General features: G+C 52.1%; 1 protein-coding gene across 2 annotated transcripts; it reads right to left on the minus strand.

Annotated features, from left to right (window-relative positions):
• Positions 1-12893: 12893 nt before the first annotated feature.
• On the minus strand, positions 12894-51940 carry TFAP4 (transcription factor AP-4). Of its 2 annotated transcripts, none has more exons than XM_077827905.1 (7): positions 51734-51940; positions 42421-42586; positions 39715-39813; positions 37860-38030; positions 33788-33871; positions 15563-15721; positions 12894-14451 (listed from the first exon to the last, which is right to left on the minus strand). In XM_077827905.1, exons 1-7 carry the CDS (start codon positions 51937-51939, stop codon positions 14257-14259), a joined length of 1080 nt encoding a protein of 359 aa, XP_077684031.1. In that variant the 5' UTR covers position 51940; the 3' UTR covers positions 12894-14256. The 2 variants fall into 2 exon arrangements, with proteins under 2 accessions (XP_077684031.1, XP_077684030.1); XM_077827904.1 differs by having other exon boundaries at positions 33734-33871.
• Positions 51941-71054: the final 19114 nt, after the last annotated feature.

The raw sequence follows: 71054 nt of genomic DNA on the forward strand, positions 1-71054 counted from the left end.
GATCATTTATGAATCTATTGAACAAAACCGGCCCCAGGACCGACCCCTGGGGCGCTCCACTTGATACCGGCTGCCAACTAGACATGGAGCCATTGATCACTACCCGTTGAGCCCGACAATCTAGCCAGCTTTCTATCCACCTTATAGTCCATTCATCTAGCCCATACTTCTTTAACTTGTGGCAAGAATACTGTGGGAGACCGTGTCAAAAGCTTTGCTAAAGTCAAGGAACAACACGTCCACTGCTTTCCCTTCATCCACAGAGCCAGTTATCTCGTCATGGAAGGCAATTAGATTAGTCAGGCATGACTTGCCCTTGGTGAATCCATGCTGACTGTTCCTGATCACTTTCCTCTCCTCTAAGTGCTTCAGAATTGATTCCTTGAAGACCTGCCCCATGATTTTTCCAGGGACTGAGGTGAGCCTGATGATACCTTACAAGAAACCTTTTGCATGAAGCATACCCCAGTTACATTATCTCCACACTCATTAGCATATTTTCATAAAATCATATAGAGTGCAATGTCACAGGGTGAACTTAAGTGCCTGGTATTAAATGAGGATATGGATATAACAGATATCACAGAAACTTGGTGGAACGATGATAATGAAAAGGCCATGGTAATACTAGGGTACAAAAGATATAGGAATGGCAGGGTAGGTTATGCTGGTGGGCGAGTGGCACTATATGTGGAAGAAAGCATTGAGTCAAATATAGTAAGAATCTTAAATGAATCAATCTGTACCACAGAATCGCTATGGATAGAAATTCCATGCTTGAATAATAAGTGTATAGCGATAGGAATATACTACTGACCGCCTGACCAGGATGGTGATGGCAATTGTGAAATACTCCGGGAGATTAAGGAGGCTATACAAATAGAAAACTCAGTAATAATGGGGGATTTCAGCTATCCCTATACTGACTGGGTACATGTCACCTCAGGACGGGATGCTGAAATAAAGTTTCTAGACACCATTAATGACTGCTTCTTGGAGCAGCTAGTCTTGGAACGCACAAGGGGAAAGGCACTTCTTGATTTAGTGTTAAATGGAGCACAGGATCTGGTCCAAGAGGTAAATATAGCTGAACTACCTGGGTAATAGCGACCATAATTAATTAAATTTAACATCCTTGTGGGAGGGAAAATACCGAAGAAGCCCAACACAGTAGCATTTAATTTCAGAAAGGGGAACTACAGTAACTCCTCGCTTAACGTTGAAGTTATGTTCCTGAAAAATGCTACTTTAAGCAAAACAATGTTAAGCTAATCCAATTTCCACGTAAGAATTCATGTAAATAGGTGGGGTTAGGTTCCAGGAAAAAAATTTTCACCAAACAAAAGACTATATTTTTATGTATAGATATAGATATATACACACATATACACAGTATAAGTTTTAAACAAACAATTTAATACTGTACACAGCAATGATAATTGTGAAGCTTGGTTGAGATTGGTTGGAGTCAGAGGGTGGGATATTTCCCAGGGAATGCCTTGCTGCTAAATGATGAACTCACACTCGGCTGAACCCTCAAGGGTTAACACATTGTTGTTAATGTAGCCTCACACTCTACAAGGCAGCACTAGCAGAGGGAGAAGGCACAACAGACACATGGCAGTGGCTGCAAACATTCCCTGCGGAAACTGAACATGATGGTGAACCCACGCTATCCCACTGGAGCACATCACTCCCTCCATTTTCCAAAATGCCAGGTGGTACAGGTGTGTGTGAGACAGACACACACTGTGTGTGTGTGTGTGAGAGAGAGAGAGAGACAGACAGACAGACCTAGCTTAAGCACAAAACTGGGCACAATACTCCTTACCACTGCTCGGAAGAGCAGGACAGTTACCTCCCATCTCTTATATATGACTTTCCTGTGAATATATCCCAGAAATACATTAGTATTTTTTGCAACTGCATCATATTGTTGGCTCATACTCAGTTTGTGATCCATTATAATCCCCAAATCCTTTTCAGCAGTGCTACCACCTAGCCTGGGATTCCCCATTTTGTAGTTGTGCCTTTGGTTTTTCCTTCTTAACTGATGTACTTTGCACTTGTCTTTATTGAATTTCAGCTTTTTGATTTCAAAACAATTCTCTAGTTTGTCAAGGCTGGTTTGAATTCTAATTCTGTCCTCACAACCCCTCCCATCTTGGCAGCTTGGCATGTGCAAATTTTAATCTCCACTCCAAGTCATTAACGAAAAGTTTGTCTTGTACCAGGCCCAAGCCTGACCGCTACACGACCCCACTAGAATCATCTTCCCAGTTTCATAGCAAGCCATTGGTAACTATTCTTTGAGCCTGGGTCTTTCAACCGGTTATACCACCTAAGGGCAGTGTGTTACTCCCAGAATTTCTTCCTGAGACTCTTCAATAGAAGTGTTGCCATTAACATCAGTGGGACCAGGCTTCCACTCCAGTGTGTCTTGAAGACAGAGAAAAGCGGGCTACAAATCCCCGCTTATACCTTTATCTTGCAAGACATTTTAATGAAAGTAGACAGTATGATCACCTTATAGTAGTATCATCTAAACCAGGGGTCGGCAACCGATGGCACGCGTGCCAAAGATGGCACGTGAGCCAATTTTTAATGTCTGCCGGGGACAGCAGCGTGCAATTAAAAATCCTGCCCAGCCTGGCCCACTCTTCACTGCCCCCGCCCACCGCTCTCTCCTTGCAGGGCAGGTAAGCTTCCCCCTCCCCCCGCCTCTTCCCCCAGCGTGCTGGGTTCCTCCCCCTCCTCCTCTCCCTGCCTGCGGCCAATCAGCTGATGGCCCTTACTACAGACAGGGAGAGGGAAAAGCAGAGCCGCAGCGTGCTCGTTGGGGAAGGGGGAGGAATGGGCATATCCCCTCCAGCCCCCTGCCGTGAGACGCTCAGGGCAGGTGGCTGGGAGCACTCCCACGACCCCAGACCACACCCCCAGCCCTCTGCCCTGACCCTGAACCCCCCACACCTCCCAGCCCTCTGCCCTGACCCATGAACCCTCCTCACACACACCCAGCCCTCTGCCCTCACCCCTGCACCCCCCCATACCCCAGCCCCGTGCCCTGACTCCTGCACCCCCCCACAACCCCAGCCCTGACTCTGGCACCCCCCACACATACCCAGCCCCTCCAGCCCCCTGCCCTGACTCCTGCACCCTCCTCACACACCCCCAGTCCCATGCTCTGACTCTTGCACCCCCCACATCCACATCCTCACCCCACCCTGAGCACCAAACGGGAGCTCCTGCACACACACACACCCCCGCATTCCCACCTGCACCCCTTGCACCAAAGGGGAGCTGCCCAGGTAAGCACTCCACACCCAAACCTCCTGCCCCAACCCTGAGCCCCCTCCCTCATTCTAGCCCCTGGCCAGACCCTGCACCCCAACCCCCAGCCTGCTCCTTCACCCCCAGCCCTGTTCTCAGTCCACTCCCACCCTCATCTCAGTACAGAGAGAGGAAGAGAATGGGCCACAACCAGGGAGAAAGTAGGTACCTACTCTATGTGGACAGGGCCAGGCCCCAGACCGGCAGCGGGCTGAGCAGGGCCAGCAGCCAGGACCCTGGCTGGCAGGAGCCAGCGGACGGAACCCCAGACTGGCAGCGGGCTGAGCAGGGCCAGCAGCCGGGACCCTGGCTGGCAGGAGCCAGCGGACAGAACCCCAGACTGGCAGCGGGCTGAGCTGCTCAGCTGACTGCTGGTCTGGGGTTCCCGCCGCCGGCCCCGCTCAGCCTGCTGCCGGTCTGGGGTTCTGGCTGCAAGCCCCTTGCCAGCTGGGGTCCCAGCCGCAGGCCCCGCTCAGCCCGCTGCTGGCCTAGGTGAACGGAACTCCAGGCCGGCAGCGGGCTGAGCGGGCCGGCGGTGTAAGATCAGCATTTTAATTTAATTTTAAATGAAGCTTCTTAAACATTTTGAAAACCTGGTTTACATACGACAATAGTTTAGTTATATAATATATAGATTTATAGAGAGAGACCTTCTAAAAAACGTTAAAATGTAGTATTGGCATGCGAAACCTTAAATTCAAGTGAATAAATGAAGACTTGGCACACCACTTCTAAAAGGTTGCCGACCCCTGATCTAAACCATATGCCCCTAGTTTGCTTATGAGAACAGCCTGTGGGACTGTGGCAAAAGCCTTACCCCAAATAAACAAGGTATATCACATCTTCAGCTTTCTCACCATCCACTAGGCCAGTAACTCTGTCAAGAAGGAAATTAGGCTGGTTTGGCATGATTTGTTCTTGACAAATTGTGTTAGTTATTACTTATCACCTTCTGATCCTCTAGGTGCTTACAAACTGATTGTTTAACAATTTGTTCCAGTATCTTTCCAGGTTTCAAAGTCAGGCTGACTGGTCTATAATTCCCCATGTTCTCTCTGTTCCCCTTTCTAAAGATAGGAGCTTTGTTTGCCCTTCCCCAGTCCTCTGGGGCCTCCAGGAGTTCTCAAAGATAATAGCCAATGGTTCTGAGAGTGCGTCAGCTAGTTCCTTAAGTACCCTAGGGTGGATTTCCTCTTGCTGTAGTGACTTGAGTACATCTACTGTCTAAATATTCTTGAATGTGTTCTTTCCCTATTCTGGCTTCTGTTCCACATCCGCTCATCCTTGTAAGTCGGGTAGAAAGTGACAGTCAGGAGCTAGGGCCTGAAGTTCACTCATTTGGAGAGTCCCAGCTGGCTGGAAAATAGCCTCCCATGTAAGAGAACCAGAGCGGTTCATAAAGGACTTCAGCAGCTTGGACAGGGCTCATTAATATTCCATGACCTAGGGGCCTCTTGCTGGGAGGGTTCTGAAGCGCCAAGCCCTGGGCAACCCAACAACCAGGGGCTGCAGAGAGGCTGCTTATCTTCGACCACCACACGCTGTGCAACATGCCCGAATGGGGTGGGTCTGTGTGCTGCCCTCAGGCAGATGGAGGCAGGCAGCCAAGCAGCCTGGGTCCAGTGCAAGTCAAGGGCTGGGCCTGAGTGCACCACATTGCAAACCTTTTGCATTGTAGACAGATAGCCACTGGCTCAGGGACACATCTACAGATCTCTGCCCGGCAGCAGGTCCCAGACTGGGTTGGGGCGCAGTGCCCTGGCTCAGAGTGATGAGCTGATGCCATGGTCTTGATCCAGCAGGATTCAGCCATGGCCTACAACGGAGCTGAATGCCATTTGTCAGAGCTAGTGTGGGACTATTAGGATGTCTCTGGGCTTTGCAAGGACTTGCTACCCGAGGCCCAGGAATCTCCAACCCCCATGGATGGAAACCATGGCTCTGCTACCATTGTTCTCAGTGCCAGTCACAGACTCCCACTAAGGGTAGGTCTACACTACGAAATTAGGTTGAATTTATAGAAGTCAATTTTTTAGAAAGCGATTTTATACAACCGATTATGTGTGTCCCTACTAAGCGCATTAAGTCAGCGGAGTGCGTCCATAGTTACCGTGGCTAGCGTCGACTTTCAGAGTGTTGCACTGTGGGTAGTTATCCCACAGTTCCCGCAGTCTCCGCTGCCCATTGGAATTCTGGGTTGAGCTCCCAATGCCCGATGGGGCAAAAACATTGTTGCGAGTGGTTTTGGGTACATGTTGTCAGTCACTCCTCCCTCCGTGAAAGCAACGGCAGACAATCGTTTCGCCCCTTTTTTCCGTGCTGGCACCATACTGTTTTCAACAGACGGTGCAGTAGGGCTGCAAACTGTTGTCATCTCTGCTCTCCTGCTCTCCTGGTGGTCTCGCAGATCCTCTACATGACTGTCGTCATCCGCCGATTCCGCTGCAACTCTGCTAGGCTGCTCTTGTCTCGCCAGACCACGACAAGTGTGCAGCCCACTCAGCTGTTGTGTCCTGGCAGCAGACAGTGCAATAGGTCTGTCATCCAACCACCGCTTCCCCTGCAACTCTGCTCTCCTGCAAACGCCATACCACGGCAAGCATGCAGCCCGCTCGGATCACCGTGGCAGTTATGAGCATTGTAAACACCTCGTTCATTATTATGCAGTATATGCAGAACCAGAACCTGCAAAAGCAGGTGAGGAGGCGACGGCAGCTGGGTGATGAGAGTGATGAGGACATGGACACAGACTTCTCTCAAAGCACGGGCCCCGGCAATTTGGCCATCCTGGTGGCAATGGGGCAGGCTCATGCCCAGGGCTAGTACAACCGCTAGGGGAACTAGGCGGTCGCCTAGGACGCCAAGTGGTTGGGGGCGCCAAGAAGCGGTGCTCCGGGTCGGCAGGGAGGAGCCGCCCTCCGGAGGCACCGGAGAGCCAGAGCGTCAGCTTGCGGGAGCAGCGAGCCCCAGCCGTGGAGGAGACGGTGCGGCACAGGGGGGCAGCAGCCCTGCAAAGGCGGCGGTGCTGCTAGCGGGGAGCAGCCGCGCCCCCAGCCCCTCCTGCCCAGGCTGCAGCCTGGCGCCCCCTCCCCCCGGGCTCCTGCAGGCTGCAGCAGGTGCATGCGGGCAGCGGCCCCCATGCGCCCCCCGGCTCCCTCCTCGCCGCGCTCGGGCTCTGTGGCTCCCGGGCATGGGAGCTGCCGCCGCCGCCCCTCCCGCTGCCTCAGCACTCTGTGGGGGAGGGGCTGTGCACGCGGCAGCCCGGCAACGTGTTTTGCCTCCACGTGGAGCCGGTGTCTGACCGGCATGGGCATGGTGAGGGGAGTCCCGGCCGGGGGCAGTCAGGGAGCTCGGGAGTTCGGGGGGGGCCTGTCAGGGGGCGGGGGTGCGGAGAGGGATCGGAGCAGTCAGGGGACAGGGAGCAGGGGGGGTTAAATGGGTCGGGAGTTCTGGGGGTCCTGTCAGGGGGCGGGGAGTGGTTGGATGGGGCATGGGAGTCCCGGGGTCTGTCTGGGGGCAGGGGTGTGGCTAAGGGTTGGGGCAGTCAGGAGACAGGTAGGGGGTAGGGCCCTAGGGGGGCAGTTAGGGTAGGGGGTGTCTCAGGAGGGGGCAGTCAGGGGACAAGGAACAGGGAGGCTCAGGTAGGGGGTGGGGTTCTGGGGGGCAGTTAGGGGCAGGGGTCCCAGGAGGGGGCAGTCAGGGGACAAGGAGCGGAGGGGGGGGTTGGGGGTTCTGAGGGGGGCAGTCAGGGGGTGGGAAGTGGGAGTGAGTGGATGGGGGCGGGACTAGGGCAGGGCTCTCCCCCCCATCCTTTTTTGTTATTGTTGAGGCGAGGGGGGAACCGGGGGGCGCATGGGGGCCCCGGGGGGGGGTGCCAGGCTACAGCCTGGGCAGGAGGGGCTGGGGGGCGGGGCTGCTCCCCGCTAGTGCTGCTGCCGCCTTTGCAGGGCTGCTGCCCCCCTGACCCGCGCCGGCTCCTCCATGGCTGGGGCTCGCCGCCGCGGCAAGTGGGACGCTCTGGCTCTCCGGTGCTTCCAGAAGGCGGCTCCTCCCTTCCAGGCTGCTGCAGTAGCCCAAGCCCAGCAAAGCCAGTGAGTGGACTTGGGGAGGGGGCCGCTGGGGTGGGGTGGGGTGGGGTGGGGCAGGGCAGGGCTCGCGGGGGGGGGGGCTGTGCACCGTCCAAGGGAGTTCAGGCAGGGGGAGGGGGGAAACCTGGTCTGGGGAAGCAGCCGCTGGGCACAGCTGGCCCCTGGGGTCTATAAAGGCTCGTTGGGATTTGCCCCTGAATGAACCAATGTGTGGGGCAGTGGGGCACAAGGTGGAAGTTTCGCCTAGGGCGCAAAATATCATAAAATCGTAGAATATCAGGGTCGGAAGGGACCTCAGGAGATCATCTAGTCCAACCCCCTGCTCAAAGCAGGACCAATCCCCAATTTTTGCCCGAGATCCCTAAATAGCCTGGCTCAAGGATTGTGCTCACAACCCTGGGTTTAGCAGGCCAGTGCTCAAACCACTGAGCTATTCCTCCCCCCGTCTTTGCAGTGGCCCTCCTCATGCCATGGAACGCTGATTCTGAACCCGGGAAACAAGCACAGACTGGAGCATAGTGTTGCAGGTCTGGGATGATTCCCAGTGGCTGTGAAACTTTCATATGCGTAAGGGCTCTTTCCTGGAACTTTGTGACTTGCTTTCCCCTGCCCTGAAACACAGGAATACCAAGGTGAGAGCAGCCCTCACAGTTCACAAGCGAGTGGTGATAGCCCTCTGGAAGCTTGCTACACCAGACAGCTACTGGTCAGTCAGGAATCAATTTGAAGTGGGCAAATCTACTGGGGGGGCTGCTGTGATCCAAGTAGCCATCATTGACCAGCTGCTATCAAGGGTAGTGACTTTGGAAAACGTGCAGACCATTGTGGATAGCTTTGCTGCAATGGGATTCCCTAACTGTGGGAACGCATATCCCTATCTTGGAACTGGAGCACCAAGGCAGCCAGTACATAAACCGCAAGTGGTACTTTTCAACGGTGCTGCAAGCACTGGTGGATCACAAGGGATGTTTCACCAACACCAATGTGGGATGGCCGGGAAAGGTGCATGACGCTCGCATCTTCAGGAACTCTGGTCTGTCTGAAAAGCTGCAGCAAGGGACTTACTTTCCAGACCAGAAAATAACCGTTGGGGATGTTGAAATGCCTATAGCTATCCTTGGGGACCCAGCCTACCCCTTAATGCCATGGCTCATGAAGCCATACACAGGCAGCCTGGACAGTAGTCAGGAGCTGTTCAACTATAGGCTGAGCAAGTGCAGAATGGTGGTAGAATGTGCATTTGGATATTTAAAAGTGTGCTGGTGCAGTTTACTGACTCTGTTAGACCACAGAAAAACCAATATTCCCATCGTTATTGCTGCTTGCTGTGTACTCCACAATATATGTGAGAGTAAGGGAGAGACATTTATGGCAGGATGGCAAATCGCCTCGCCACTGATTACACGCAGCCAGACACCAGGGTGGTTAGAAGAGCACAGCAGGGCGCTCTGCGCATCAGAGAAGCTCTGAAAACCAGTTTCATGGCTGACCAGGCTACGGTGTGACAGTTCTGTTTGTTTCTCCTTGATGAAAACCCGCCCCCTTGGTTCACTCTACTTCCCTGTAAGCCAACCGCCCTCCCCTTCCCCCTTCGATCACCGCTTGCAGAGGCAATAAAGTCATTGTTGTTTCAAATTCATGCATTCTTTATTAATTCGTCACACAAATAGGAGGATAACTGCCAAGGTAGCCTGGGAGGGGCGGGGGAGAAGGGAAGCACTGGGTGAGGTGGGGAAGGTGGGGAGGAGGGAAGGACAAGGCCACACTGCACTTCAAAACTTATTGAATGCCAGCCTTCTGTTGCTTGGGCAGTCCTCTGGGGTGGAGTGGTTGGGTGCCCAGAGCGTCGTCCCCCCCATCCCCATGTTCTTGGGCATCTGGGTGAGGAGGCTATGGAACTTGGGGAGGAGGGCAGTTGATTACACAGGGGCTACAGTGGCAGTCTGTGCCTTTCCTGCAGCTCAACGATACGCCGGAGCATATCAGTTTGATCCTCCAGTAGCCTCAGCATTGCATCCTGCCGCCTCTCATCATGCTGCCATCACCTCTCCTGTTGCTCCAGCTATCTATCCTCTTGTGCGTCCCTCCTGTCCTCGCATTCATTTTGTGCTTTCCTGGACTCTGCCATTGTCTGCCTCCATGCATTCTGCTGGGCTCTTTCAGTGCGGGTGAACTGCATGAGCTCAGAGAACATTTCATCGCGAGTGCGTTTTTTTCACCTTCTAATCTGCGCTAGCCTCTGGGACAGAGATGCTAGTGGCAGCGTTGAAACATTTGCAGCTGCGGGAGGAAAAAAAGGGAGAGTAAAACTGAAGAAGACATTGGCCATTTAAAAGGAGGGGCCGATGTTTTCGGGTTAACATGCAGCACAAACCCAACTAAACTCACCCCCCACACACACTCAATTCTCTGGGATGATCGCTTCACCCCTCCCCACACCACGTGGCCACAGGCAAACAGCCCAGCAGGAATGGCCACCTCTGAATGTCCCCTTAATAAAATTCCCCTATTTCAACCAGGTGACCATGAATGATATATCACTCTCCTGAGGATAACACAGAGATAAAGAACGGATGTTGCTTGAATGCCAGCAAACACCAGACCACACGTGGCCATGCTTTCTTATGCAAGGATTCCAGACTACGTGCTACTGGCCTGGTGTGGTAAAGTGTCCTACCATGGAGGATGCAATTAAGCTGCCCTCCCCAGAAACCTTTTGCAAAGGCTTTGGGAGTAACCTCCAGGAGAGCTTCCTTGAGATGTCCCTGGAGGATTTCCACTCCATCCCCAGACACATTAACAGACTATACTGGCCACAAATGCATCCCAAGTCTTCAGGACAAATTAATCATTAAACCTGCTTGCTTTTAAACCATGTATTATATTTACAAAGGTACACTCACCAGAAGTGCCTTCTCTGCCTTCAAGGTCCAGGAGCCCAGCTTGGGAGGGTATTGGCTCCAGGGTGATAAACAGTTCCTGGCTGTCGGGGAGAACAGTTTCTCCGCTTGCCTGGTGTGTGCACTATCATCTTCCTCGTCCCCAAAATCATCATCCCTGTTGCGTAAGACTCCCTTGCAGGAGTCCACGTACAGGTGTGGGGTAGTTGTAGGGGCACCCCCTAGGATTGCATTCAGCTCATCATAGAAGCGGCATATCTGGGGCTCTGACCCCGAGCGGGCATTTGCCTCTGATTTTTTGGTAGGCTTGCCTGAGCTCCTTAAGTTTCACACGGCACTGCTGTGGGTCCCTGTTATAGTCTCTGTTCTTCATGCCCTTGGAGATTTTTTCAAATATTGTGGCATTTCGTCTTTTGGAACTGAGTTCTGATAGCACGGATTTGTCTCCCCATACAGCGATCAGATCCAGTACCTCATGTTCAGTCCACGTTGGAGCACTTTTGCGATTCTGGGACTCCATGGTCACCTCTGCTGATGAGATCTGCATGGTTAGCTGTGCTGATCAGCTTGCCACGGTGGCCAAACAGAAAATGAAATTCAAAAGTTCACGGGGGTTTTCCTGTCTACCTGGCCAGTGCATCCGAATGGAGAGTGCTGTCCAGAGTGGTCACACTGGAGCACTGGGATAGCTCCTGGAGGCCAATACTGTCGAATTGCTTCCACACTACCCCAAATTCGACTCAGCGATGTCTATTTCAGTGCTAATCCCCTCGTCAGGGAGAAGTACAGAAATAGATTTTAAGAGCCCATTAAGTTGACAAAAATGGCTTCGTTGTGTGGATAGGTGCAGGGTTACATCGATCTAAGGCTGCTAAATTCAACCTAAACTTGTAGTGTAGACCAGGGCTAAGTCACCACATTCACAGGGCTCACTACATTGATCTGGTTGCTGCTGCCAGGTCGCTGGATTTCTACAGCACCCCAGTGCTGGGCCCTACCCGAACCAAGGGGCCATGGAAGCAGGAGACTTAGAGGCTGGGGTAATACAGATCGAACTATGCAAAAGGCAGTCAAAGCATTCTCAGTCAAGGGCATCCGGCAGAAAGAACTTCCGAAGACAAGGTGAGTGTGGTGGCTGGTCACTTGAAAACTTCCTCTGTCACCCTAACCACTGCATCCCCTCCTTCCCATCAAAAACTGAGAGCATATCCCAAGCAGGGCTTCCACTAACCCCCACAGGGGGCAAAGAGCCAGAGAGTTCACTAGGGACTTTGCTATTGCTTATCTATTGTGTCCAGTAGGTGCACCAATGCTACAGTGATGTGCAGCTGTGCAAAACCTGAAGACAGAGGAGGTTCTTTGATTGAATGATTTGTAACCTTTACTCATTTCACATAAACCTTTGCTGGGGAGAGGGGGCTGTAATGCATTTCGAAATGCAGCTTATTTGGGTGTCCCCCAAGGATCCAGTAACAGGATGGCAAAGTCAGGGCTATAGCTGCAAGAGCGAGTGTGGGAGCACGCACAGGAGCAGTAATCACAGGAGCAGCAATCACATGGCTGTGCCCATCTGCCACCCCACACAGAAAGCCTGAGTGACACAGAGATCTTCAAGAAGTTAGGCTCACAGAGGAGCTGAATGTCCATGAGTGCTGAGCACCCAGCAGCTCAGGGGCAGGAAAGGGAGGTGCAGATGCACAGGGCTCTTGGATCAGGCAGCTCACTCACTTGAGGCAGCTATTTTTGAAAATCTTAGCATGAAGGCAAGGCCAAGGGAGTGCCTCAGATTCACAACCCTGAGCAGGAGAGGAGGAAGTTTACGACAGATCCTATCATCTACCCACAGCAGAGTTCCCGACGGCAGCGGGAGCTGGCACAAAATTAAGGGGTAGAATATCACGGCCTCTGTGAGATAACGAAGATTAGCTGTCAGGTATCCCAGGCCAATTCCTCAGTAGGTTTAAACTGGTGTAGCCCCATGGAAGTCAATAGAATGATGCTGATTTACAGCAGCTAAGGAGTTGGACCTATCTGGGGAGTACTTCACCACCACATTACTCGGTCTGCATTCGTTTCTCCCTCAGTTTCTCTCCATTCCTCCTCCTCTCCTCCCTCTGCATTTTATTCTTAACCCACCTCATCTCACCCACGTGAGTGATCAGCAGCCCAATAGTTACCACTGGCACAGAAAAGGAGTGCGCTTTAGCATTAACACGCCTTTTGGCTTATGAGTGGAGGGGGAGTTCACAGCACCTGGAGCCAGGGTTTCAAGCTTGCTGCAGACTCAGGTAACAATACTATCAGGTTAGTCGATTCCCATTTCAAAAGGTTTTCTTCACAGCCGTTCAGGCTAGAGGCTCAAGGCAAGTGGAAGTCAAAATTCTGCAGAGGTTGAACGAGCGGGCAGGTGGCCAGATGCAGTTCCTGGGCCGGCGATGGGACATGTGGTGTAGAAGATGCCATGGAGTTCTCGGCACCAGCTGCAGGACTGGAGCCTGCTCTGGGAGGCAGAGCCGTCCCTTACCTGTGCTTACATAGCTCATGCATAGCCCACAGATTTTACACTAGGCAGAGATTCTAAAAAACAAAGTACAAACTTTATTTTGTTTCTTTACAAAGGCACAAGCCTTTTTTTTTTTTCACTTTCTTAACAAAATATAATAGCTTCTCGATGAACACAAAGACCTGAAAATCGTAAAAAAAAAAATACAAAAAATGAAAGAAAAACAGAGAAACAGTTGTGGCCGGGGAGGAACCTACCAAATACCCACAAGGCTCTACACAACACTGGCCTAAACCTACAGCCAAACAGGAAGGGGGCGGGGAGGGGAGAAAGGAAACCAAAACACAACAGAAAAAAAGAAACAGAAGCGACACAATCACAGAACAGAACAGCTCTTCTGACCGGGCAGACCCCACAAAATGGATTAAGTGCTTTAGGAAGAAACAAAGGAAAAATAAAGAACATGAAGTTGATATCGTCTTGTTGAGCATCTCCTGCCATCGGGGCTGGAAATGATGTGGGTTTGTAAGGTTGGGATTTTCTTTTTTTCTTTTTTTTTTTTTAAATCTAAAGCAACACCACCAAACTGAAATCTAGTCAATTTTTAAGCGAGTTCAGAGTCCTTTCAAGTACTACACCTGCTCCCCTACCCCCCAAATGCTTCCAGTGGCCTTACAATCCCATCTTCCTGTTTTAGAAAGTGTTTTCTCGCCCCTGTTGCCATATGTGTGGGTTCTTTCAGGGGAAGTGCCCAGTGGTGCAGGAGAAGTAGTGAAACTGACCACACACAGAGCATCGCCAAATGCGCCAAGTAACCTCAACACATTCCTCTCTATTCTCCACTAGTCGGCTTGAGAGTAGGCAACTTGTTCTGTGCCATGGGACTTCAGTTGATGGTGTCCCTTTTATTTTTATTTTTTCCCCCCCTTTTTTAAAATAGAGAAACTACCAACAAACAAGAAACAAGAACTCAGGCAGGCCCATGAACAGCCTAGCGCCCGTGCACCAGCCACGCCATCCATCGCACCAGTGCTGGATAAAGCCGGGACTACTTTTGCAAGATTACTGTAAGTTGGGTTTGAGTTTTACAAAACCACAGGCGATTTGGTTCCAGGTCCCAGTTACCCGAACCCCCAAACAGTTCATCTGAGTTCAGATCCTGGGTTCCAGTTTTGGCCCATCTCTAGTTAAAAACAGCCCCCCACCCTCCCCCAGTGCTGGTTCACTGACACAGCACCCCCTCCCGCCCCCTGGTTTGCTTTCAACTGCAGCATGAACTTTCAGCGTGTCTGGTTCTAGCACTCCGATTTACAGTATTGAAAAAGGTCATAAAAGAGACCCAAATCGCATTGTATTTTTTAAAAATTTCAGCATATTCTCTGACATTCCCCTCCCCCAATCCCACCCCTTTCCCTGCTGCTGGCTAGGGGGGGTGTCAGGGCAGCTCCCCCTCCCCTGAGGGATCTTCCTTGCTCTGATCCATGGAGTCACTGTCGTCCCCCTCTGTGTCGGAGGCAGTGTCGGAATTGGAGGGCTCCAGGCACGCCCGGACGGGTGTCACGATGACCGCACGCCTCTGCTCCTCCTCCTGCAGCTGCTTTTCCTGCGTCCCTTCAATGTGCTGAATTGCCTGTCAAGGGGAAGGAACAGTGAGGGGAGTGGAGAGGGAACCCTGGCCACAGGGGCTTACATCCCTGGGGGAGGCAGGGAGGAGAGCATCAGGAGAAGAACCGACCCAGTTATGCCTGTTTATCCCCTGGTGCCCGTGTTCTCCAGAGGGGTCTCCTCCAGAAAGGCTGCTATCACTCCCCTCCCCTGCTAGTTCTGGGCTGGGTCTCCAACAAAGTTAGTCACTACTCTGCTTTGCAGCGCCAATGATCTAGCCCCATCCTTGGGCACCTTGGATGGAGACATACTGCATCCCGGGTCAGACATGCCACCACAGTCTGGTTCCAACCTCCCCTGCAAAACTGAACCATGCTGGGGAGCGGCTGGGATATCCAGCCTATACAGTGCACAGCAGCCCTTGGCTACCCCCCAGCACTCAGCATCACACTGGCTGCTCACCAGACACAGCTGGGTTTGCAGACCCTTGTGGGGTACGTAGTTATGCTACGATCATGCGGTGTGACCGCAGCTCGTGCACACGTACCCAAGCTACCTTTGATCTAGCTCGCTCGATTACTGGAGCAGGGAAGCTGCAGCGGCACGGACCGTACTTTAGCAGCTAATCCGGGCTGAAGCCCATGCTGCTTGAGCCAGCTGGATTAAAGCTGTCAGGTATACCTCCACCTGCAGCAATCATGCCTCTGACTGCAAGGCAGACCTCCCGAGACAGCCTAGAAGAGAACTAGAAGTGCTGCTTCTCTCCTGGAAGCATCACTGCTCTCCCAGGGCCCAGTACAGGTGGGATGCTGCCCACACATCCGGGGTGGGAACAGCAAGGTCTGACGCTGTTCAGACGGCTCTCTCCTAAGCAACCCCATCTCCAAGCCTGAGCCCATGGGAGTCTCAGCCACAAGCACCACTGAGGTTCACTCAGTGTTGGGGTTATGGGGAGAAGCCCAGACATTCCCCCAGGGGCCCCCAAATTCTCCCCACCAAGAACAATCCTGGCCTTGGAAGGTGCCCTGTCCTGAATTCTCCCCTTCTGACAGATACCTCCAGTTCTTCCTACTCAGTTCTACTCCCCTTCTGACAGATACTCCAGTTCTCCCTCCCTCCCAGATTTGCTCCCGTACCTGAACAATGGTGTCCAGGTTTTGCCTGGACGTAGAGACTGTGTTGATTACAGAGGATGGGCCCATGGTTACCACGGTGACGTGATGGGAAGGAGGTGGTGCTGGTACAATCACAGTGGGATGATGGGTGGGTGCTGGGGGACCGTGTGCCGGCAGGAGCTGGGGAGAGAAAGACGCCATTGAGTATGGAAGCTGCCCAGCAATACCTCCAGCACAGGTGAATCCAGTGCCCACGAGCTCCAGGGCACAGGAAGCGGGAGGAGCTCCCCGAAGGGGACAGGTCACAGCAGCCCAACAAAGGGAATGAAGCCAACACGTGGGCTCCATGCCCAGGAAACACTCAGTCGACAGCCAACATTGTGGGAGGAGCCTGCCATACACACCCCTCCCCTCCCCCCTTCACAAGAGCCGCCAACCCCTCGCCCTTGAGTAGGAGCTCAGCCATAAGCTGTCTGTGGACTGAGCCAAGTGAATAGCTCTGGCAAGTCCCCAGAGGGCACAGCTGGGTCTCCAACCAGGCACTCTGCTGGCCACCCACCAGTTCTCTGGCTACACCAGCCTGCACTAGATAAGGAGGACATTGCAATGCCAACCAGTCTGTCAACTCCACCGTACTCCAGAGCAGGGTAGCTGCCCCTCTGGATGCCTCCAGGGACAATCCAACCACCTGCAACCTAAAGTCAGGCCCTTAGAGCACTAACACACACCATCACCAGCCCCTCCACACACAACACAAATCTACGTACCCTCCCCCCCACCACCCAACAGCCTTAGGGAAGGAGCAGAGGCTGGGCTGGCAGGGTGCCTGAAGGATCACAAATCTGGACTCTGCTGGCAACCCCCGACACTTCCAAAAATAAGAAGGTTATGGGATCATACAGCTGGGATGGCAGAAGAACTGATAAACTGGGGCAGGCAAATTATGCAAGCAGACCTGCCAATGCCCCTCAATCCTGACCCACAGCCCCTTCCATTCCAGTCCACATGGCGCCAAATCAGAGAGGTGGCTTTGGGAGCCAGGTGAGATTCATTCTGCTGGTATTAGAGATGAGATCTGAGTCCAGGTATTTGGAGACAAAAAAAGCAAAGACAAAAAAAAGAGGTAATTCAATACACCCCCAGCCAGGGGAGAGGGCTGAAATGAGTCCATACCTCTTTCATTCCCTTGAACCCTTTGGAGACTGAGGAAACGTCTGACCCCACACACCCTTCTCAGGGCTTGCACGGCTGGCAGCCTCAAAAATCCAGGGTGCTACCGCAGTAGGTTTGGCTGATCTCAGACCTTTATGGTGGGCCATGCCCATGCTCTCCCCACCACCTAGTCTGCGAGTCCAGAATTGTAGAGGCAAAGCCTAGCCTTCACACAGATTCTAACCTTTTGCATGGCTAAGAGCACCTTGAGAACCTCACTGAGACAAGCCAATCAGCTGGGCTGAAGCTCGTCACCAATTTCCCCTAAATACCAAACTATTATGTTCAGATTTCAGAACCATTTCCATCCCAGCCCTCCAGTGCTGGCTCTTGGGGACTGAAGCCCATGGGCACAGGGAGGGCTCTCCTTTGAGGCACTAACCAGCCTGCATAGGTATTGACACCAAGCCCATTGCTCTAGGACAGGGGTTCTCAAACTCGGGGTCAGGACCCCTCAGGGGGTTGCGAGGTTATTAGGGCGGAGGGTCACAAGCTGTTAGCCTCCACCTCAAACCCCGCTTTGCCTCCCAGCATTTCTAATGGTGTTAAATATAAATTAAAAACAATTTACAATAGAAGGGGGTGGGAGGGGTGTCACACTCAGAGGCTTGCTGTATGAAAGGGGTCACCCGTACAAAAGTTTGAGAACCACTGCTCTAGGATCACACTTTCCTCCCAGCTGAGCCTGCCCCTCTGCTGAGGGCTCACTGCCCCCTGTGGGCACAAAGAGGAGTGGCACAGTCCGTCCCGTCCCAGGGGTCAGCAGCCTTTCAGAAGTGGTGTGCCAAGTCTTCATTTATTCACTCTAATTTAAGGTTTTGCGTGCCAGTAATACATTTTAATGTTTTAAGAAGGTCTCTTTCTAAAAGTCTATAATATATAACTAAACTATTGTTGTATGTAAAGTAAATAAGGTTTTTCAAAATGTTTAAGAAGCTTCATTTAAAATTAAATTAAAATGCAGAGCCCCCCGGACCGGTGGCCAGGACCCGGGCAGTGTGAGCGTCACTGAAAATCAGCTCGCATGCTGCCCTTGGCACGCGTGCCATAGGTTGCCTACCCCTGCCCGATCCATTCCTTTGGGTAGAGGATCTGTAATAAAATCAGTGCTGCTTACCAATGTATCAGCCTGAGCTAACACCCAATGAGACTGAAAGGGGTGGTGGGAGAGTTACTTCCCCCAGCTACTGTTTCAGGCTGGCTGCAGACTCAGGAATTTCTGCATTGGTTCATGTCTGGACATTTATCTTCAGAAGCACAAGGGCCAGAAACTTCCATTAATAAGTAATCTTCAATTCTGCCACACGTGAATGTGTACTGCAACCAGAAATCCAGCAAGCCAGACAGATCCAGCACTGCTTCCCAGCTGGCTTCCAGCAGCACTAGGCTGAGGAGAGATGAGGAAAGGACATGAAGAGACCACCTCAAAGGAGAGGAGTTACTTCTGGACAGTGCCCTCGCATAGCTGTGCTGATCCCTTCCTTCCCAGCAATGGCTCTCTCAGATCCCCACTGCAGGAGGAGAGCAGCCAGCAGTGACCTCTGCTGAGAGGGGTCGAGAAGCCCTGCCAGGTGAAAAGTGACCAAACCTCAGCCCCAGAAAGCAGCATCCGCTTTGCTACGGCATTTGACCGCAGCCCCTGTTAAATTTCAGAAAACACCTGATGAGCTGCCATCATGCTAAGCAAGTCATCTCAAGATGGCCTGTCACAGGAATAGACGCAGACTCTTACCCACTTCGCCTTCGGGACAACATAGTTTGACTCAGATTTTTCTCCAGAGGCCACAGATCAAACTGGTTTGACTTTCCACACTGCATAGTTCTGAGCAGTAGCTACCAGCTCTTAACCCTCAAGGTGCACAAATTACCACACCCCCCAGCCCAAGGCTGGCTTTGGGGGAAGACATGCAGCAGCGACTGACCAAAATCAAAGGCCATAATGAAAGTCCAACACGGTTTGTCCGAAGTTGGGATGAGGCCCAACCACTACCCTGTCTTTGGGGGATGTCAGAGGAGGGGAATTGGTCAGCAAGCATTTCAGCTCCAAACCCTTCAGCGTGAGGGGTACAGACAGGGAGATGCCCAAGGCCATTTGGATAACCCCACATTCATGCCCCATGGAACAACTGGCTCCCGAGTGAAGGGTAAAGTTCGCAAGAACATCTCATGGTTTCACTAGGGGAGGGGCAAACTGGGAGGTCTCTTTCACAGAAACAAAGGAGGCAGGAATAGCAACCAAGGAAGCTTTTTGTGTTGTCAAAGCTAACCCTGGCAACTGCAGAGAGAGGAGAAGTCCGAAACAGACTAAGTCAAGGCCTTGACCTTGAGCATCTAGCTCCATTTGGTACTTTCCTAACGGGCGGCTTTCTGGAATTTAACAGCACTCCCCTGATCTCCTGAGATAAGCACAGGTCCCCCTGACCTCAGAGACCCAACAGGCTGCAAGGTCTGGATGCACTACCCAGCTGGGATAAGAAATCTTGACTTGAGGAAGAGGGAGGAGTGAACGGATGGCATTTGGACAGAGCCATAAGCTCTGACAATGGAAAGCCACTTCTGCTGCACCCATGCTGGGGCAGTGAATCACTCTGGCTCTGTCCTGACAAGTCTTACTCTATATTTGGGAAGGAGAGGAAACAGGAAAGTTTAAGCTAGCATAAAAGGGATCCAATCCACACTGGGGATCACTGCCTGCTCTCAGGTGGGTCTTGGGATGCTTGTTCTGATGTGTAGCAAACAAGTTCACCTCCTGGTGACCCCACCTGCAGATACAAGACAAGCCCCAGAGTCTGAGTGACTGCTCATGATGAGCAATGCTTTAGGACTCATGTCATTGGCAATGGTGGGTTGAAGTGCTCTCAGGCTAGACTGGGAGTATCCTCCTCATCACCTGACGAGCCGGACGCTCCTGCAAGATGTTCTGTGGCAGCATCCACTAGAGTTGAGAGCCTCCAAGACACTGAAGGGGAACGATCACGTCCACACGGTGAGTGCTTGGTGGGCACACCAGGCTGTCACCCTGCAGCCATGACACTGGGAAAGGGGGGTTGTGCAGGCTGCCAGGCCTAGGACTCAGATCTTACACCGGACCACCTACCCTGCGTGTGGCTAGCTCACTGGCCTGGATGACATCCTAGAGGAAGGCAACTAGAGCCTTTCCAGAATCTACGGTGACTCCCAGGAAGGTCAAGCCCAAGTTGGGACCATGGTGGATTTGTCTGTCTCAGATCTGCAGAGAGAGCAAGTCTCCCCCAGGGCATGGACACCACTGCCATTAGAGTATGGATAAGCAGGGTAAAGGTGTATGTAGAACATTTCACTTTGAGCTCTGTAAGTGCCTTACATTGACAGGCAAGTAGCATTACCCCAAACTAAAGCAGATGTGAAGTGATTTGCCCAAGGGAGCAGGTGAATGGCAGAGTATGGTATGGAACCGAAGTCTACTCACTCCCACTCCAGGGCCATATCTGCTGATTGACACTGCCTTTTCACAAGCTAGTCTTCCAGATACCCCTGCAGGTCTTGACAACACAAAGAGGCTGCATCTACAGCCAAGTGCTTAGGCACCCCTGGGTGTTGATAGTTACACACTGTGAATCTGAGGGGCTTCCTGGACTTTTGCCTTGAGATATGGAAATAAGATAACTGAGGCTTAGGACCCTCCCTCTACCAGTCCTGAGGGCTGAGAGCAGGGGTTACGCTCCCCAGAAAAAACTAGCAGGATTGGATTTCCCTTGGGTATTTGTCCTATGCATCGAGGTCTAGAATAGGGTGCAGGCCTCAGTTTCATTTGCAAATAAGGATATTGGGACTCAAGCCGTTTCTCTGCTCGGGTTCCTGTACTCCTTTTATGGCTCCCACTTTCTAATGGGCCAAGATCTCCTCTTGGAGCAGTTTCATGTAACTGGGATCCTTGAACAGGGCAAGAGGGCTTGGCTATTAGCATGGCTTCCCGCATTCCATGAGCGCTAGGAACCAGCAGTCTGAAGAAATGGCTTGCCATGCCTGAAAATATTGGGACTGGTCCGCAAAGGGAGGAGTAAAACAAAGCATGAGGACTCAGTGTTCCAGGACTGGTTTGAAGTCCTCTGGTGCCACCAGGAGCTGAGGCCAAAGAGCAAGACTTGTCTTTTGATTGGATCAGAAGAGCTTCCTAAATGGTCTGGGCCTCTGCAGGCAGCCAGCTCCTGAAGAGGACTGCTGTTAGGTGTCCCTTATGGAATCTAACTGAAGATTTCCTGCGGAAAACAGAGACTCAAGCCCAGGGATGCACCCATGGACTTTCATCTTTCCCAAGACTACATCTGCCTCTGAGCTGAAGAGATCTGTGCTTTCACAAGGTCAGTTCATAGCTTATACCGGAGCTGCAGTAGAGTGACCAAAAATCCTGAGCCAGGAACATGTGCTGAGAGAGACATCCAGTTACACCAAAGACAGACCTGAGGAAAGCAGACACCTCCTGGAACATCTCCAGAAAAATAAAGTCACTTAACCAGTAACTGCAGCTCTCCAAGAGTTGCACCTCAGCATTCACTCATGGGATGGCACCCAGTGTCTGAGCTTCTGGAATGGGATTTTTTTGTCCTCAGGAAACGTACTGCTCGAGGGGCAGCTTCGGACTAGAAAGAGAGAATTTATCTGGCCATAACTGCCTCATAACTGGCTGCTCTCAGAGTCCAGGCAAATGAAGGATCAATCTCGCCTCCAAACACATCCACTCACTTGGACACTGATGACAACTCCTCCTGCTCTAGACTTTCCATTTGTAGCAGCAGCCACAAGTTAGCCCCCAGGTTGGATGCTGGAAAAGAAAAGAAAAGCCAGCCTCCCTTAGAATCTAGCCTGAAGGACGAAGACATTTCCCACGCGACAGAAGCGGAGGTAAGAGTTCCAGACCCTTTTAGTCCCCTCCAAAGGAATGCCTGTGGCCAGCGAGGGCTGTTCTCTCTTTTTGGCCTGGAGCTCCAAGACGTCAAAGGCCTGAGTGGCTTCCCGGGGTTGGCTGTTAGAGGAACGGCACTCTGCCCAGCAGATCCTGAAACACCATGACAGCTCCACAGGCTGGAGGAAGCAGTCGAGTCAGTCCCATCTTGAGAGGAGTCAAGAGGATGCCTTCAAGGACTGTCTCTCCAGAGGCCTTTCCTCCTCTGCAAGAGAAAGCGGCTCCCTAAAAGCACCACCACTTACTCCAGGGACTCAGGAGGCAGCTGCAGTAGAGTGATCCCCATAGGAACCTTTATTACCTTAGGAGGAGACCTCAGCTTCACTCCTTGTAGAAGAGGCCTATCATAACCATACAGCTAAGGGTAGCATAGAATTCCTCCTTACCTGTAAGGGGTTAAGAAGTTCAAATAACCTGGTTGGCACATGACCAAAAGGACCAATGGGGGAAGAAGACACTTTCAAATCTTGGAGGGGGCAGTGGAGAAGAAAGGCTTTGTGTGTGTGTGTTCTCTTGGGAAGCAGAGAAGCATCAGGTCAGAAGACTCCTTCTCCTATAAATCATTTTTTCCTTTGCTGGAGGGAGGTTTATTCCTGGTTTTTGTAACTTTGAAACTAAGCCTAGAGGAAGTTCTGTTGTGTTTCTGAAATTTTTATTACCCTATAAAGTTATTTTCCATCCTGATTTTACAGAGATGATTTTTACCTTTTTTTTTTTTAAATAAAATCCTTCTTTTAAGAACCTGACTGATTCTCTATTGTCCTAAGAACCAGGGGTTTGGGTCTGTGATGACTTTGTAACCAATTGGTTAGGACATTATTCTCAAGCCTCCCCAGGAAAGGGGGTGTAAGGGCTTGGGGGGATATTTTGGGGGAATAGGAACTCCAAGTGGTCCTTTCCCTGATTCTTTGTTAAATCACGTGGTGGTGGCAGCGTATCCTCCAAGGGCAAAGAATTTGTGCCTTGGGGAAGTTTTAACCTAAGCTGGTAGAAATAAGCTTAGGAGGTCTTTCGTGTGGGTCCCCACATCTGTACCCTAGGGTTCAGAGTGGGGAGGGAACCCTGACAAAGCCAATGCAGAAGGAAGAGTAGCATAGGGCTAAAAGGTGCCCAGTGCCCATGTGTATTAAATCTCATAAATCCTGGGGCTGTCCAGTGGGACAGCCGAGGCTCCAAAGCCATTCTTGTGCCTGCACAAGGTTCTCCCGAGGCAGAACTACAGCAGAACGGGATGGTGCCTAACTCTTGGAGCCAAGACTGCCATAGTACCAAGCTGAGCAGTGGGGTCTACAGCTCTGATGACACCACCAGTCTGCAGAAGGACTCATCCCCATGGTGCCAGAAGGTGACTGTTCTAGAGAGAACTTCGCAGGAAGCGTTCCAATGGAGCCTGTGGGAGGAGTACGTAGGGGTCAATCCACATCCCTGGATTTTACAAGCACACACCAGAACCGTGACCAGGTGCTGCTGTAACTCTTATCAGATGAAATCTGATGGGCACACCCAGGCAGGTGACCACTTTACTCAGCCAGGACCTGAGGAGCTCTATCCTTGCCAGGAGACTTAGGATGTGGGAAAGCCAGATCTGATGGGTGGATCTCTGCTGTAGCCCTTTTTTTCAGGGGCCATTCTGAGTTCCTTACAGGCACTTTTCCAGCAGGATGACAACCCCCTACAGCCTAGAATTTTGCATCAGGCTGTGGCACTGAGCAAGGCTTAACACCCACCTCACTTGTGCCTTTTTTAAAGAAGGTCGCCCAGATTTATATGCTACTAGAGCAGGTTCTAGATCTGAACCTAAAGGAGCCCAGAAAGATCAAAAGAACAACTTACAGGCTCAGCTGCTGCCAAGAGCCCTCTCCCAAAACGTCAGAGGTGCATATGCCCTTCTGAAGCAAGGAACTTGGTGAAACAAGACAAAACCATCTGTGCTCGGTGTAAACACAATCTCATCTCAGGCCAAGCACAAAATCTTGATGATGTGGTCCAAAAACCCCCCACAAAACCCTACAATCTTAAGAGACAGCTTGGACTGAATCGAACGTTACAAACTTAATTTTCTACAATTAGATGTAAAGGTTACATGGAGAAGAAAGGCAGAGGTTGAGTTCATGAGCATACCAGCTGTTAGACAGAGGGGAGGGATTGTTGGAGATATGAGCGTGGCCTATGGAGTACAGGGTTTGCGAGAATTTCATTCACATGCTCTAACTACTGGCTGTTGCTCAGGAGGGCTGTGCACATGTAGGTATTTTAGCATGACGCAGTGTTAAAGAAAGGAAGAGTTGCTTATTATAGTCTTTATGGTCACAAAGATTTCAACAAGACTTACCACCTCACTCAGCACACAATGAACATGCAGGGGTCCAGCAGATCCTTGCCTTGTTCTGTTCATGGTTACACCAATGTAAATCCGGAGTAATTGAACCAAAGGAGTTAGTCCAAATCTACAACGGTGTAACTGTGTAACGTGTCCATTAGTGCCTGGGAGTGATGGGGAACAGTGAATGAGGCCACGTGCACTGAGTGAGCCACATTTTTTAAAGAAGTCGTTTTGACAAAGGTTGGACTATTTCTGAAACATGATGAAGGCCTCAGCATTGCTGGCTGTAGCTGAATTTTAAAAATGTAGCATGTTCTTGGGAATACAGAGAGGGTAAGTTAATACAGAAACACTTCAACAGGGTTTTTATTTTTAATAGAAAAGGATGGTGGCGGGGGAGAGAATAAGGTGAAACTTGGCTCCTAAATTTGTATGTTATGTGTAGTTTTACATTCGTATGCAAAAATCAAAACTTCCATTTGTCTGACTGCAGAACTAGAACACATATTTCCTCTGTATCAGACACCCTGTGTGTATTAGTTACATTTTAAAAATACATATTTGTGAATTTCCAGAAATGTAATGTATCTTTACGTTTTCACAGAGGATAGCAGAGAAGCAGAATTACAAGGGGAGGAACTTTCACTTCCAATACTATCTGTGCAGGGCTCTCACTCCTGCCTCTTCGCGGAAGATTGATGAAACTCCTTTGGTTCTTAAGAGCAGTGGAAGGGGGTTAAAGTACAAGCCTTAAGTGGGCCTGACTGCACAAAAAGCCAGTCAGTTGCGAACCAGCTGAGCAGTGAACAGCAGAGCAGCTAACAAAAGGAGTTTGCCTGGGGAGAGCCCACTGAGGCCTACATCTTGCCAGATTCTCTGAGTAATTACTACAACTCCTGAGGAAGCTCATAGAAGGAAGGTAATATGGATGGGGGGGAGGGGGTTCAGCTGTTGTGACCTGCACTGGATGTGCTATGTTTGTCTTTCTTCCACAGGACAGATGTGACTTTGTCTGTACAAAGTGCAAGCTGGTCTCCATACCGGAAGAGAAGGTTCAAGGTCTGGAGCAACAGGTATCGACCCTGCGTTGCATAAGAGAAACTGAAGATTTCCTGGACAAATGTCAGGATAGGCTTCTACAGGCACAAGGTTCTGAAGATTCGGAGCAGGCTACACAACAGGGACAGAAGGATGGTGAAGAAATTTGGCATCATGTGACCTCCAGAAGAAAAAAGGGGAATGTCCATGTACCAGCAGGGCAGATACAGGTAAGTAACCGTTTTCATGTTCTCTCCACAGGTACTAATGCGGAGAGTGGACCAGATGATACATCTGAGGGAAAGGAGCAGAAAGAGACTCTGCCAATTGGAAGGCATGAGATGCACTGTCCTGGGGTTGGGGATTCCATGACCCCCGCTCCCAAGAGAAGGAGGCAGGTGGTGGTGGTCAGGGACTCTCCTCAGGGGGACTGAGTCATCTATCTGCCGCCCCGACCGGGAAAAATCGAGAAGTCTGCTGCTTGCCAGGAGCTAAGATTCGCGATGTGACGGAGAGACTGACGAGACTCATCAAGCCCTCAGATCGCTACCCCTTCCTGCTTCTTCACGTGGGCACCAATGATACTGCCAAGAATGACCTTGAGCGGATCACTGTGGACTATGTGGCTCTGGGAAGAAGGATAAAGGAGTTTGAGGTGCAAGTAGTGTTCTCATCCATCCTCCCCATGGAAGGAAGAGGCCTGGGTAGGGACCGTCGAATCATGGAAGTCAACGAATAGCTACACAGGTGGTGTCGTAGAGAAGGCTTTGGATTCTTTGACCATGGGATGGTGTTCCAAGAAGGAGTGCTAGGCAGAGACGGGCTCCACCTAACGAAGAGAAGGAAGAGCATCTTCGCAAGCAGGCTGGCTAACCTAGTGAGGAGGGCTTTAAACTAGGTTCACTGGGGGAAGGAGACCAAAGCCCTGAGGTAAGTGGGATACTGGGAGGAGGCATGAGCAGGAGCACGTGAGAGGGGAGGGCTCCTGCCTCATACTGAGAAAGAGGGGCGATCAGCAGGTTACCTCAAGTGCCTATACACAAATGCACGAAGCCTGGGAAACAAGCAGGGAGAACTGGAAGTCCTGGCACAGTCAAGGAATTATGACGTGATTGGAATAACAGAGACTTGGTGGGATAACTCACATGACTGGAGTACTGTCATGGATGGATATAAGTTGTTCAGGAAGGACAGGAAGGGCAGAAAAGGTGGGGGAGTTGCACTGTATGTAAGGGAGCAGTATGACTGCTCAGAGCTCAAAGTATGAAACTGCAGAAAAACCTGAGAGTCTCTGGATTAAGTTTAGAAGTGTGAGCAACAAGAGTGATGTTGTGGTGGGAGTCTGCTATAGACCACCAGACCAGGGGGATGAGGCTTTCTTCCAGCAACTCGCAGAAGTTACTAGATCACAGACCGTGGTTCTCATGGGAGACTTCAATCACCCTGATATCTGCTGGGAGAGCAATACAGGGGTGCACAGGCAATCCAGGAAGTTTTTGGAAAATGTAGGGGACAATTTCCTGGTGCAAGTGCTGGAGGAACCAACTAGGGGCAGAGCTCTTCTTGACCTGCTGCTCACAAACCGGGAAGAATTAGTAGGGGGAAGCAAAAGTGGATGGGAACCTGGGAGGCAGTGACCATGAAATGGTCAAGTTCAGGATCCTAACAAAAGGAAGAAAGGAGAGTAGCAGAATACAGACCCTGGACTTCAGAAAAGAAGACTTTGACACCCTCAGGGAACTGATGGGCAAGATCCCCTGGGAGAATAACATGAGGGGGAAAGGAGTCCAGGAGAGCTGGCTGTATTTTAAAGAATCCTCATTGAGGTTACAGGGACAAACCATCCCGATGTGTCGAAAGAATAGTAAATATGGCAGGCGACCAGCTTGGCTTAACAGTGAAATCCTTGCTGCTCTTAAATACAAAAAAGAAGCTTACAAGAAGTGGAAGATTGGACAAATGACCAGAGATGAGTATAAAAATATTGCTCGGGCTTGCAGGAGTGAAATCAGGAAGGCCAAATCACACCTGGAGTTGCAGCTAGCAAGAGATGTTAAGAGTAACAAGAAGGGTTTCTTCAGGTATGTCAACAACAAGAAGAAAGTCAAGGAAAGTATGGGCCCGTTACTGAATGAGGGAGGCAATCTCGTGACAGAGGATGCGGAAAAAGCTAATTTACTCAATGCTTTTTTTGCCTCTATCTTCATGAACAAGGTCAGCTCCCAGACTACTGCACTGGGCAGCACAGCCTGGGGAGGAGGTGACCAGCCTCTGTGGAGAAAGAAGTGGTTCGAGACTATTTAGAAAAGCTGGACGAGCAAAAGTCCATGGGGCCGGATGCGTTGCATCCGAGAGTGCTAAAGGAGTTGGCGGATGTGATTGCAGAGCCATTGGCCATTATCTTTCAAAACTCATGGCGATCGGGGGAGGTCCCAGATGACTGGAAAAAGGCTAATGTAGTGCCCATCTTTAAAAAAGGGAAGGAGGAGGATCCTGGGAACGACATGCCAGTCAGCCTCACCTCAGTCCCTGGAAAAATCATGGAGCAGGTCCTCAAGGAATCAATTCTGAAGCACTTAGAGGAAAATGATCAGGAACAGTCAGCATGGATTCACCAAGGGCAAGTTATGCCTGACTAATCTAATTGCCTTCTATGATGAGATAACTGGCTCTGTGGATGAAAGGAAAGCAATGGACGTGTTGTTCCTTGACTTTAGCAAAGCTTTTGACACGGTCTCCCACAGTATTCTTGCCGCAAGTTAAAGAAGTATGGGCTGGATGAATGGACTATAAGGTGGATAGAAAGCTGGCTAGATTGTCGGGCTCAACGGGTAGTGATCAATGGCTCCATTTCTAGTTGGCAGCCGGTATCAAGTGGAGCGCCCCAGGGGTCGGTCCTGGGGCTGGTTTTGTTCAATAGATTCATAAATGATCTGGAGGATGGTGTGGATTGCACCCTCAGCAAGTTTGCAGATGACACTAAACTGGGAGGAGTGGTAGATACGCTGGAGGGTAGGGATAGGATACAGAGGGCCCTAGACAAATTGGAGGATTGGGCCAAAAGAAATCTGATGAGGTTCAACAAGGACAAGTGCAGAGTCCTGCACTTAGGACGGAAGAATCCAATACACCACTACAGACTAGGGACCGAATGGCTCGACAGCAGTTCTGCAGAAAAGGACCTAGGGGTTACAGTGGATGAGAAGCTGGATATGAGTCAACAGTGTGCCCTTGTTGCCAAGAAGGCCAATGGCATTTTGGGATGTATAAGTAGGGGCATTGCCAGCAGATCGAGGGACGTGATCGTTCCCCTCTATTCGACATTGGTGAGGCCTCATCTGGAGTACTGTGTCCAGTTTTGGGCCCCACATTACAAGAAGGATGTAGAAAAGTTGGAAAGAGTCCAGTGGAGGGCAACAAAAATGATTAGGGGACTGGAACACATGACTTATGAGGAGAGGCTGAGGGAACTGGGGATGTTTAGTCTTCAGAAGAGAAGAATGAGTGGGGATTTAATAGCTGCTTTCAACTACCTGAAAGGGGGTTCCAAAGAGGATGGCTCTAGACTATTCTCAGTGGTAGCAGATGACAGAAGGAGTAATGGTCTCAAGTTGCAGTGGAGGAGATTTAGGTTGGATATTAGGAAAAACTTTTTCACTATGAGGGTGGTGAAAAACTGGAATGCGTTACCTAGGGAGGTGGTGGAATCTCCTTCCTTAGAAGTTTTTAAGGTCAGGCTTGACAAAGCCCTGGCTGGGATGATTTAGTTGGGGATCGGTCCTGCTTTGAGCAGGGGGTTGGACTAGATGACCTCTTGAGGTCCCTTCCAACCCTGATATTCTATGATTCTATGAAGCCAGGCTTCCTGCCGGCAGCTATGTGCCACCCACTGCCAAGGTAAAATGATGCCTTCAGACCATTCCAGAAAATTCCTATGAGAAGGCAAAGCTCCCACAAAGAGCAAACAAGTTGATCAATGCACAAAAAAAAGTGTGCCTCAGAAATTCACTAATCCAGGAGTGTGCGAGAGAAGCTAGACCTTTAAAACAGGGAATTTTCAAGCATCCATTGGAATCCTGCCGGAGGGCTCTGTAGAAACAGAGTGATAAGGGAAGTGAGTTTTCCCCTCTCAGAAGTCATTTGTGCAGGATTCTCACTCTTGGAGAGCAAGCTCTAGGTGTGGCCCAACACGCAGCACAGCTGAAAAAAGCAGCAACACCAGGCCATCACCAACAGTGTGATCAGGGAAAGGTGCTGCTCTAGGCTGGTCGGAGCAGTAGCTGCACTTGGAGTGAAAGTTCGGTAAGGACCAAAACAAGCATGGGGGTGGGGCAAGAACTGGCCAAATGAAGACACACACAAAAAGTTTGGCTTCCACAGAAGGGAAACTAAACCCTAGTGCACAGAGACTAAACTGGGATTCCCTTCTTGATCCCAAACCAAGCCACAGAGCCCAGTAAGCACATGCAGAGCAGGTGACAGCTATGTTGCAGAACACCTGTGATGAATAGATCTCTAGGACAGGCTGGGGTGAAGGTATTGCCTCAACCCTTGGCATGGCCTCCTTAATTCAAATCACTTAGGTCCTGGCAATGTGAAAGGCAGAGAGAGACACACACTTAGCCACAGTCCTTTCAGTAACAGCACTGCCAGCACATGGGGTTTAAAATGAGGAGACCTTCTTAGAGCTAACAACAAACTCTAGGGACCTTTTGACATGCGGCACAGCGCTCCCACATACACCAGATTTTGCATGACTTTCCCCATTCCAATGATCCAAGCTGCCTGTTCCTCAGGACTGCTGAGACAACAATGTAGTCCTGCAGGGAAATGGGGAGGAGAAGGGAGACTGCCCACCCAGGTGCTCTGTAGCCAAGAAGAAAGTGCATGGAGCTGGGAGCCAGGAGTTCTCTCACATCTCTAGCGAATTGTTTCGGTGCTCTTCAGAGCCCTTATTACCGAGTGGAGCCTCACTCATTAACCTAGGAGACAATCGAGTATCAGCCCCTCATTTTACAATATGGTAACGGATTGCACATGGACCCTTCAGGCAAAACTGAGACTAAGCCCAGGTCTCACATGGTAGATCCAAGTCTTATCTATTCAGCCACCCTGCCTCTCCGAATGAAACTGCCAATTCTACGGGGTTGGCTTCCTGTAACCATTGCTCTACTAAATCAAAGTCCCCTTCCAGAGCCAAGAATCGGACCAGGAATTCCTGAGCTCCAGCATTTGCTTGCTACCTAATGTGACGGAGTTCACTCAGAGTGGCACCTCCTGCCAATCACCGCAGGCATTAGCTTTCTCAGCTGGTATGCCTTCTCCTGGTGGTGCCTCTCTCGCCACCTTCTCCACCTACAGACTTGTCTCACTCCTAGACACGCAGTATCCTCTTCACATCTCGGCCGTGTCACCATCCGTTTTCCCCCTGCACCTTCTTCATCCTCTTCGCAGGGCCTCCAGCCCGCAAGTCCCAGTAGCTAGCCAGGAGTTACCTCTTAGCTCCTCCAGTCCCTGCCACCAACTGCTCTGTCCAAGGTGCTACCATCCTGCAGCCCACTAGGAACACCATCCTCTCTCCTTGGGCTCCCTGAAATCACTGACCCAGCTCTGCCCTGCAGCTCTTTTATTTAAGCCCGCTGGGCTCTGATTGGCTGCTAAGCTGCTTTTAACCTCTTCCTTTCCAGTGTGGCGTGAACACCCCATCAAACCTAGCAAAAAATAAAAGAATAGCAAAATGTGCCAACTCCCCGCAGCTGGTGGCTGGTCCATAGAGAGGATAAGTTACTCCTTTAGTTCAAATGGTAGAGATCTGTGCTGGGATCCAAAAGTCCATGGTTCAAACCAAGCTGATGGCTTAAGCAGGGAGCCCCAATTGTTGCACATGACTGAATTTGTTAGTCCAGTTCTCTTTAAAACTGGGTTGGGTCACACAGCAATGAGCTGTCCTTTAAAGAACTGGTTGGGTAATTAAGTCATTATATCCAATTTGTTATGGCCCGTCACAAAACAGTTGTAGCACATTCAGGTATCTGTCACACGTTTCGATGGCCTGTGTCACATTCAGGCAGGTGTGAGCGTAGGAGGGCCTCCCCAAGACGGACATGGAAGCACGCTGGCAGGACAATCCTTCAGGAGGAATTGGGAGATCTTCTGGGAGAGCAATCTCCCTTGAAGAGCCTGCAATAAGGCAGATGGAATGAGGGCCTGAAGCTCACTCGCTCTGAATCGAGCTGAAGTCACTGGCAACAGGAGAGTCCCCTTCTGTGTAAGGCAAGCTGACAAGGAGCAAGTCCAAGAGGCGCTTCCACAAGCTTTGGCAGGACAGTAATATCCCATTGACACAAAGCACAAGCCCTGCACTAAGCTAATGAGGGACAGCAGCAATGCTGTTTTAACCACACTTGTCTCATCCCATCAGGCTTTAGTTTGGAGAGGTTACTCCCCAGAGCACTCCAGCCCAGCCTGGAGTTGGACATACAGGTCTCCCCCTAGGGTGCTTCAGGGAGGACTTGCAGACTTGCTCCATGAGCCTTACGTGCTCAGGGTAACATGTGCACACGTGCCTGGCACCCCAGCACGTTGTGTTAGGCTCCAAGGAAGAGCCTAATGATGTGACTGTCAGGACTGCAGCACTGACAGGGTCTGAAGCTCCTGAGTGGGCTCCTTCCCCACGCCTTTCCTGCAGAGAGAGCAGGGCACCACCACATCCAGGGAAGCACTGGCACAGCAGAAGCATGTGCAAGCTCCACAGAACAGACATCTGGAGGCCAAACAGCAGAGCTGGCACCGATACCAAGCACCATTCCGGCTGGCAGCTCAGGTTTTTAGCCAGAGCACCCACACTCAGGGCTGGCGCACCAACACGCCAACAATACAAGTGGGAAACATCGAAGACTAAGAGGGTCCCCAAACGAAACAGGCACAATGCACTGCAGAAGACAGGCACCGAAAGGCCCAAGGCCAGAGCTGACAGGTTGGGTACAGGAACCGAGAGGGAATCGACAAGCATCGTCGGGATGCTGGGATCTGATAGAGAGCTAGAGTGATGGCCAACGAAGCAGTTTTCTGCAGGGAGCTCCTTTGCAAACTGTGTTCAAGAAGGAACCGGCTGCAAAATGTGGAAGGCGGCAAGACAGGGAACAAAGCACGTGCCATCAACTTTGCAGAAAGGAGCTAATCGCTTCGAGGGGATTTAAAAAGTAATATCCCACCCTGCCTCTTTCATTACACTCTGCACAGCCAGGGCACTCAATGAGGCAGAGGACCTACAGGAAGAATCTTATACGTGACCATGCAATTCAACTGCACATTAATGCCCAAGGAGGGAACATGGGTCAGATTATGCAGCAACCTTCACTTGGGCATGTCCTGACTTCTGGATGCTTAGCACGCTAGCTTGGTCTGGCCAAACTGGACATTCACAGCCCGCACAATCCATCAGCCTGCTCTTTTCTGTGAGGATTAAGGATATTTCATTTTCCCTGGACATGGAAAGGCTTTTCTATGGAAAGTTCATGGGGGGCACAAACAACATCACATGCTGGGTGGAGTCAGCAGCTCTGAATGGGGGGAGGGGGGGTGTAACATCAGCAATTATTAGGTTAAGAGGCACTGACAGCCCTGAGGGAACCGGCTGGCTTGGGGTGGAGCAGGTGCTTTCAGCGCTAGGTTGCTAGTCCAAACACAGACCAGGTCTGTTGTGAGGGCAGCTAGCTCACAGATGTCCTGCGTGAGGAGAGCTATCAGGTCCTCATAGACAGACTTCTGCAAACCAGAACCCAAGAACTGCCCCTGCTTATCCTCAGCAGAAGAGCCAAAGACTGAACTGGCAATGAACTCCCCCTACTCCTGGATGGACCCCTCCAGGCAGCACTCAGGGAGATTCTCACCTTCCTGCCAACTATGCTGCACCTGCTAGGGGGACATCACACTCCAGCCAGCAGAGCTGTCCACCCAGCATTAACCAGACCACACCTGGCATGGGCCCAAGCAGAGCCAAAGGTCACATTCTCTAGGTCTAGCTCTCCCCCCGCAGAGTGGCATTCAGACACAAGATCTGATCCAACATAACCCAGGCCCTTCTCAACGTGGTCATTCCCCGGTGGGACCACCACCAGTGGTGAAGAAAGCTCCTTGCTACCCAAGGGAGAGAGAGGTGGACCTATGGAATGTGACCGAGACTTCTGGATGGAGGATTAGAGCAAAAGGACTAAGCTACAAGCTGTGGTTCTCCAACCGCCCCCATAGCCACACTCAGGAGCCAGTCCTTCCCCAGCAGCAGCTTCAAATGATGCCCTCAGCCTGCAAGCTGGGAAGACAGTTCTCTGCCACCACTGCCACGTCGCCCCCTCCCAGCAGGAGAGGCGCGAGAAGGCCATGCGCGCTGCGCCCCTTCCCCCTCCCCTGGAGCCGAGAGCATTGCCAACGCCATGCTCTCAGCCCCAGCCAGCCCGAGGATGGAAAGACTCCAAGGTCTTCCTGATGGGAGGTGCATCGTGTCATCGGGCCGCTCCCCCCAACACCCTTGGATTTAAACACCTGCACATGAGGCTGTGGGCAAAACCATCTGAAATCTCCCTGCAGAGGAGCTAAGGACAGGGTCAGCGTTTGGGCCACATGTGATCTCAAGGGGGTTGGGGCGGTGGGAGATGGGAGGCGGGGTCAGCGCACTCACCTGCGTTCGGATCTGCTGCTCACGTTCCAGCTTCTCCTGGTGCAGCAATCTCACCTGTTCCTGCTGCTGTTGGAGCTGCACCTGCTGGGCGATCACCTTGAGCTTCTCAGGGTACATGTGGGCCTCCAAGGAGCGCACCTGCCAGCAATCAGAGAGAGGAGCCCATACCATTGGGTGTGGAAGAGGAGCACAACCCCACCCTCACACATACATCAACCCTGCTTATCAAGACGGCGCCAAGGCAGTCTGGTGGCTTCGTACTATGGTGGAATCCATTTCAGTGCCAGGGATTCCACCAGAGCACATCACGGGTCCTCATAGCACCCACCCCCAAAGGCTTCCATGAGGGAGAGCTGCTCATAGAAGCAGCAGCAGCAAGAGAATTCGGCAACTGCTGGGAGCAACCAGCGCCAAATGCCAAAGGATGTTCCTCTGTGGTGAGGCCCTTGCAACCAGTGCCTCAGGTACACCAGGTGGCAGCATGTGGCTGACATACTCCTTGATGCTGCGCTCCTGCAGTGAAGATGGACGAATGAAGCAAAGAGATAGGAAAGAGCCTGTCTTCCCGACAGCGTGCCTCTGGGAGGAATGCAGTGAGGCTGGGTGTTAGGTAAACACCGCTTGGAGATTTCCAGGGTCCCATAAGGGAAGATATGAATCAGATGCAGATCCGTTGGAGGAACAGATCTAACATGACTCTGGAGCCTGGGCTCCGCTCCTTGGTCAGCACAGATGTCCCCTGTTGGAAGGCTGAGACTGTTATATGCAGTCTTGCACAGGATCAAGTCAGGGGACTCCTGAAAAAAGTTTCTGCTCCACAAACGCAAAGGCCAATTCATTGTCTTCAAACTCCCGTACCAGTGTGATCCACGTGCCATGCTACTGAGAATTCCAGCCATCACTACCACCAGCGCTGGAAGAGACGGGCAATTCCCTCCACTCTGCTTGGCCACCAGGGAATTATCCACCTGAAACTCCACTCCTCTGAGGAGACCATTGCAACAGGATTGTTGCTCTTTGATCTTAGCATGAGACCAACGGGACTCCCACTGCTCTGAAAGGATTTTCAGCCCCTAGGGCAGCGTAGCAGGTTGGGGCATGAGCCAGGCCCCCTACCAGTCACCCTCCAGAGGGGATATAAATGCAGCCTTCCAAAAGCTCCAGTCATTTCGTTCAGTTCTGCTGAAGGTGAAGTTCCCATAACAAGTCACGATGATCAGAACCTAAGCACCAACAGAAACACAGTGCAAGCAGGACACCTGGAAAAGAGCCCCCAAATCAGAGGCACTGGGTCGGCAGGTGACAACCCTGTCTGACTGATCCCTTTCACTCTGCTTCTCTGAAGAGAGGGGACTCTCTCCTCCGTAAAGATACCGTCCCACAGGAGGTGCACACACAATAAGCAGCTCACAGAATGACCAAAAGAAGGAGTACAGCCAATGGAGTGGCAAGAACACGCTGTGCTTTAATATAGACACCTCAGTGGGGTAAGACAGCTCTTCAAAGTTTCAGCTGCTTGGATGTTTGCACCTGAGAGGAGACAGTAAATTAGAAACAAAAAAAACTTTATACAAAAAGATAGGCAATAAGGGACATCTACAATGAAAAAAGGACCTCCCTGAGGGCTGAACAACAAGGGGTCCCTGGCCTTGGGACCAGGTTCAGAGGCTGAAATGGCATTCCCTACTGAGAGCAAATCAAGGCAGTGAGGCTCTATAAGTGTGGAGAAGAGACTGCAGCACTGTGTTACCAGATTTCTGCAACAGAAACACACTGAGACAGCCCACGGGGACAGCTTTGCCTTGAAACGGCAGCCAAGTTCCAAGCTAGCCGGGCCATGGCACCATGCATCACTCCAGGCACTTCGACGTAGTCATGGCACTGCCAAATGGTGCAAAAACCTGGATGGCTCTTTTAGGGCTTTAGTCCACTCAAGGCAGAAGCCGAAGACCTTTCAGCACAGAACACACGGGGAAAGGCCTCACCAGGATGGGCGTGAGGAGAGCTGGCAGGAAAATAGGCTGGCATCTGACACTGTCTTGGGGAGGAATCTCAAAAGTCCATAGCACTCACCTGAACCTCCAAGTCTGGCAACCACTAAGGACCTCTGAAGATCAACAGGAAGGTCAAATCAGCTTTCCAAGCACAGCCTTGCCCTACCTTCACTCGGAGCAACCCAAGGGGCAAGCCAGGAGACAGACTTGAGAGCACAGGGGTGCAGGACTATGAGCATGGCTGGTCTTCCCCGTAGCGACAACCAACTCCACCACACGGTCTCAGAGTGGGAGGGAGAGCCAGCTAGCACCATCTTCTGGGAACAGTTTTTTTTCCTCCAGCTCTTGCAAGAGGGTCTGCGTTAGGGGCCTGCCGCCCACCCCTCTTTCACCAGCTGAGCCAAAATGAAGTAAATGAGCATGACAAACTGGTCGGAGAGAGTTCCTAGCCCAGGTACTTCACAGTCATGGCCCTTGTGGAATCCCAGACTGGCTTCAGCTCTATGTCACCCATCTTGAAGAGCTTCAGTAGGAACCAGGAAAGAGCAGAATCCTCACATGAATAGGACGAATTTGGCGTTCCCACAGTGGGAGAGAATTTAGCATCATCCGAGTCCAGAGAGCAGCCTCTGTCACCCTGGTTCTCTGCCTGCCCTGATGCAGGCAGCTGGAATTATTGAGGGGATTGGGAGAGGAGCTGGGAGGCCTTAGATTTGGAAAGCAGAGATATCAAAATCTCCTGTGCTGGGAGAGCCAACTGCCTCAGCACAAGTACTCCAACTGCTGGGTCCAGGCTAGAGGGATGCTTCCAAGCAGATAAGGAAGGCCTCATTGAAACCTTGCAGGGGACCAGGAGCAATCAGGGTAGGCACCAAGCATGCACCAATACTCAGAATCCGCACTCCTTCTCCCCTTTCAGTGGATGAGTTCTGGAGGGGGAGAAATCTGAAGGCCTTGATGCAAAGCTGCCTGGAACCAAAGCCCTCAGGGAGGGAGCGTCAGCACCTCCATCTTGACTGTGGAGGTTCCACCTCATTTCATGACCTAGAGCTCCGCATCCAGGCTTCAAGCCTGAAGGCCCAAGCGCACCAAGGAACCAGCACTGGGCAGAGCCCGTGGCTTCAATGGGAATGGAGCCGTGTGCTTCACTGGACCGAGCAGTTCACAGCCCAGTCTGCACCATCACGGCGTGCAAGCGCAGAGTTTGGTGCTCCACTATCTTGACTAGCTCAGGGCTGAGTTTTGAGATTTACTCTTTAAAGCAGTCTGGGCCAGCCACAGACTGGACTTCCAGGAGTCTGCCTGGGGTGCCTCAAGGAGGGCAGTGAGGTGCCCCACATTTCAATGCCAGGAGCAAAACTCGTAGACAACAGCCAGCCTGCACATCCCGGCCTAGGGAGACAGCACAGGCATCCATCACAGACACAGCTCTGCCACACAGATGTGACCTGGAGGTAAGGAGCAGCCCTGCTCTGCCTTCTGACACACACCAGTGAAGACGCGGCCCGTCAAGAGACATGAATGCGCCCAGCAAGGCTGAGGCGGATACAGCCAGAGCCCTGATGGGCTACAAGAACATGCTGTGACCACAGAACATAGGCAATTGACAGGCAAACAATGACAAGGGCAGCAACAGCACGTCAGGAGCTCCTGAGCCAAGGGGGAAAATGGCTGGAACACGGGGAAGGCAGCGCATATATCCTTCAGGACACGGCACACAGCGTCCGGCACAGTGCCAGGATCCCACTCTACCTGCTTACAAATTGTAGTCGCTTCACCAAGACAAAAGAAATTCCTGGCAGATGGTACTTCAGAGAAATTAGTGTCTCAGCACATCTCATCTGGGTTGATCTGCCATCGTGCACTAGAGGGCGCCACAAGACTGCAGACTGCCTGCACTACCCTGCTGCAAGCACAAGGGGCCAGGAGCACAGACGGCTGCCTCCCTGAGGAGTCAATCTGCTGGTGAGCAGGTGGCACAGGCTGGGTCCTCTCCTCCTCCAGTCACAACCCTGAACAGGCTCCTCAGAGGCTGTCAGTTCCCCCAGACACCACTGCCTGGAGAGCAGAGCACCCTCCTTGCACCAGCTACCTTGTGTCCAGGTTGTCTACACCCCCTGCACAGGCCTCACCTGCTCCTCCAGCATCATGCGGACCGAGCGCTCCTTGTCAAGCTGCTGTCGGAGTTCGATCATTTCTCGGCGCAGATCCTCTGCCTTCTCGTCCTCCCAGATGTCTGGCGAGCCAATGCCCTCGTCCTTGTCCTCTGCCCGCCGCCGCTTCGGGGAGGAGCCACTGAACTCCTGCCAATAAAACAAAGTTAGAGGCAAAGGGACCAAACGGTGACCACAGGGCCTGTCAACGAATACCCTTCCATCACCACAGGGATCCCAGAGCATGCCACAGATTGCACAGCAAAGTGCAGCCACCTCTGGAATGGAACACAGCAGCACACAAGAACAGGACAACAGCAAGTGAAGAACCCATATCAGGGTAAACGCAGGGCAGCAGCAGCAATGGTTAGCGTCAGGAGACTCCTTTTCTGTATCCTTCAGCTTCTGAAGGGGGGATAATAACCTTCACTCCGCCCCTTTGTGAAAAAAAGATCTATAGATGAAAAGGGCTAAGTGCCAGCAGTTACTAATTACCCCACTGGCACTTGCCTAGACAGGGGGTTAAAACTCCTAGTGACACACATTTCAGCAAACAATCTGATAGAGCAGCTCAGGACATCTCCAGGAGCACAGTGGTTTTCTGGCACAATGCTGGGCTCAGGACCCACGCCCAGGGAAAGTGCTCTCTCCCCTCAGTCACCACCAGCACTTCCTGCTGTGTCCCTGAGCTTGTGTCAGTCTCCCACACAAACTCTGTCCCTAGGCTTGATCCTGCTTCACTTGATAGCCAACAAGATCACAGCCAGGGATGAGCCGCTGACACACTCCAGCCACGCTACAGCCTTCTTGGACAACTCTCCAGAAACGCCCGAGAACTGTAACCCAGCCTGTAAAAGCCATCAATATTTTGGTCACATGCAAACAGATTTATCCAGTTTTAAAACACAGTCAGCTCCCCAGCTAGGGCCCAAGTTCCTGCTACACCGAAATGGAGTAGCAAGGAGTGCAGCACTGTGAATGCCATCCCACCAGTGAGGGGTTAAAACGAGCTCGCCTTTGGCCCTGCCAGAATATTAAAACCCCCGCAAAAGTGAGCTGTGGGCTCATCATGCATTCGCCACTAGTGCTGACAGCTACATGGCTGCAGCCTCTGCCTGCACAGTCCCAGCTAGCTAAGCCAAGGTGCATTGGCACAGCTGTGTGGGGTCCCAGGGCTGGAGAGCAGGGGTACTGCAGGTCAGGAACCCAAACCAGACCAGACCCTCACTTAAATAAGCACTGAGCACATTATCAGAGTGGAAAGTCACTGCCAACAAGGCACCTGGAGCAGCTAGTCAGCTTAAGGACATCCTATCCAATGAGCAACTCCCCATTCACTTTGCCCTCTGCAGGGGCAGGTTACATCAGGTTTGTGCTGCTTCTTGTCAGTTTCCCAGCAAAACAGATGCAGCAAAGCTCTGAGATCTGGATCACGCAAGCACAGGGACAGGTCAAGATGACTGGGATACACACCCAGGCAGGGAAGAGGCCTATACCCAACTTCACCGTGTCACAAGGATAAGCGGCAGGAAGTCTCCCCTCCCATCCCCACAGGGTTTCCACTCCTGATCTAGAAGAGTTTGGGGGAGAAGCAGGAGGCCTGACTGGCCACGCACCCAGAGAGAGCAGAGCAACTCCACCAGGTGACGCACAGAGAGACCCAGCGACATTCCATCAGCTAACCAATACCGACCGGGATGGGTGGGGATTACATTGGGCAATACAAATGCTTCTCATGCTTGCTAAGGGGCCTGGGTTATTCTGTGTTCTGGAGCTTTCCTGGCAGAGAGGTCGGAAAGGGGAATAGCGGAGAGAAAAGCAGCAGTTGTACTACCTGGATGAACCGCTTGAGCTGTGTGTTCTGCTGCAGTAACCGAGTCTTCTCCTGCTCCAGGGAGAAGATGTATTCAGCTGTTTGCTGGAGAATCGCCGCCTTGGGAGAACCAGCAAAGAGGGTTAGTGGCACAGGAAGGTCAGTGTGTCATCATCTCCCCACTCATGCTCCCCACCCCTCAATATTCCCCCCCAACCAACAAATATAACTGGAGATTTGTTCCTGTACCCCTTCCAAAAAGCATCTGTCAGACAGCTGGAGTCCTTGCACCAAATGGCGACTGGGGGTAGGAGACAAACTGCCACTACTCCCAGATTAACTATCCTATCAGTGTAGTAGCTCCCCGTGAAGATGAGCCCCCAGTCATCTGCCTCCCAGGCCCCTAAGCCATAAGTGTTCCCCACTCAACCCCTGACCAGAAAGACTCCTCAGTGCTTGTGAAGTGCTAAAAGGAGCTCCCCCCAGACAATGAAATGTACCTTGGCCCTCAGTGCACTGGTGGTAGCCGTGAGCCACCTCCTTCCCCAGCTGGAACCCCAACTTGTTCTGGACCTGCCTTTACAGCTGCTCCTAGCACTCTGCCAATGGGCCATGCCAGCATCAGCCTCCTAGACCACCCACAGCACCTCCTGGAAGCCCCAGAGCCTATGCCCCAAAGAGCCAGGGGTTAGCATCTGAGAGTTACTTGGTGGCCTGCGATGCAAGTTGCTTGGTCTCAGCTCAATTCCTAGCGTACAAGTTTCTATGTTACAAAATCTACCAGTGTACGAGGCACTAACCGGCCCCTTTGATCTCAGTCTGAGAAGAACTGAATGAGACTTCAAGTCCCCTCTCCTCCATGGAGAGGGCATTCTCTCCAGGTCAGCTAAGCACAATGGCAGGGCAACATGGCAGATGCCCACCCTGCTGCTGCCCATGCTGCACCAATAAGCAGAGAACTTCACACACACATACCCCCAGCCCCAAACCACCACCACGTTTCCTTTCTGGAAGCATCATTAGCAGCTGCCTAGTTAGCTCGGCAGGAGCAGCATTTACAGCCCTGCATAAGGATGAGAGCAAACATGTGACAAACATTCTCACACTGAGGGGATATGTAGGGTGGGCTGCAGGGCTCCATGTAAGTCACAGGAGTCATTTCACAATCCGAAGGGGTTCAATTAATCCTTTTTGAATAGCGGGGCTGTTCACATGCCTGCGATTTTAAAAGACATTTCCGGTGCAAAAGGAAAGTCATAGCAAGCTGTGGCTCTACACGAGACATTCACAGCAGCATCCATAAATAGCAGCTGCAAAGACCAAAGTTACTAGCACTGTTTGCCACAACTTTATATGCTCCAGGAAGGCCAAGAGGGAACAGAGCAAGCCAGGTAGCCCAGACAACAACATGGGGAACTTTAGCAACACTGAGATCTAGGAGCACCTAAGCCCTGCTGGGCTCCTTGGTCTTATATTAGTAGAAACTAAGTGCTTCAGTGCCTAACTGGCTGTGTGCCTAGGCTGTGATGTGCTTCATCGGAAGCCAGTTTGCTCGCAAGAAGCTGTAAGGGGCTCACTGGCAAAAGAATCCTGTCCTGCAAAGTCCAGGAACTCAAAGATAAGAGACTCTGCTCCCTTGTCTCCTGCAGCGCTCCTAAGTCTTGCAGGAGATGGGAAAGGGCTCTCAGCTCTCTAGGGTTTAAGATACTTCTACCTCCCCCCCCCCCCCCCCGCCGCCAAAATGTATGAACTAGTCCTGTCACCACCACCACCACTCCCTGCTCTGGAACTCCTGGGAGGAATTGCTCAGGACAGAAGCAGCGCTCCGGGACCTAGCACCAACGTATGCACACAGAGTGTTCCATGTTTATGCCATCCTGATTTTTTCAATGTCCTGGGTATTTAAGGCACATCACAGGTGCGTGCCCCAGGAATTCCCCACACAGAACATTCTACTAGCACAGGTAAAATTGCTTCACTGGTAACAGCCTTATATGAGGCAACAACACCATCAGTTTTACAATCCCTACTCACTAAAGAGCAGGGAAGTGGCCAGTGACAGTAATTTACCTAAATATTCTAGGTTTCAGAGTAGCAGCCATGTTAGTCTGTATCTGCAAAAAGAAAAGGAGTACTTGTGGCACCTCAGAGACTAACAAATTTATTTGAGCATAAGCTTTCGTGAGCAGCAGCTCACGAAAGCTTATGCTCAAATAAATTTGTTAGTCTCTAAGGTGCCACAAGTACTCCTTTTCTTTTTGCTAAATTTTCTAGTTATCTTGCCACGCCACTCATTGGTTTGACATGAAAAATGCAACGTGCATATTTGCTCTACAACATGTCTACACACTCTTAACATATCACTAGTGTAGTCTATGAATTGCAAGGCTAAGGGAACTTCTATATTACTTACCTTCACTATAATTTCAGTGCTCACGCTACCTTCCCCCCGCCCCCCTCAAGTTCGTCATCTCATTACATAATCACAGGAGCAACCTTAACTACAAGCTGAAGTTTTCTGTGTGAGCTTATTTTACTTAGGAGATTTTTTTAGATTCACATGGTTGGGAGATTGAGTTACTTAATGACAGAATGTCACTGCTACAAAGCAATGGGCCAGCAACAAGTTAATAGCTAGAGGATCCTGGCAGCTCAGACAGAATCTGGACACCCACCCTGGAACATGTGCACACCCTCACAGCCATACAGACACAGACTCCCCCTCACCTTACTGAGCTTCTCCCCGTCTGTGTGTGGAATGAGGGTTTTCAGAGACTGGAAGCCAGCATTGATGCTCTGCATCCGCCTTCGCTCGTTGCTGTTCGCAATTTCTCTGCGTATCCGCCGCTCCTGGTCCCGCTGGGTCTCTGGGGTCAGTGGGATGTTGGCCAGGCTGAGAGGGAGACAGAGGGTTAGCTGGGACAGGCAATGCTCAAGAGGACAGGCAATGCCCACTCCAAACCTGAAGATGAAGGTTCACTCTTTTTACCATAAAGAAAAGGAGTACTTGTGGCACCTTAGAGACTCACCAATTTATTTGAGCATAAGCTTTCGTGAGCTACAGCTCACTTCATCGGATGCATCATAAGCTCACAAAAGCTTATGCTCAAATAAATTGGTGAGTCTCTAAGGTCCACAAGTACTCCTTTTCTTTTTGCGAATTCAGACTAACACGGCTGTTATTCTGAAACCTGTCTTTTTACCATGATATACTACATTACAGGATAGAGCCCCAGAGGGTGCTCTTCCCAGATGCTACCTGTTTTGCAAGAACCAGATTGGTAGTCAAAGAAACTTTCAGGGAACCAAACAAAAGATTATTCTCCTGAGATGGAGGAGCAGCCGTTCCTGCACTTCACCTCAAGCTACAGATCTACAGTCCTTTTTCCAGGCAGTGATCACAACCTGAGATCACACCTACACCTGGAGTTGGGCGGGGGTCATTTTCATGAGAATTTGGAGGTGTCTGGGGAATTGCGGCTAATCCAAACTAACTCCCAACGTCCTTTTCCGGGTATTTAAATTCAGGGATTGCTGGGACCTTGCATTTTAAGATCTGCTACATGGGACAGTCCTGTGGGTAAAGATGGTGCTGATCCTCCCGAAGGAAGGACAGAAACCTAGTCAATGTCAGTCACTCCCTCTTGGGCTACTGTGCCGGCAGAAACTAACCAGGCCCCATCAGCCTCATACTTCCTACATGAAGCACTTTCTGCCCAGAAGAGGTAGAGGACAAGGTGCTGCTGCCCCTGAAGGACAGAGCAGCATCCAAGTGATTTTAGGGCAGAGGTGAGGGAAGAGCTAGGAATGGGAACCATACCTGGGAGGGACATCACACCATTCCAGTGGTTGGGGGAGCAATCGGCTTTCCAAACTGAGAGACTAACTGCTTTGGGACTCTGCTCCTATTAATGACAACAGTTTATTTGAGCCCAAAGACCTTTCACACCATCTTGTTTTTGAGGGATGGGGGAGAAGAGGAGTTTCCCCACCCTCACTGCAAGCAGGTGTGATTCAAAGACTGCCTGCTCCCCAACTCTCATTCCACAGCCACACCACCGCAGGCTGAGATCTCTTGCAACCTCCAGAATTATGCAGGATCAGAGCAGAACAAAGCTTGGCTAGGAGGCCACTAAAGAAAATCCAAGGTGCTGAAGAAAGTGGTGATGCAGTAGGTGCACTACTCCTTGAATTAATATTAAAAAGACCCAATGCCCCGGATGAGACTAGGGACACTGCATCTTTCAGATGAGGCTTAGTACGGAGGGCCTAGACATACGTATTCATTAGAGCCCAGGGTACCTCTTGTAAGACAAGGCATCAGCCCCAGCAGTCTGCCCAACTTCTAACTTGGTCATTGCATTCTACTTCACTGAACAACCAATTCACTTTCAATTGGACACAGTGGCCTCTCCTTGCTGTCATACCCTGTTGCGGACTGGTTACCTGCACTATGAAATTGCTAGGTTCAGTCCCTGCGGGGCTCCATTTCACCACTGGACACAATGACTCCAATACAGAGAGATGGGAAGAGTCTTTGGAATCCTTCAGTTCAAAGGTGCTAAGCAAGACCAAGGTAAAGGGACCCTCCAGTACCAGCGGAGCAGAGCCTGGCCCTGAGCTGGTCACTGCAGCAGCTGAGGAGTCACAGCTCCTCCAGGATGTGTTTGAGGGCTGTGAAAGGTGCAGGGCTGGGCAGGGAAGAGGGAGGACTAAAAGATTGAGAGAGCTGGTGAGCTGCAGCAAGGGCCTCTGGTTACTCACCACCCCGCCGCCGCCCACCCCACCCCCCCCCCGCAACTTCTCCATAGTAAGAAAGAGCCAAGCATCTAAGCTGAGGTCCCTGTAGGGCCAGCCTGTGTGTGTGGCCCTGGTAGAATCGGATGAGAGGCCCCCTCCCCCTCTTGCTGATGGCTTCCAGATGATCACTCCCAGCAGAGGCAGCCCCCACCCCACCCAAAGCCACGGCTCCCGCCTGCTTCCTGCTGCCTCTGCTGCGCGTTCCGTTCCCGAGTGATCTGGCAGACTGGCCAGGAAAACACTTCCCACACCAAACGCCACCAAGCAGCTAGTTGGAGGAAGAGAGGGAGGAAGAAACATTGTGGTCAGTCCTGCAGGGGAACCTGGGCTTGACCATGACCAGCTCACAAGTTTTTAAACTCTGTCTACACTAGTGTTTAAAACCATGCCAACCCATATTCCCAGTCCAGACTATTCCTCAACAGAGGGCATTTTTGAGGCCCAGGAGAAGAAAAGAGAACCGGGTGGCTTAATGCTAACACAGAATATATTTTATTAAAACCAAACGTTGAACTCCACAACAAGGTGAAGCAGTGTTTACACAGTACCCCCAGTTCTGGATCTATCCCTCCATGCCTTCTATGCAATGCACGACCAGCAGCCTCATCCTCATAACAAACCTACACATGTGGCCCATGTCGCAGAGCAACAGGAGACTGATTCATGTGCCAGGCCTTGGAATAGCAATCCTGGCCCACTGACAGAGACAATACTTTAGGAAAGACTATTGGCAATTTCAAAGGTCACATACCTTGCAAATCACTGAAAAGCTTTAGGCCATTGGAGAGCTGGGAATGCTACTTAACAATGCTAAAGAGGTGGTTTCTAGCCCTGACCAGCTATGAGATGCATGCCTTTAAAAAAAAAAAAACCACAGACCACGTCTTTCTGATTACTATCTTATATTTCGTGTATTTTCCAATCATGATGTTAGTAGCCGCTATATCAAGAATTAGACATAGAAAGCAGCTTTCTAAGGATATGAACTATTCCATTATGTATGTACAATAGCCAAGACTGCATGAGAATTCAGTTACTAAAGTCATAGTGGAATTCAGGAACAATGAAAATTGCGCTTCCAGCCACCTGCTATCCACTGTCACTTGTTAACAGCCAGCAAGATCTCAGCCTAAGAGATTCCGTATTAACTCACCCTAACAGCCACTTTCCTCTCTGTTAACTACCCTGATGTGTCTTGCAGGCACCAGTCCTGGCCAGCTGTGTCAAGTACACTACAAGCAACCTGCAAAGACAACCAGAAAGGGAAGACACTGCAAGTGCGAGGAGAGCCTCAGACAGAAGAAGCTATACAAATGCAAAGTATTAAAGACTAGTGACTGTTTCCTAGAGCGAAGAAAGATCACATTGCTTGACATTGCAAATGGAGATTTACAGTTTATTTGCCCATTTTCGTTCATGTTATACAACAGAAGTGCAAAATGGGCTAATGGGGGCGATCCAATACACCAGGTATGAGCCAGCACCTGGGCACAACAGGGCCAGAGACTCAGCCTGACCTCTCAACCTTCTCCTCCTTTTGTGGGCTGAAGTTCAATTTCTAAGGGTGCAGTCAGTAGCCAGTAGTGTCAAGTCATAAAAAAAGCTGCTGAACTTCAGGGCAGCACCCACAAGTTCATCACATCATAGCCAAGGTGACAGGAAAGAAAAAAAGAGCAAAGCCCCTGGACAAGGGTTCGCCATTATATAAATGACACGTTCTTACCACCCCAGGAAACAGAAGGCTCTGAAAGCCAGAGCCCCAAGGGAGGAGCAACAAGAGAACAGAGACTGGGGTTCACGCCACAAGAGTGCGATATTAAAGCACAGTTCTGTTCCGAAGAGCAGTTGTCAGACCTGTGCCCATGTATATTCAGGGTCCCCTAAAGTACATTCTTGCTCGCATTAGCGCAGCGAGCACAGGCCTGCTCTATTCAGTCTTGAACACCAGGTTTCTTAACTAAATCAACTGCTGAGCCAAAATTCCTCCTTTAACTTTTCCTAAGCAACCCTAGTGAAGGCAATGGGATTGCACAAGTATGGTTCAGGGCCGTACATCTGGCAGTGCCTTGGTTATTGGGGAAGATGGGCAAAAAGGAACCCAGCCTGTCTCTCCGAGCCCATACTGAGTTCACAGCCTGACAGTTAGGGGAAATACCTTCTTACTCCGCTGTCACTGAATGTGGAACCCCATTGTGCTATTGGTCACACAGCGAGAGTGAAAGCACAAGTGAAAACACAGATGAAAGCACATGTGACTATTCAACAAATATATTCAGAAGGATCTGAAGACAAGACAGTCTCTCACTGCTAACTCCAAGGCCACTTCACCGCTCAAGACAAACAATCTTGCAGATCGGCTCTGGCCCTGCAGTTCTGTAGGGATACCAAAGGTGGATAGCAGGGCTTCATGGGGCAAGCATGACTCCAGTGCAGGTGCTGGCAGGACCATCGAGAAGGCTGCTCTGGCCCATATATTGAGGTTAACTCTTTCCTACCCTGCATCCTCACAAAACCAATCAGTGATCCCACAAATTCCAGCTGGATCCGTCCAGAAATACCCTGGTCTGTGCCCACAAGCCAGAAGACCAACCCAGGGTTGGCCGAAACAAGACCCACTCATCCAACTGTTCTATACTAAAAATCCCAAGCCATCCTCATCTTTAACGGGGCAGTGATCTGCTCCATTCTGGCCTGAGGTGGGCCTGTAGCCTTTCTGAGCATCATCCCCATATTAAAGATAGAGCAGACTGTACATGCTTACTTTTTTTTTTTTTTTTGGTAAGTGAAACCCTCAGGTCTCACATGTGGCCGCTACGGCTTTCTTTTGAGAACAGCTATGAGCCCCAGCTGCTATTTGTGTCTGGGATAGTCTAAACTTTTGGCCCATGGGGAAATTAGACAAAGGTGGCTCAAGAGGACCATCTAGGAAGCAGAGGTTCTTAAGAAGAAAGAAAGAGGAAGAACCCATTTCCTCATCAGGGGACCTCTCATAACCTTCCCCCACAACTGTTCTTCCTGGTGAAAGACTTTTAAAAAGTGACAGAACTAAACAGAGAAAAATGCATTTAGAAGCTAGCCTGGTGGATTAAATACGACAGTGGGAGTTAGTACCTTGATCTTTTACCTTAGGAGGCTAGAGTGCAGATTTAGATGTTGCTCACAAATAAAGCGAGTTCAATGGATTTTCATGCTTGTCCCTTCAGACTTTTATTCATAGGCCTTTCCCCGTATGCACAAACACACCAAAATACAATTCAATACGACTCAGTCTCTACTCAAAAAAGATCCAGCGCAGGGTAGGACACTGCAGAGGAGAAGCAAGATTCTTTCACACAGCTAGGCAGGAAGAAGCTTGCCTAGAACCTGCCTGCACTGTACCAGGCTCCAATCTGCTGGATCAGAAGAGTACCAATTGCACTAAGTCTCTGACAAAGGACCAGTTCTGCCTTGGGGTTCCTGATACTTCTGCCCCAGGTTTCATTTACAGGACAGAGGAAACTAACATAAACCAGTGTTGACATACTCAGTCTTGGACTAGAATTTGCAGCACAGCATTAGGGGATTCTATGGCAGCATCATGAAATATCTGTAACTTCACCCAGACCCGAAGATGAGCTCTGAATAAGCGCAAAAGCTTGTTTCTCTCACCAACGGATGTTGGTCCTCCCCATCCATGTCTCTGTAACTTCAGCTGTCTTTTATTGGGAATAAATTAAATAGCCACACTTAGCATGCAGGTATCTTCCAAGTGAAGAACAAACACAGGCTAGTTATTAAGCAGAATAAAGCTGCTATGAAACAGCTGAAGGAGACAACTCAGTCTAAACAAAAAGCAATTCTCATAGGAGATTCTTGAAGTTATATACTTAGTGTGAGACCCACTTAATCAATAAACCAGTCTACAGACACTGAAGATATGGAGACGTAAGCAGTAGTCAGTCTTCCAGCCTGTATACCAATGACTTGTTCATCAGTATGAAGGTGATATTTGAAAACAGGTTCACTTTCACCTGTGCTAGTTGTTCCTGCAGAAATGTACCCAAACCAATAAGAAGTCTAAGAATAAAATGAAATTCCTACAGAAAGTGATCACAGGGTTTCTACAAACCCACGATACTCCAAAGAACTCTAGGGATACAGCCTTCCTACAGCATTCTGGGTGTTGAAGCAGAACTTCATCTTCTCCTTCAGCAGTGAAAGAGACTATGGGAAGTCATCCCCTTACAGTCTAAGATAGGGGTGGACAAACTTTTTGGCCCAATGGCAACATTGGGGTTGCGAAACTGTATGGAGGGCCGGGTAGGGAAGGCTGTGCCTCCCCATACAGCCTGGCCCCCGCCCCCTCCCACCCCCTGACTGCCCCCCTCAGAACCTCTGACCCATCCAACCCCCCTGCTCCTTGTACCCTGCCCCCCCCAGGACCCCCGCCCCAACCACCCCCCTAGGACCCAACCCAACCCCCCCGCTCCCTGTCCCGATTTCCCACCGACCCTTATCCACACCCCAGCCCTGACAGGTCCCCTGGGACTCCACCCCCATCCAACCCCCCCGTTCCCCATCCCGACTGCCCCGACCCTTATCCCCCCCCCCAGGACTCCTACACCTATCCAACCACCCCCTGCTCCCTGTCCCCTGACTGCCCTCCAGGACCCCCTGGCTCTTATCCAACCCCACTGCTCCCTGCCCCCTTACCATGCTGCTCAGAGCAGCAGGAGCTCACAGCCCCACCAAAGCCAGCCATGCCGCCCGCGCTGCCCAACTGGCCAGAGCGCTGGAGGTACAGTGGCAGCGTGGCTGGGGAGCGGCCAGAGGCTAGCCTCCCCGGCCAGGTGCTCAGGGGCCAGGCAAGACGGTCCCGCAGGCTTGATGTGGCCCGCAGGCCCTAGTTTGCCCACCTCTGGTCCAAGATGTTAATGTCATCCTAGTGGCAAGTGGAAAACGTTCCAATCACCAAGTGAAAGCAAAGATACAAACCTGTTCTCTCACATAAATTGTGGTGGATTAATCTAAAACAAATGCATCTCAGTGCTTCCCCCACCCCAACAATAAAAAATAAAATTCAGAAAACACCCCCCGTGGGCAACTATCCTGTAACTATCCAATGTGTGTGAAACTGAAAAGATGCAGATTTTATTCTCAAGCTTCACAAGGGACGAGTGAATACATTGTTCCGTAAAATTCTACCCAGAATAATGGTCGGTGCCCTTCTAAGCATGATATTCTAGATCAGGGGTTCTTAACCTTTTTCTTCCTGAAGTCCCCGCCACATGCTACAAAAACTCCATGGCTCACCTGTGCCACAACTATTCTCTACATAGAAAAGCCAGGACTGGTGTTGAGGGGTAGCACGCTGAGCAATTGCCACTGGGCCCCCCCACAGTTGCTCAGGCTTCTGCTTCAGCCCCAGGTGGCGGGTTCTGGGCTTCAGCCCTGCACAGCAGGGCTTAGGCTTTCTGCCCTGGGCCCCAACAAGTCTAACACTGGTCCTACTTGACGCATCCCTGAAACCTGCTCGCAGCCCCTGCACTCCTGGTCGAGAACCACTGTTCTAGATTAATACAGCTTCAAGGTGCTTATGGAAGGATTTCTCTTTTTCCTATCCTAAATTTCTAGAGAGCTTAATGAGCCACAGAAAGAATACTACCGGTGGCATGCCGTGGGGCAGGCCTTCAAACACAGGTTATAATCTACGCTGCGGTTAACTAAAAAGACAGCCATCACCACTTGTCCAGGACCGATATTTGAGTAGGAAATAGGCCAGCTGAGAGACATTTCAAATAAAGCCACCATACTGTAGGCAGAGAGGAACTTTTAGTGCTGCTCCCACAATTAAGAGAATACCCTGAAAGCACTTTTTAAAATATATATGTATTAGTTTATGCTAAAGTACAAAGCAATTCCATATGGCATAAAGACTACACCAAATTGTGATCCTCATTAATATTAATACAATACCACAAAGGACAATTTCCTTCTCATGCAGGCTGCTCAACAGCAGGTCCCCCTTTGTAAATGGATCCAAGTTAGTTACAGCATTTTTGTATTCTGGCTACTTCCCTCCCAGTTTTCATTCTGAAGATTAGCACACAAGTGTAAGACTTCAACTCTTTCTATACAGTAAATCCCTCTAGGCCACTAAGATGGGTAAGAGTATGAAAGATGATGATGAAAGGGACTTTCTGGAGCCTTACTTAGCACATCCGTTTAGACCTTTAGGTATCCATACAGCTGGCAATTTGCATATCCCCAATTTGTATATGAAACATCTTTCTGCAGGCACTGAGTGTTTCCTCTGCTGTATGTACTAACTTAACACGTTGCTCTGGCCACAGCGGTGCTGTTTAACTTAGTCACCCAACAGTGGATCTCCAAAGTCCAAACATACAAGGGGCATTAATTTTCCCCCGGGGTGGGGAGAGACACCAGCTTCGAGCGGTATCATTCCTGCCCCCCGGGAGGCGCCGACAGGCTCTCCCGGCCGCGCACAGCGGTGCTGCCAGCTGCCCGCGCGCTGTGGCCCAGGTCCAGCAGGGAGTGCATCTCCACGTGCAGCCCGCACGCGGCTCCAGGCGCGTTCGGGGCGAAGGCCCGGGCTGTAGCCAGCTCTCCAGGCAGAGAGCAGGGGCCGCCGGAGGCAGCTGCCCAGCACTGGCGGCCGGAGCGGCCACATGGCCAGGGCGCTGGGCCGGGCCCGCTCCTTCCCCGCAGCCTGTAGCAAGCGGCGGTTGGGCCCGCCCCTGCCAGCTGCTGCACGCGCCGTGGGGCGCGCACGCGTGGGCCGGGGCGCTGCAACCCCCGCGGGGCGCAGGCGGCTCCTCGCTCCGCCGCGGCACCCAGCCCACGCGGCCGCCAGGGCCGGGCCCGCTTTGTGCGGGGCAGCGTGGCCGGGCGCCTACATCCCCCACAGGGCCCCGGCCGCCGCACTACATGTCCCGGCGGCCCCGGCGCGCGCGGACCCGCCCCCCGCGGGAGGGCTGCCGAGTCACGGCCAGGCCCCGTGGTAAACACACCCCCCTTTAAAGCTCCCCCAACATGCGGCCGGCAGGCAGGGCACGCGCGGGCCGGCCCGCACCCCGACCCGGGGCGGGAGACGCGCCACAGCCGGGCGGCGCGGTGCGCCCGCCGGGCCCTGCACGCGGCCCCGGGCTTCAGCGCCGCGCGCGGCCCCACGTGCTCCGGCCAGCCGCGCCGCCCGGCCCGCGCCCCGCGAGCCCCCCCCGGGCGCGCGGGCGGCACCCACCTGCAGAGCCCGCCGATCACCTCCTTCTCCGACTTCCTGAAGTGCTGCAGCGCGGGCACCTTCTGCGCGGGCACCATGAAGTACTCCATGCGGGCGCCGGCCCCAGCTGAGCGCGCCGCGCCTCTGCCGCTCAAGGCGGGAAACAGCTGGTGCGAGCGCAGCGCTCCCTCCCCCGGCGGCGCCGCCTCCGCCAGCCACCGGCCCATGTAAACAAAGGACTATTTGCCGCCGCCCCGGCCCCCTCCGCGCCGCCCCCGCGGCCCCCCCCGCCCCCTCGCACGCCTCCTGCCGCGCCGCGCCGCCTTCCCGCAGCGACCCCGCTGCAGCCCGCGCCCCCGCGCCGCCCCCACCCGCGCCCGGGCTGCCCGGCTCCCTGCGCCACTACGGGGTGATGCGGCCCATCAGCTGACAGCTTGGCAAGCGGGCCCGGAGCAGCCACGGGGGGCGGGGGATACACGGCCGGGGGAGGGGCAGAGCCGGCCCCGCGCATGTGGGGGGGATGCACGAGGCAGGCTCGGCCCCACACATGGGGGATGGGGGAAATGCACGGGGCGGAAAGGGGCAGGGCCAGCCCCGCACGGGGGAAGGGGAGAGAGGCGTAGGGCTGTCTCCGCACATGGGGGGGAGGGGCAGGGCTAGCCCCACATTGGGGGATGCACGGGCGGGGGGAGGCTGGCCCCGGACGGGGAGGGGTCAATACGGGGGGATAGGATTGGCCCTGCAGATGGGGCGATGCACGAGGCAGGGTCGACTCCACACATGGGGGGGGGGAATGAAGGGAGACTGGCCTCGCACGGGGGAAGAAGGGACAGGGCTTGCCCCGCACCTGGGGGGAGGGCTGGCCCCGCACAGGGGAGCACGGGGAAGGGCTAGCTCCGCACATGGGGGAGGACGCATGGCCGATCGGGGCGCACATTGCACGGCCGGGGAGGGGACCCGGAGCCAGAGCTGCTGCGGGGATGGAGGCGGCAGCTAGCGTCTGCGCTGTGGGGAGTCCCCCTGCACAGATCCGTGTCCGGCACGGCCCGGGAGCCGAGCGCATTAGGGAGGCCAGTATCCGGTCCCCGCGGGCTCGCTCGGCAGTGACACCGCCCGGCCCGGGGTAGTGGCTGGCCAGAAGCTGAACGGCTCAGCCAGCCCCAGCCCGGGGCGGTGCCGATCCATCCCGCCCGGGAGCGGCGCCTCCCCCGGCTGCGTGGGCCGGAGCGACGCGGGACGCGCTCGGCTCCCCGCGCGGGTGGGCCCTGCTGGGCGCCGGGCCGGTCTGCAGGAGCTCGGGAACAGGCCGCAGCGCCGCCCCCTCGCGGAAAGCACCTTCGTGCCCCCCGGCCGGCAGCCCGCCCCCTAGCGTGCACCGCTCTGCGGGGATCGCCGGGACCGGGAGCCCTAACCCCACACCTAGCCCTGCCTCTGCCCGACCCAAGATTACCCCTCCGCTGGCGGAGGGTGCCAGCCCGGTTCTCTCCCCACCCCGCTCCCAATGGTGGCAGCGTGAAGCTGGGGGCTAGTGCACCAGGCTAGAGTCCGCCGCAGCTTGAATCGTGCACCAGCCCCATGTCTAGTACAGAGGCTGCCTAGGATCAATCTCCAGGGGCATGTCCGGCAGTACATACCCTTCCTCCCTGGGGCCACTCACCTGCCTGGGGAGCCCCCTTTCCTAGCCCCTACCTTCCTTACTGCCTGGCTTTGCCAGTTGTCAGGCCTCAGGTGGGATCTTTGCTTCCAGCCCATCCCGGGGCAGGGAATCTATGTTTGTTAGCTTGAGGGGGCGAGCTGGCATCAGAAAGGGATCATTGCCCTAGTACTGCTCTCCTACCCTGGTAAGGCCTGGCTCTACCCCCTGTACATACTGTGCCCTGGCTGCACCCCCACACCCTGTTGATGTCATTGCATCCCCCCTTTACCTGCCACCATCCCCAGCTGCCAGGGGGCCCTCTGGCACCCAGCCACTCACAGGCTACTTTGCTGTTTGTCTGACTAGCAGGTGTGAGGAGGAGACTCTTCCCTGTTGTGTGTCTGTGCCCCACAGACTGACCAGACCAATAGGCAAGGCCAGGCTGTGCATGAAGGCCAGCCTCCCACCTCAGGGCCCTTGGGAGCCTGAAACAAGAGAAAGTAGCAGATGTGCCCTGCTCTGCTTTGCTGAACTCCTCCTATGCTGAGCCAGCTGGGCCCCCAGCTCCATAGGGTGAGGGAGGTAAACAAGAGGAGAGGAATGCCATACCTGTTCTTCCCAAATTGTGCACAGTGGGAGGTAGTGCAGCCTAATGGATAGAGCATCAAACTAGCACTCAGGAGATTTGGGTACTATACACAGCAGGCACAACGGCAGAGCTGGGACACCTGGGCAAGTCACGTCCCCGCTCTGCGTCTCAGTTTCCCCACAAAATGAGGCTAACGCTACTGCCCTCTTTAGTAAAGCACTTTGAGAATGAGGAGTGCTACAAAAGAGCTGTTATCAGCTGCTGTTGGTGATGATAACTTAGGGCCTGTCTACACTTAAAGTAGGGCTGCTGTAGTACTTCAGTGAAGACACTACCTATGCCAACAGATGGGGTTCCCCTGTAGTCATAGTTCATCTACCTTCCCCAGAGGTGGTAGCTAGCACTGTCTACACCAGGGATTTGGTGGGTTTAACTGCCTTACTCAGGAATGTGGATTTTTCATGCCCTTGAGCAATGTAGTTATACCAACCTAATTTCCTTATGTAGCCAGGCCAGAGAAACTGAGCCAGTTTCAATTTTCCATCTCATGTAAGAGGCCCCAGTCAGTGTATCCAGGGATTTAAGAAAAGATAAGGTACATACAATACTTCCCCTTGAGAGAGGGACACAGTATTCCATACAAGTTAACGTACACAACATTATATATATGTAAGAAAACTGTGAAAGACTTTGACACCAACTTTGAAATTCAGATTATCCTTGGACAAACCACTATACAATAATTTCCCCTTCTCTTCAGGTAAACATCATCCCCAGGTAACAGATGGATAAACTAGGGCACGTCCGCTGGGTCTTGTGTGAAGCCATAAAGCTAATGGCAGAGTTAGGAATAATTCTTGTGATTTCTGACTCTCAGACAATGGCCCTGACCACTAGATCAGAGAAATACAGTTGGAATTGAATTGCTAGCAATGTTGTCAAAACAGTCTCCAGCTGTTAATACAGATGTCCAATTAATAATGCGGGAGCCAGGTGTTCCTCCCAAATTTTGTATTTTAACACAAACTCCAGTGGTAGGTCTTTTCTCCAGCAGTAGATACGTGTGTTTGGACTGGACTGTAATATTGTAGTAATGTTAGTGAAGCCAAGACTGGACACAGCAATAAAGCTATTCCACAGTAGCAAGAAATAGCTTCCCACAGTAGCAACAGGTTACAGAAAGGAGCTCTTGGGGTAAGCAACTAACCTTGTAACAGAGGTGAATATGGACCAAATCAGTGGTGGTTAGACTCAGGCTTGGTTTACACTTAAAATTTGTAGCAGCATAGCTATGTTGATCAGGATGTGAAAAAAACACCTCTGACGACAGAGCCCCCTGAAAACCCCCAGTGTAGATGCAGCGAGACCCAAGAGTATTTCTGTCGGCATCACTGGCATTGTCCAGGGAGGTGGCATTCCTACAGCAGCAGACAAACTTGTCAGCGTAAACTGTGTCTAACTCCAGGACACCGCCAGCACCACCTCTGTAGCGTAGACATAGCCTGAGTCATATCAAACTTCTTGTGATGTAAACATCAAGTGTGAAAGCAAGAAGTAGGCCCACTGATGAAGGAAAAGGAACAGGTGGTGCCAGGGGCTGGTAAAACGTACTGAAACTTTGCAGACTCCCCCTGCAAATTAATAGTCTTAATTTCACATTGCTGCTCTGCAGCTGGAAGGGAGGAGCCAAAGTTGGGGGAGGGGACAGGTCCAAGATGAGCCCAGCAGCAGGGGAGGTGGAGGCCAAAGGAAATTGACTAATCCTAGTCAGTTTCCTATTGCATCTAGTTCAGCTTTATGCAGAAACTGACTTAGCCGGTTTCCCTTTGTAATAATATAGCTCTGTGTGTAAGGAGTTTGATGCAGGAGAAAAACTGAACAATCCTAAACCCTGACCCTGCAAAGATTTATGCATAGTACATTCAAAAATTATGAATGAGGCCCCAGAAAATCATGAAATTGGCTTAAATAAATAATACATTGTGGATACTTTTTATTTGCTTTCTGGGTTTTGAGCCTATAGCGGTCACATTTACAAGCTTTTCTCTGCAATCAGGAAAGTTAGAATTTTGAAGTGACAGCTGAGATTCTCTTAAAGCTGGTGCCTTAAGAAAAACAAAACAAAACTTCCAAATATCACAAGAGTTGGTAATGTGTGCATGCTTAACTTTATGCATGGAGTAGCTCCAATGAAGTCAACAGAACCACTTACTGTGCATGAAATTAAGCATGCTGGCAAGTCTGTGTAGCAGGATCAGGGCCTATTATTAGTCAGTTCCCTGCTGCAATCTCTTTAACATTGATCTTGGCAAAGAGGCAAGAAAGGGGAGGAGAGTAAAAAAAAAAAAAAGATTTAAAGTGACAAATCAAGAAAAAGTAAAAACTGGAGTGGAGAAATACAAAGATAACAGGAGGGAATGATGTGGGAGAAAGACAAAAGAAGTGCAGAGACAAAAAATCCCAGGAAAAGGAAGAGAGCGAACAGTTGCTCTCACTACTGGTAGAGTACTGCCACTTTCTGTCCTGTTCAGCCTCAGGATAAGCAACAGAAAAGCAGTTGCCTAATTTCAGCCAATGGTGTCAGGTTATTATTCCTATAATATCAGATCAACTACTAAGAAGTTATTTATTCCAAAAAATCATTATATGTATCTAAACAACTTCAGCATGTAGGGTAGCTAATCTTTAGAACAGCATCTCATTCCCTGTTACAGGCCAGCCAGTTCAATTCGTTCACAGTGGCTCAAATTCCAAGGTCTGTTCTCAAGAGTTTCAATGGGAGTTCTAAGTACAAATTAAGAACCCAAGGCCCATTGTTTAACAAGGTTTTGGGGACACTACTGGCTCACTCGGGAGACTGCTATTAAAGCCTGTCGCTAATAGGTTCTCAGTTCAAGGTCAGCCCAGGTAGGGAGTGACTGAGAGTGGTCACCTTCTAATGGCATTCACCCAGGCTGCTAAAGAGTTGGCAGGCCTCGGTCCAATTCCTAACACACAGATGTCCACAATAAAAAGCACACACCACTCCAAGGGGTATCCTTGTTGGTTGCCTTAGAGAGTCCAGTGGTTGAGTGCCCCATGGAAACTGAGCTCCCCTGTCTGCCATAGCAGGAGTCCTCCAGGTGAGAGATGATGCACACTGGCAGATCTATAGGAACTTTCCCCACAGCAGCCTGTGAATTCCCTTTCAAAGGACCTTACCCCCATCTCTTGATAAATTGAAGAGGGTTCAGAGAAAAGCCATGAGAACAATTAAACAATCAGAAAACTGCCTGATAGCGATAGATTCAAGGAGCTCAGTCTCTTTAGCTTAACAAAGAGAAGGTTCAGGGTTGACTTGATCACAGTCTATAAGTACCTATGTGGGCAACAACTATTTAATAATAGGCTTTTCAATCTAGCAGAGAAAAATATAACATGATCCAATGGCTGAAAGTTGAAGCTAGATAAATTCAGACCCAAAGTAAGGAGCCAATTTTTAACAGTGAAAGTAATTAACCATTGGAACAATTTACCAAGGGTTGGAGGATTCTCCATCCCTGACAATAGACTCATGGAAAAGGCCAGTGTCCTCACTGGAAATGATTCAACAGCAACCGAACTACAAAGATTTTCTTAAGTAAAAATAAGAAATTCCCTGAAGGGTTTCTGGAGACAGCCTAAGCCACAAGAGCAGCACGGGAATCACCAGAGAACCCAGAGTGATTACAACATTTTCTTCCCATGTAACAATAGAAGGTTAGACTATTTCTCAATTTGTGGGTACTTTTCGGTTGAGCATGAAAGGGCAGCGCGAGCAGCACTGGCAAGAGCTAGGCACCATGTGGGCAGCTGGTAAATACATTCTTTAAAGCTCAAGATGGTGGCAGCTGGGAATGAAGCTCCAGTCAGACTTGTTAGCTATAGGGACGTGACGAGACATCAGAGTTCAACTTTGCCACCGGAGGGAGGTCTACATGGCAAACAGAAACCCACGGCAGCAAGTCTACAGATCTGGACTCGCTCTATGGCATTACAAGTAGTTGTGTGGACGTTTGGCTCAGGCCAGCCCTCTCCCTATGCTTCAGAGCTGTGTAGACGTTTGGCTTGGACTATTTTGAGCACCGGAGCCCGAGTCTGTAAACTCGCTGCCCTGAGTTTCTGCTTGCCATGTACGTGTCATCTGGCAGCCCAAAGAATGCTATCACAGTGGGGCATGCTAGCCCTGCCCAGCAGGTCTCTTACCCTCTGACCTGATTCCTGATCCCTGGTATTTTGTGGCTGCCCCAGCAGACTGGGATGATGTTGGCATTGCTACATTTCCACTTCCACAGTAGCCTGATGAAAACTCCGTTGTCCTTTGCTCGGAGGAAGCACTTGGATCTTTCCAAAGAGCCCAGCTATCAAGTGAAGACATAAGAAAGCTACACTTGAGCATTTTGCACAGAAAACCATCTCTCTCTAGTGGCAAGCACATGTCAGCGTAAGCGGCTTGGAGAGCAGTTCCAGGTCCTTCCACCCCCATCCCACGTGGCCTCTTGGGCCTCCAGGCTCCTGGTCCTTTAGAACAAATCCTTAGAACAGGCACCGAGAAGGCATTAGTCAGTCGCTCCTCTCCTCACAGGCAGGGCCAGATGCAGCCCAATTAAATTGCAACAACTCACAGGTAGAGCCCCAGGAAGGATGTAATTGGGGGCGCAGTAAATGTTCTGCCAAGCTCTTTACATTTGATACCCTCTGCAGCTGTTCCCCTCATCCTCTTCAGCGCTGCAGATTCACAGTGCAGATTGGGCAGGGCGAATGCTTCCTTAGTTAGGACATGGCAGGGTATCCAGAAAGTCACACGCCAGCCAAGCAGGGATAAAGGAGAGGGCCTGGAGACTATGTCCCATCACTGTGGCTTTCTGCTCTCCCAGTGCTTACAAGTCAGCACAAGGCTAGGAGTGGCAGGGCAAGAGGGTCTTTACAGTATATAAAAGCACTGCACAAACCTGCAGAGAGTTCAGCAGCACGTCTGTGTATCTGGGCCAGTAGCTCCAGTCACGTTCCTTACAACGTCCACAAGCAACATCCCCAAGCCAGTTGCCAGCAGCTCAGACAGGCCCCTCCAAACGTGCTACCAGCACAGCACCCACCTGGCCCTTTAGCTGTCAGAGGTGCTCTAGGGTCCAAACCTCAGACTAGCCCCCACATTTGGGTGTCAACTCCAACCCCTTCCATGCAGCTCTCTAAGGGGCCTTGATAGCCTCCTCCAGCCACAGGCTGGCCCACAGACACAGCTGCCCAACCCCAAAAGGCTCCTTAAGTTGAATCTCCTGCAGTGGCGCCCTTTTAAGAGAAGATGGAGAATGCTTTGCCGCTTGCTCTCCTTTCCCGTGCCCCGGATGCCCATTCCACCTGTCACTGGTGGCAAGCAGAGACAGCTGGTACCTTGGGTAAGTGCTGAGGCTGGCAGGCAGCTACCACCCCCAATGAAAATATTTCTGGCCCTAAATTAACCAATTACAGAATATGGGGCTCATCTGACTCCCGCTGCTCTTCCTCCTGAAAATGAGTCCACAGTCCCATCCCACTCCACTCCCAGACGTCCTACCTGGTGCAAGATCATGAGCCCCTGCCTCCCTCTCAACCCTGCCTCCGGCAGTCACAGACCCCTTTCAGCCCCATAGCTGGCTCACAAGCCCCCCTGCTCCCTCTTGCATCAGGCACAGACACCGTGAAATCACAGCCTGACCAGTTCCCCCAGCTGTTTCTCTGCACTGCACCTGCTCTTCAGAGGCTGGGGGTTGAAAAGGGAGTACGGGCTGCTCCCAGCACTGCTCTAGCTTTCCACAGAGGAAGGCACTTGATATCTCTCCCTTGCTGTGCGGAAGGAACTTGGATCAGCCACCCCCTGCTCCCCATCCCAATGGGCGGGGGAGGGGAACAGCACCACACCTGCTACAAAGGAGTGTGTTTGTTTAAAGTAATGACAGAAGGGGTGGGGCTTAGCCCCATTAACCCTTTGTTACCAGCTGCCACTGGTTGCTGGTAAATCAGGAGAGTCAGTCCAGCCCCAGCTCCTCAGCCAGGACCTGTTTATAATGCTTATTGCCTCTGCCCCTTTGCGTAGAAGTGGCTGGGAGGAGCAGGTCTGGCGGTGCAGCCCCTCTAATCCCTCCCCTGGGGGCTGAGTGGCTGGGATCGATGGTCTTCTAGAGGCCTCCTTCTCTTGGCTTGGATCTGCTCTATCCCAATCTGCTCTCCCAGAATCTTTGCCAGGGAAGGATTGAAAGCCCCCAGGGGGCAGCCAGGAGCTAGTGAACACTAGCTATAGTTCAACAGTGCCCCCTCTTGGTAGCAGGCAAATCCTGCAAATCCTTGGTAACATGGGGAAGGACCCACTCCTGAACATCCCCCAGCACCAGGGTGAGACGCAACTGGGAGAGGGGGGAAAGTGAGACCTGCCAAAAACAACCTCCTGCAGCCTCTGTGACAGGAGGCCATGGCCTGGGGCCTGGCAATCTGTGAACACCCCTCTCCCACAGCCCCAGGGAGACATGGAGAGAGGGCTGGGGGGGAGAGGAGACGGAGAGAACGTTGCCCTCTTGCGACTGCCAGCCCACCACTTTGAGATGTAGCTACGGAGAGATGGGGTGCTGGAGACCTGATAACCTCCCTCCCCTAGCCATGGAGGGACTCCCCCAACAACCTCCCCCAAAAGCAGGGTCCTGGGTTCACCCTATGAGGAGCTGGGTTTAACCCTTCTCAACCCACACCCATGCGTATAGCCACATCTACCAGATGGCCAGGCTAGTCTTGTACGGGTATTAGTGCCGGCTTGTGTGCCATGTAGTAGCCATGGCCGTCCCAGGATCGTTCCTCTCTCTCCCCAGCAGCCGTTGGGCCAGGAAAAGATAATACCTCCCCACCTTGTCTCTTTAGCGCTGGCTCCATGGCCCCAGAGACCAAATCCTTCGTTTCTCCATGTGGCCAAGCTTGCCCCCTACCCAGCCTGTACCCAGTCTGCTCAGCCCTGTCCTCATGTGAGCGGTGAATTCAGACTCCAGGGTCCATCTGGTCCTTGGCCACTTCCTGCCGAAGAGGCCTTGAGCCAGTGGCCCGTCCTGCACACAAATAGCCCCTGGGACCAGGCCTGGCATTACAAGCTCAGTTGACGGAGGCCACAAACAGCCACTGGACGCATCGGACTTTTGGTCCCTTCCGGTTTGAAGTGGTGCTAGAGACAGGGAGGCAGCAGGACACCTGGGTCCCTGTGTGTCCACAGCACCCAGATTGCTTTCCTTCATCCAGTGGGTACTGTCTGTCCCCGCAAGTCACCGAAGGGGTTAAGCCGCTGGCAGGGTCAGTGGCCTGAGATCTTTGTGGTCTCTCACTCCTGCACCCAGGTGGAGGGCCGGGGGTTCTGGCTGTGTTAGTGCTCAGGACTCAGCGGTCCTGGACTCCCCGCCCAGCAGGATTTCTGAGTGGAGTGAGAGCAGATGATCTCTGTTCTGGGTCTGTCCAGCTGCCAGGCAGGGGATGTGCAAGACTGTCACAGACCCTGTCCAAACGCTCAGCCTTGGAACCAGGTGCTCCTGGTTCACATCACCCGGGAAGTAAGTTGATGGCATCTCAGCCTGCAGGTCATGAGCACGGGCCCACCTCGAAGAACAAAAACCAGAATTTGTCAGAACTGGCAGCATGTGCCCAGAGGAGACCCCAGAACTGGAGGAGCAGGGGTGGGGGACAGGGCAGGACTCAGCACTGGCAATTTTGTTTGTGTAGGGATGGAAGGGCAAAACTGGAGGAGCAGGGGCTGCGGGTTGGGACTGAGGGGCATTGGCAGCAGGCTGCATGGGGAACCTGGGAGTGGAATAGCAGGGGGCTGCAGGCTGGGACTGAGGGGCACTGGCAGAGCTGAAGGAAGCTGTCAAAGCACACTACACCTGGCCACAGCCAGTGTGGCCCTTGCTTTCATGAACAGCAAATTTGCACAGAACTAAAGCAACAACCTAGCCTGAGCCCAGCTCAGCCTTCAGGCCCTGCCCCATCATTCAGAAGGTGCCATTGCTTTACAGCCTTCCCAGAGGAGTGGTGTGGGTTTAGGGGGTGCTGCCCAGAGGAGGAGCATCCCAAGTGTGCCGAGGGCATGGGCAGGAGGGGATCAGCAGAACCAGGTGCCCCAGTGAATGGGTTCCAGCTCTCCCAGCATGGCCTTTCTCCCCCCTGTAGACCAAGGATTCCCACCAACTCCCTCTCCCTCGGCTCCCCTTTTCCCCAAACAGGGATAATCTCCAACTAAGGGCGTTGAATTGGGGGCACTTTGGAGCCCGTTGACTCATCTCCTGAAATTGGCCAGCAGGAGGTGGTGTTGTCTTCCTACCTGCCTAGGAGCTTAAGGAGCTGGGACTGAATCTGGGACTGCATCTGTGTGGGTCACTTGTTGGACAGCAGAGGGCACTGCAGATAGGCTGTCTGGGCTGGGCATTGGACTGAATCCCTGGCCCTGCAGAGCAAAAGGACAGGATCTCAGGGGCGGGGGGAGGGCTTCCTCCAGCTGCTGGTGTCATGCCGCAGACCACTTGTGCTGGGTGTCCCGTGTTGGCACTGCCCTGCTCAGGCTGTGTGGTGCTGTCTGGCTCTGGCAGGCCTGGCCCTTTTCTGGGGGTGGTTTTCATGCCTTCCTGAGCACACAGGGAGTCCCCCCGCCCCCTTCCCCCATGTTGTTTCTCTGCTGGGCCTGCCAAGCAGTGGCCTGTGCTGGCAGGAAGCTGTGAGCTCTCCCACCAGGAATTCAGTCCTCCAGATGTTGGAGAACCAGCAACAGCACATGGCTGCTTTGCAGCAAATCAGCCGCATTCCAAAGACGAACACGCAGACAGAGCCCCCGCTCCCCCCCCACCACACACACAAGCAAGGCATGCCAGGGCTGGCTGGGTATGGGACTCAGCATCCAGGCCAGACCCAGAGGCTCCACCTCCACCCCGGGGTCCCCTTCATCCAACACGGGTGATTTAAAGTGGGAGAGGAGCGAAAAACCCCTGCAGGCAGGCACGTGACTTCATCTGGCCACAGGGTCACTGGCTCCTAAATAGCCAGGCCTAAGAGAGCCCCCTTCCTGTCCAGCCCTGGCAGAGGCCTCATCATGACCCGCCAGAGGGAGCCCCTTCCTGCTGGCACTCTCCGATTTTGACAGTGGTTGTTTGGCTGCTCTCCCATGGGGATGGGCAGGGCCAGGAACAGGGCAAACCCAGTCCTCTGCAGGGCTGATTCTCCCCTGCCTGGTGCATGGTGCACTCACCCCAATGCAAAGCGGGTGCACTGTGCCCACAGGGCTGGGTACAGTGCAGCACCTGCCTTCCTTGTGCACCCCCTGGTGGCTAAGTGCCTGGTACTACAACCCCTTAGGAGACTCCCCAGCAATGCACTGACTCTGGGGAGGGTGGCAACAGCTGAGCCGCCAAAATGGTTAGTGAGTGGGCCAAGCATCAGGGAACTTCCACCCCAAGGAGGGAACCAGATGACCTTTGGGCTGGGAGGGATGGGACCACTGAGCCTCATGGGAACCATGTGGAGCTGCAGCTGCTAATTGGAGCTCATTGGCAGGGCCTGAATTCACATTGCCAGGACCCAGACCCCACGGATGCCAGGGAGGGGAGGGTGGCCCTCATCAAGGCAGAATCAGTTGGATCTGGGTCCTGCTGTCTGACGAAGCCCCCTTGTTATCCAGCTCAGACCTCTGCCATAGCCTCCATAGCCAGCACCACCCTCCCTGGCATTGCCAGCAGAGGAAGGCCCGCAGGGACTGAGCTGCTCCCCGCTCCAGGAAAGGGGGTAGGGGTCCCTCCAAGAAAGTGCGCAGTGGGCTGAGGGAGCTTGGCGCTGCCCCATTCTGTGCCTAGAGGCCTTCAGCTTCCAGGGCTGTTAAAGCAGCTTCTGCCACCGCAAACTATTGTCTGCCCAAACCGCTGGAGAGAGAGCTGGATTCTCTGGACTGAGCATTCGGTGCCAGTTGCCCTGTCTGGAGCCAGGGCACACTGAGAAATGCATTGGAAAAGCTGTTTGCTTTCCCATCTAGCTGCTGCATCCGAGGAAATGGGCCAGCGGTCAGAGCACAGGAATCAGGAATTCTCGTCCCAGCTCCCGGCAGCCACAGGCCAGTGGCTGAGGACCAGATTCATCGCTGCTCTAACTCCACTGATGCCCCACCCTTCCAAGTCCCCATCGGTAGAACCAGTGGGAGGGCTTTAACCTAAAAGAGCTTTAGCATACATTGGTAACAGTGAAATGAGGTGCAAGTTTTTAACAGTGAGGGTTGTTAACCACTGGAACAATTCACCAAGGCTCATGAGAGATTCACCACCACTGACAACTTTTAACTCAAGATGGGCTGTTGTAATGCTCCTTCTGTGACTCCAGATCAGGGTACTAACCTCAGGGCAGACTGCCACAAACCAGGGCACAGCCCCCACATGGACTGTGAGTTCTGTACTTATGTTTCACCAACCAATTATCAAGTGTCAACCCCTCTGGTGCTATCACAGCCTAAACCTGGAGTCACAGGGGTCCTCTGACTTATCTCACCATCCAGGTGAACCCACCTGTGTGATAGATGGTCCTTGACACCCAGGATCACAGCAATGGTCAGGTTACTCCCAGTCCCGAAAGACCAGTCACTTACTCCAGGTCAATTGCACCTTAGATCTCACACCACAGACAACACTTGTAGCCAATTCTATGATAAACTATCTAAAGCTATCTGATATAGGAGAAGGATATGAGAGAGTTAGGTACAAGGTAAAGCAGGTAAACGTCCATACACACAAATGAGTTACAATCTTACATTTCAGAAAGTAATAGAAGCTTCTATAATCTCTATGAGCCCTTTAGGGCTAACCCAAGCTACGCAGCTGGGCATCTTTTGCTTATGCCTAGAACACCTTGCCCTGGAGTCCAAGCAGAATAGAGGATCTGTATCCCCCTCCTGAGATGTGCGCCGAGCTGCAAACTCAGCTGAGGGAAGGAATCCACTTGCAGGACTCATCTTCACGGTGGATGGGAGGGGGAGAGCTTTACCATCCCACGATAGTCCGCCTGCTGTTGACGGACTTTTCCTGTTGGGTAGGACATGACACCTGCTGTTGGAGATCAGTCCCAGAGGCTCACAGTATAAGCACTCGGTAGGGGATACCGGTGTTTTGAGGGAGATTAATGCTGGCAGCGGCTCACAAGCATTCCATAAACATTAAACACACTCTCTGAATCTTATTCCCTGTTTTAACCATGCTAGCACACCGGGGAGCCAGAGGGCTTCCAGCTCTGCATTTGTCAGTGTTCCCTTGATATGCGGGGACCTTGGCATGAGCTGGCACCTGGTCTGCCAGTGTCACAGGTGGCTGTCTAAAAGATCTGCTCTAGGAATTACTTTGGTGAAGTTGTGTGGCCTGTGTTCGACAGGAGACCAGACCGGATGAGCCCGGTTGTCCCTTCTGGCCTTGGAATCGAGGACTCCCTGGACTGTCAGTGTGAGAGGCACATGGGCGTGATTCTCCATTGCTGCACAGCTGGCCTGCAGCTTCCCAATGTGGCGCTCACACCCAGCAGCTCCCATTCTAGCCCCTTGTGGATTGATTCTGTGTCTTTGCTCTCATTCTATGTAGAGCAACAAAGAGCGCTGGGGCTGCAGGCTCTGGGCACCCTGCAAAGTATGTAAAGTGACATCAAGTAGCAGCTTCCCACAGCTCACCCCTCTGAATACAAACAGCTCCCAACACCCGGGCCAATGCTACAGTCTCTGCCAGCTCCCCTCGACGAGCAGTGGAGACCGGACAGAGCCCACTAGCCCATGGCTGCTACCTGATTAAACACTGCCAGCTCCGGTCACTCCTGGCTGCAAACAAGCAGCCCGATGTTAGGGGATATTGCTATAACTGGGAAGGGATAATCTCCACCATCACTTTGGCTTGTTTTTCTCACTGCCCCTCACTCTGAGCCACATTGCTCCTCAGCTGCTCCCTCTCCCCCACATCCCAGACCCCGGTGGGTCTGTCAGCGGCTCCTGCTGGATCTGTTGTAATGGTGAGCGAGCTGGTGCCAGCCGCAGGCTAGAAGCATGACAAGCTCGGGTAAAATGCTGGCTAGCATGTCCGAAGCTGTCGTCTGGACTAGGCTCCCCTAGGCTACAATGTGGCCAGCCAGTCTAGCTTGAGACAAGTGAGCCTGCATCACCTGGGGCTCCTCAGCCATGCTAGGCTACCTTGCCCATGCCAGTCCGAGTGAAAAATCACACCCTTTGTGCCTGTCAAGACAGGGCCTTGGACCCAACCAGCAGTTGCTCAATGCCTAAATGGGAGCAGATGGGTACCTTGAAGTCAGTATGACCTAGTGAGTAGAGCACTGGCCTGGGACTCAGGAGACCTGGATTCTATTCCCAGCTCGTGCCTCAGTTTTCCTACCTGCATGCATAGGTGCAAACTTCTGCTCATGCCGGTGGGTGCTCGACCCTCCTCTGCCCCTCCTGGCCCTGCCTCGACTCCACCCCTGCCCCGCTACCATTCCAACGCCTTCCCCAAAGTCCCCGCCCCGACTCTGCCCCCCTCCCTGCCCCTATTTCAACTCCTTCCCAAAATCCCTGCCCCAGCCCCGCCTCTTCCTTGCCTCCTCCCCTGAGCGTGCCACGTTCCTGCTCCTCTCCCCTCCCTCCTGGAGCTTGCTATGCTACCAAACAGCTGTTTGGCACAGCAAGTGCTGGGAGGTAGGCGGAGAAGCAGGGATGCAGCGTGCTCAGGGGAGGAGGAGGTGAGGTGAGGTGGGGCGGGGCAGGGAGCTTGGCTGCCGGTGGGTGCAGAGCACCCACTAATTTTTCCCCATGGGTGCTCCAGCCCCGCAGCACCCACGGAGTCAGTGCCTATGTCTGCATGCACTTTGTAAAGTGCTTTGCAATCTCCTAATGGAAAGTGCCAGGTCTTCTTCTTCGTTTGAAAATCTGCCCTGGCTCTTTCGTCAGTCGCAGGTGACTTCCCATGTCCCGAAAGCCTGGGCTAGCACCCACCAGCCCCCACTCTCCCAAGCTGCCAGTAAATCCTGCTCTGTAACATACAGACTTGTAATGACCAAATCAGTTTCTGGAGCTACAGGGCCAATGTCTCTGATCCCTCAGGTCCATTTATGCCACTTCAGCAGCACAAACAGCTCCCAGGGGGACCCCAGGATTGGACCCATAGCATGTGGAGCCCTATGCCCAGCCCCGGCATAGGGGGAGTGGGACAGGAGGGAGGGGACTGAATGCTGCAGTGTACCAGCCATTGTCTGCTTCCTGTGACTCATAGGGGGCCTGGGACAGCGCTCGGACCTGCTTTAACTCACCCTGGGGGACCTTGCTGGGCCTAGAGCCACCCCTCCTCTGCCCATCCGGTCCTGTGGCGAGAGCGGGAACAGCAGCCCCACAACGGGCCCTGGGGCCTAACCTGGGCTGAAGACAGCAGGGGGGAACCACTGCAATGCAGTCCTGGCAACACCAGAGGGAGTGGCAAGGAGGCAGCGAGTGGAGAACCAAGGACACTAACACCACCGAGGAACTGCCACAACAATGAACCCAGCTGAACCCCACTTGTTTGCCTGGGTCAGCGGCAGGGCTTAACCTGCGCCAGGGCTTGCCAGGGCTGAGCCTGGCCACCTCCGGGCCTGGCAGTTCAGAGCCCCGCCACACCTTTACCACACTTTTACCTAACTTTTTAACGCTTTACAGGTAGAGCAATTAGAGAACAGCTACTAAGTGGTATTTTATAGCTACTAGCTGGCTGGGTGTCCATAAAAGGGAGCTACTCCCCCCCCGCGCCGCTTCATTTATCACACGGCCCCCAAATCACAGATGGTGCTGGCCAGCCTGGTTCAGGTCAGGTCCATACTGGATGGGATTTCTTCCTGGAGGTTTAGGAAAACAGAGTTAATAAGACACATGCACCTTTAATTTTACTACTAATTACATGAAGAACTAAACAGTATTTTCCACATTGTAAGGAGTACAATGACTTAGAATACAGGAACATTTTTACCTGGCTGATTCTGGGAAACCTTCCCGGGAGAGTGCATCAGCCACTTTGTTAGAGGCTCCTGAAACGTGTTGTATCTTAAAAATCAAAGTCTTGAAGAGCTAAACTCCATTGAAGAAGTTTTTTGATAGTTTCTTTGACTGTGTGAAGCCATTTCAGTGCAGCCTGGCCAGTTTGCAGGTGGAAACGCCATCCCCAAATGTATGGGCGTAGCTTCTCCAGAGCATACACGATGGTGTAACATTCTTTTTCTGAGACTGACCAGTGGCTTTCCCTCTCAAAGTTTTTTGCTGAGAAACATGACAGGATGGAATTGTTGATCTGGTCCTTCCTGCTCCTACACCACGCTCAGACGCATCTGTGGTTTTGACGAAAGGTTGGTCGAAATCCAGGGCCCTTAGTACAGGGTCGGACGTAAGGGCCACCTTAAGCTGGTTAAAGGTTTCCTGACACTTCTCAGTCCACTGAACTGAATTTGGCTGTTTTTTCCTGGTTAGGTCTGACAGTGGGGTGGCAATTTGGCTGTAGTGTGGTACAAATCTGTAATACCTGGCCAAGCCCAAGAAGGATTAGACCTGCTTTGACTTAAGGACAGGCCAATTTTGATTACCATTTACTTTAGCCTGTAAGGGGTTGATAGTTCCTTGACTCACCTGGTGTCCAAGGTACGTTACCCTGTTTAGGCCTATTTGACATTTTTTGGCCTTAACGGTTAATCCTGCCTCCCTTATGTGCTGGAAGACAACTTGGAGGTGTTCAAGGTGTTCTGCCCATGAATCTGAGAATATGGCCACATTGTCAAGGTAGGAGATTGCAAATTCCCCAAATCCAACCAGAAGGTTATCTACCAGTCTCTGGAAGGTCGCAGGTGCATTTCACAGTCTGAAAGGAAGGACATTAAATTCATACAGTCCTACATGGGTGATGAAGGCTGACCTTTCCTTGGCTGGGTCATCTAGCGGTACCTGCCAGTACCCCTTGGTTAAGTCTAAGGTGGAGATGAATTGGGCATGTCCCAGTTTTTCCAATAGCTCATCTGTGCATGGCATTGGATAGTTCTCTGGGCAAGTTACAGCCTTTAGCTTACGGTAGTCCACACAAAAGCAGATTTCCCCATCTGGTTTGGGAACCAGAACGACTGGAGAAGGCCCATACACCCATCTGTAACATGTCCTTGATCTCCCTTTCTATCGTAGTTTTGGCTTGAGGAGCCATCCAGTAGAGTTGGGCTCTAATTGGGCAAGCATCACCTGTGTCAATGGAGTGGTACGCCCGTTCTGTCTGTCCTGGGGTGGCTGAAAACATCAGCATGAAGCTAGTGCACAGCTCCTGGATTTGTTGTCACTGCTTACACCCAAGGGTCATGGAAAGGCTCACCTCTTCCATGCCACCATTGCTTTTCCCTTTGTAGTAGACACCTTCAGGCCACTCAGCATCATCTCCTCCCTGGGCTGTAAACTGACAAACCTTTTATTCCAGAGAATTAAAGGGCTGTAGAGAATTAATATGGTATACTTCGGGTTTTTGGGTAGGGTCTGGGAATGTTATGAAGTAATTAACAGCTCCCAGGCGCTCTCGGACCATAAATGACTCCTCCCACGATGCTTCCATCGTATTGGCCTGGAGAGCCTTCAGGACCATGACTTGGTCACCTACTCTTAAGGAACGCTCTCTGGCATGTTTATCATACCAGGCCTTTTGCTCTTGTTGAGCATCTTGTAGGTTCTCTCGAGCAAGGGCTAGACAGTCTTTGAGGGTGTTTTGCAGGTTGATTACCAAGTCCAAAATGTTAGTTCCTGGAGAAGATGTAACCCCCTCCCACTGCTGCTTCACCAGCTGTAATGGCCCCTTAACTTCATGGCCATAAAAAAGGGTAAAAACCCCAAACTGGGATGTGGTACAGCCCTATAGGCAAAGAGCAACTGCTGCAACACTTGGTCCCAATCACTGGAGTGTTCATTCACGAATTTACGTATCATGGCTCCCAAAGTTCCATTAAGGCCACTAGGCCATTCGTTTGATGGTGGTAAGGGATGGCAGCCTAATGGTTTACTCCATGAGCTTTCCAAAGATGTTTCATGGTCCATGCCAGGAAGTTAGTTCCCAAATACGTAAGGATTTTGGAGGGCCAACCAACCCTGGCAAAAATGTCTGCCAATGCCTGGCTCACGCTTTTAGCCCTGGTGTTGCTTAGAGCTACTGCTTCCAGCCATTGGGTGGCAAAATCCATGAAGGTCAGCTTTCCTTTGGGTGTCTTCTTAGGGAAAGGACTCGGAATATCCACAGCTACACACTGAAATGGAACCTCAATTATGGTGAGTGGCTGGAGAGGGGCCTTGACCTGGTCTTGGGGCTTTCCCACTCTCTGGCACACCTCACAAGACCGGACATAGGTAGCAACGTCCTTGCCCATCCCCTCCCAGTGGAATGACTTTCCCAAACGGCCTTTTGTCCTATTCACCCCGGCATGGCCACTAGGATGATCATGGGCTAAGCTCAAGAGATTTTTCCTACACTTAGTTGGAACTACCAACTGTCTCTGAGGATGCCAGTCCTCCTTGTGCCCACCAGAAAGGGTTTCCTTTTATAAAAGTCCTCCTTCTACAACAAACCTGGACCTATTGGAAGAACTGAGAGGTGGTGGGTTGCTCCATGCCGCAGTCCAAGCTCTTCTGAGGCTTTCATCCACTTCCTGCTCTACCTGGAACCGCTCCCTTGATGCTGGAGACATTCGTTCCTCGTTGGGTTGTGGACTTGGGCTTGGTCCCACTGGAACCTCTCTCTGCTTGTGCTCTAGGTTGTATTTCAGGCTCCGGTTGAGCTTCTTGCACCGGTTTAGCTGCTGCTGCAGGTGCAGGCTCTGTAGCACCCTTTGGTGCTGGCTCCCCTGACTCTGGTAGGGTTGCAAGCATGGGCTTTGGTGCTCACTGGTCTGTCCATTCCGATCCTTGGGCTGGTTCTCAGGAACTGGATTTACAACCACTGTCATAGACTCTGGTCTGAGGTCTGGTTCTACCACCTCTAGCTGGGTCCCCAAGCCTGTGGTATCAGGGGACACAGACTGGGGTCCTTGTAGGAGGCTCAGGAATGGAGTTAGGCAGTGGT

The sequence above is a fragment of the Eretmochelys imbricata genome, chromosome 10, assembly GCF_965152235.1.
Source record: "Eretmochelys imbricata isolate rEreImb1 chromosome 10, rEreImb1.hap1, whole genome shotgun sequence".
Lineage (NCBI taxonomy): Eukaryota > Metazoa > Chordata > Testudines > Cheloniidae > Eretmochelys > Eretmochelys imbricata.

Bases quoted from the DNA above. Each gene is read 5' to 3' on its own strand.
- TFAP4 (XM_077827904.1), bottom strand. From the start codon at position 51,939: ATGGGCCGGTGGCTGGCGGAGGCGGCGCCGCCGGGGGAGGGAGCGCTG. The intron at 39,814-42,420 runs GTGAGGGGGAGT...GGTTCTCCCAAG, and splicing joins ACGGGGAGAAGCTCAGTAAG to GCGGCGATTCTCCAGCAAAC. The intron at 14,452-15,562 runs GTACGGGAGCAA...TCCCCTTGACAG, and splicing joins ACCTGGACACCATTGTTCAG to GCAATTCAGCACATTGAAGG.